We start from the raw sequence: 72,089 nt of genomic DNA, 5'->3' as shown, positions 1-72,089 counted from the left end.
CCAAAATCATTACTTATTATTAATGTCGGTCTCCTCTAGCACACAGATCATGAGTATGGGTCATGAACCTGCAGATGTAATGATATTATTCAATTCCCTAGTATCCACTACATTCAGCCCCAACTGTATGCAACCTCGCACAACACACCAAAAATCCTTCGTCATTTAGATTTTGTTCAAAATATTGATGGTCTTTCAAAGCCTTTTTGTTACTTGGTGGTACATTGTTCTATCTGTCATGAATCGGACTCATCTGTCCTAACGGAATGTCCGGACCCCCCTCCCCCACTTCCTGTGGGGGACTCCCTTCTGCCGCCACTGAATGATTTAGAATCATGCATTTTTGGATAGAGTGGCTTACAAGCCTAAGACAATAACATGTCGCCTCAGCTCAATAGCTAATCTATATTATAAAAGAGAACGTACAAATCCTTTGTTCCCTCATCACGCTAATACGGCTGAACCAATTTCTTTTATTTTTGGGGGGTTATTAGGATTTGGACCCTAGATGGTTTTTATCATATCACTTTAATTTTTAATTACCAGTGTCTTGAGATAATTGACCATTCAAGTGTCCATAACGTACAAATCCTTTGTTAGTTCATCATAGGTATAAAAATAAACGTATTTATATGCAACCCGCATGACCGTGTCACTCGGCGGGTTAACATAAATGACAGGCGCTATAATGTTAACATTTACTGCAATTTGAAAGCGAAAAAGTAAAAATTATCTAAGTAACAAAGTTTATTGCGTTCCGGGGTGACCGCAGCGAAGCGGGGTGAACGCTGCTAGTAGTTTTATAGATATTCGCCTCCAAAGTTCAGTTTCCCACGGTTTTGGACAATCCTAGCTCTGAAACTATGCACTTTTGACCACGAGTCCATATTAACTTTTTTTTCTTATTTTGATGTGAGTTGCTTCCACTTTAGGGTCCTCGTCTGGAGACACAAATTGCACTATGTGGCAACGTCGTAAATATAGAACTGTAGAGCCGATCTACCAATCTATCAAATAGTTACATCAATTCTTTGCAGGTGGCAGCTAAAGTCGATATAGATAAATACTAGCAGCAATTATTAGTGTAGCAATCGATTTAACTACATGATGTACTCGAAGAGTAATGCGCTAATGATTCCAAGTTAATCTGCGACGTTGCCACATTGTAAAATTTTGATTCCCCGTAGCGGCTGAAGGAGGCCCCGGAGAGCACAACACCATAGAACATTTTCGCTTTATTTTGACCTCTAGAAAAATAGCCTGTGGTCCGTAGGCGCCATTGTTAGAACACACGATATATATAGGGTGTTTCAAAACAACACCGACAACGTTTGGCAGGTGATTCTTGACACCAAAATAATATGAAAAGTATATACCAACTTGGGTGCACAAATGCTTCCATTTGAAGTTATGGGCTGCCGAAAACATGAACAAATGAACTTTAAAGGTCTATAGCTCCAAAACTATGAGGCATAACGTAGTCGGGTCAAGACCACTTACGAACTAATATGTGCCTTATCCAAAAATACATGTTTCAGAATCCTAAAGTACTCACTCAAGAATTTTCATAGAAGTAGTGTAGCTACGGGCATATAATTTGAAATACCAACTACCTCCATACATATTGTTGCGGAACTATCGCAGGATTCTGAAACTTGGATATTTGGATATTGCACATATTAGTTCCTTAGTGAAGTCTTTACCCGACTACGGTAGGTCCTATAGTTTTGGAGCTGTGGACGTTTAAAGTTCATTTCTTCATGTTTTCGGTAGCCTATAACTCTGAAAGAAAGCATTTGTGCACTCAGGTTGGTCTATACATTTTTGTCTTATTTTGGTGTCAAGAATCACCTGCCAAACGTTGTTGGTATTGTTTTGAAACACCCTGTATATATAAAAGCTATTGATTACCAAGTGAGTGCATAAATACAATTAGGATTTCAGTAATTGTTTAGAAAGGAAATTTCATATCGGGTATTTATCTTATTGATACAAATACAGAAATATTGTGGCTACAACTTCTGGTTGAGAAGCAAGTCCCGTCAACCAATGAATTTAGTTCATAGTAGAAGCCATTGGATTAGAATTTTCATCTGTAGTTAATATTTGTTCTGGAATATGAAGCAGAATACTGAATTCAAACATGTCGTTAGGAAGTTCAGTAAGTTTTTATGACAAGTTTTTGTCGCAATGAGCGATTAAAGTGCTTTACAGTCTTCCATTTTCCTTGGCCTCAGCCAAATGTCCGCTCAATACGTAATACTTTGATGTAATTCGTAATTATGAATATTACAAAGGAATTGATGTCTGTGATTACATCGCTTAAACTCAAATATGTAATAAAACCATAAGGTCTTGGAAAAGTCAAAATTTACTGTTTATAGAAAAGTACATTTATTCATGAATGTTCAGCACATTCGTAGTGCAGTAAATAAGATCAGACCAGGCATTCTTCTTTTACAAGATCCTAATTGCGATTTTTAAAAAAAGTTTTTCAGTAATTTCTTTTATTAATTACATAACAATATATCATTTCTTTTTTGATATTGATCTTTTTCAATTACTCATTAGTAGTAATATATACTGACTTTGCAGTTCATGTGGCTTATATTTATTTCACTTATGTAGGAATATTTATTTAAGTAACGAAAGAAAATAATTGATTTGTGTGATTTAATGAAAATGTGGTTGATTTTAATGTCAAAGTAATAGCATTTATAATTTATTGAATAGTTAAATTATGATTCAATTCAGTGTATTGTAATGTATTCGTCGACATATATGTATACACGACTCCAAAAGTGCATTACCACCTGCAGTTCTCCCTTTCCTGCAATAGCAGGCAACCCAAAAAGCTCAGCGCTTGGGTTGGTTGCACATTCGAAAGGCGTTGGACCAAACCTCAATTTTGTTACAAATATATCAGTGTGGCAAACTGCAAATAAGAGAATAAAATAAATTGTTAAGACTTACCATTTTATTATCGTGATGGCAATGAATGACATAAAAGTTACAAAATCATCTTACCTAAGCAGTTCAAACAAGGTGAATGGTAAGAAACACACATAAGAGGAAAGCAGTTTCTTTCCTTTTCCAAAAGAAAATCTCGTAAAAAAAGAAAAAGATTATATAATGTAAAGGTTTAATATAAAAGCCTAACACCCCAAAACAAACATCCACACGACACAGAAAGAGAGAGAAACACAGAATAAGGAACACCAATGGCTTAGCTGACTAGCGGGCCTCTCATACAAGATAAAGAGATGGGACCCTAGTTGTAAACCTAATTGTTATAATAATAATAATAATAATAATAATAATAATAATAATAATAATTATTATTATTATTATTATTATTATTATTATTAAAAATCGTCTACTTTCCCAATGTCTGACCTACCTAAGAGCATGTCTGTATATAGCGGTCATATGATAGCGGTGTTTTCATGGTTGTGCATGTGCTTCAATAATTGGGGAGGTGAGGGGACAATATATTGTAGCATAGATTTAGTCAGACGGTTAAATTATACTGATTTCATACTGTTTTATGTAAATTCGCTTAGTGCAAGATTCCATATAACTTCTTTGGCGTGTGCTTCGTTTGCAATAAGCTTAATAAAGCTTGCCATTGATGAGAATACGCTTATACTTGGCTTGCGTTTGAGATAATTTGAATTGTGTTTAACTTGTGAAGACAAGCTTGCCCCAAGCCTTGCCCAGATGTAACTAACTAGCTTGCCACAAGCTTAAAGCAAGCTAATTGGCTTGCATAGTATAGCTTGCGGCAAGCTAATTTACCTTGCAACAGCAAGTTTGTGGCAACTTGCAGCAAGTTTAAATTGCTGTCTGGAATGTGAGTACCTTTTGTCAATGAGTGGCCCTAAAGGTAAAAGGATGCAAATCTCTGAGAGAGAGGAACAAAAAAACTTTCTTATGATAAATTCTAGGGGAAAGTTCGAAGAATTGCTTTTGACGGGTGCTTTCTTGTTTTTCGGGGACAGAAAATTGTATCGGCTAAGAAATTACAGTATATAATATTGCAAATTTGCAAGTGCATTTATTTACAATGCAATTTGAGGTAATAAAGAAATTGAGAACTTCGGGACAAACGACTTGTCAAGACCAAAAAGTGAAACTATAAAGGAGATAGCTTCACAAGGATTTCTATTCATCTGATTTTCTTCAAACTTGGCACATATATACTAGACCGAAAATAAATGCACACATGTTTTTTTTTGTTTCTTTCGGAGAACAGGTTAAAGGAGGCAAAGGGTCCCTTTTAAAAAAGGGTACCTTTGTTTTAAAAGGACCAAATTAAAGAAACGATACTCTGCCGATGCAAAGATGACTTCAAAGTACAAAATACGGGTTTTGAAGTTTTTTACAGAGAAGTTTTGCAGAGGCAATGCTCCTTCGAAATGAGAAAGGACCCAGAACAATCTTTATGGAAATTGGATTTCGGTGGAATTGCTTGGAACCGTGTTATGTTGTAGACATTATGTTCCTGAGAAAAAGTCTCAATGGACACAACCAAAAATCGTTGGCCGTTTGGCCACCATGAGGCCATTTCTTAAAAAAAGCCGAAGAAAACGACATTCGAGATTTTGGACAAAAATACTAAAACCGTGATGTTGTAGATATTGTGATTCCGAAAAGGCCCTAATGGCCATAACCACCAAACACTGATATTTGGCCACTACAGGGCTACTTTTTTGAAAACAGCCAAACATAGTGATATTCTGGATTTCAATGAAAATCAGTAAAACTGTGATGTGTTGTAGATGTTGTGATCCTGAGAAAAAGTCTCAACAAGCACAACCAGCAATCACTGACCGTTTGGTAACTACAGAGCCACATTTTTGCCAACAGCAGAACTTAACGTTATTTTGGATTTCATAGCAATTGCTTGAAACGGTGATATGTTGTAGATATTGTGATTCTGGGAAAAGGTCCTAATGAGCACAACCACTAATCACTGATCGTTTGGCCACTACGAGGCCACTGTTTTGAAAGTAACCGAAGATGGCGATGTTCTTGATTTCGGTAAAAATGACTAAAACTGTGATATGTTGTAGATATTGAGATTCTGAGAAAAGGTCTTAATGGGCACAAACACTAATCAATGACCGTTTGGCCACCACGAGGCCACTATTTTGAAAGTAACCGAAGATAGCCACTTTCTGGATTTCGGTAAAATGACTGAAACTGTGATATGTTGTAGATGTGGTAATTCTGAGAAAAGGTCTTAATGGGCACAAACACTAATCAATGACCGTTTGGCCACAACAAGGTCACTTTCTTGAAAGTAACCGAAGATGGCCATGTTCTGGATTTCGGTAAAATCACTGAAACTGTGATATTTTGTAGATATTGTGATTCTGAGAAAAGGTCTTAATGAGCACAACCACTAATCACTGATCGTTTGGCCACCACGAGGCCACTATTTTGAAACTAACCGAAGATGGCGATGTTCTTGATTTCGGTAAAAATGACTAAAACTGTGATATGTTGTAGATATTGTGATTCTGAGAAAATATCCTAATGGGCACAACCAATAATTACTGATCGTTAGGCCACTTTTTTGAAAGTAACGGAACATGGTGATGTTCTGGATTTCGGTAAAAATGACTGAAACTGTGATATGTTGTAGATGTGGTGATTCTAAGAAAAAGTCTTAATAGGCACAACCATTAATCATTGACCTTTGGCCACTACAGGGCGACTTTTTTGAATGTAACGGAACATGGTGATGTTCTGGATTTCGGTAAAAATGACTGAAATTGTGATATGTTGTAGATGTGGTGATTCTAAGAAAAAGTCTTAATAGGCACAACCATTAGTCACTGACCTTTGGCCATAACCAGGCCACTTTCTTGAAAGTAACCGAAAATATTGATGGCCTGGATTTCGGTAAAATTGACTGAAATTGCGATGTGTTGTAGCCATTGTGATTGTGAGAAAAAGTCTTAATGGGGACAGCCAATAATCACTGGCCGTTTGGACACGACGAGGGCACTTTTTTAAAAGTAACGGAATATGGTGATGTTCTGGATTTCGGTAAAAATGACTGAAACTGTGATATGTTGTAGATGTGGTGATTCTGAGAAAATGTCCTAATGGGCACAACCAATAATTACTGAGCGTTTGGCCACTACAGGGCCACGGTGATGTTCTGGATTTCGGTAAAAATGACTGAAACTGTGATATGTTGTAGATCTTCTGATTCCGAGAAAAGGTCTGAATGGGCACACCCATTAATCACTGACCGTTTGGCAACAACCAGGCCACTTTCTTGAAAGTAACCGAAGATGGCCATGTTCTGAATTTCGGTAAAATCACTGAAACTGTGATATTTTGTAGATATTGTGATTCTGAGAAAAGGTCTTAATGAGTACAACCACTAATCACTGATCGTTTGGCCACCACGAGGCCACTATTTTGAAACTAACCGAAGATGGCGATGTTCTTGATTTCGGTAAAAATGACTAAAACTGTGATATGTTGTAGATATTGTGATTCTGAGAAAATATCCTAATGGGCACAACCAATAATTACTGACCGTTAGGCCACTTTTTTGAAAGTAACGGAACATGGTGATGTTCTGGATTTCGGTAAAAATGACTGAAACTGTGATATGTTGTAGATGTGGTGATTCTAAGAAAAAGTCTTAATAGGCACAACCATTAATCACTGACCTTTGGCCACTACAGGGCGACTTTTTTGAATGTAACGGAACATGGTGATGTTCTGGATTTCGGTAAAAATGACTGAAACTGTGATATGTTGTAGATGTGGTGATTCTGAGAAAACGTCCTAATGGGCACAACCAATAATTACTGAGCGTTTGGCCACTACAGGGCCACGGTGATGTTCTGGATTTCGGTAAAAATGACTGAAACTGTGATATGTTGTAGATCTTCTGATTCCGAGAAAAGGTCTGAATGGGCACACCCACTAATCACTGACCGTTTGGCAATAACCAGGCCACTTTCTTGAAAGTAACCGAAGATGGTGATGTTCTGGATTTCGGTAAAAATTACTGAAACTGTGATATGTTGTAGATCTTGTGATTCTGAGAAAATGTCCTAATGGGCATAATCAATAAATACTGAGCGTTTGGCCATTACTGGGCCAGTTTCTTGAAAGTAACGGAACATGGTGATGTTTTTGATTTCGATAGAAATGACTGAAACTGTGGTATGTTGTAGATCTTGTAATTCCGAGAAAATGTCTCAATGGTCAAACATACTACTCAGTTTCCGTTTGGCCATTACAGGCCACTATCTTGAACGTAACCGAAAATGTTGATGTCCTGGATTTCGGTAAAAATGACTGAAACTGTGATATGTTGTAGATTGCTGATTCTGAGGGAAGGTCTTAATAGGCATAACCACTAATCGCTGACCATTGGCCAGAAGCAGGCCGCTTTCTTGAAAGAACCGAAAATATTGATGGCCTGGATTTCGGTTAAAACGACTGAAACTGATACGTTGTAGATATTGTTATTCTGAGAAATAGTCTTAATGGGTACAGCCAATAATCACTGGCCGTTTGGACACTACGAGACCACATTTTTGAAAGTAAGCTAAAATGGTGATGTTCTGGAATTAGGTAAAATGACTGAAACTGTGATATGTTGTAGATGTGGTGATTCTGAAAAAATGTCCTAATGGGCACAACCAATAATTACTGAGCGTTTGGCCACTACAGGGCCACGGTGATGTTCTGGATTTCGGTAAAAATGACTGAAACTGTGATATGTTGTAGATCTTCTGATTCCGAGAAAAGGTCTGAATGGGCACACCCACTAATCACTGACCGTTTGGCAATAACCAGGCCACTTTCTTCAAAGTAACCGAAGATGGTGATGTTCTGGATTTCGGTAAAAATTACTGAAACTGTGATATGTTGTAGATCTTGTGATTCTGAGACAATGTCTTAATGGGCATAACCAATAAATACTGAGCGTTTGGCCATTACTGGGCCACTTTCTTGAAAGTAACGGAACATGGTGATGTTCTTGATTTCGATAGAAATGACTGAAACTGATATATTGTAGATATTGTGATTCTGAGAAAATGTCCTAATGGGCACAACCAATAAATACTGAGCGTTTGGCCATTACAGGGCCACATTTTTTAAAGTAACGGAACATGGTGATGTTCTGGATTTAGGTAAAAATGACTGAAACTGTGATAAGTTGTAGATCTTGTAGTTCTGAGAAAATGGTTCAACACCTAATCAGTAACCGTTTGGCCACTACAGGGCCACTTTTTGGATAGTAATCGAAAATTTCGGTAAAATTGACTGAAATTGCGATGTGTTGTAGCCATTGTGATTGTGAGAAAATGTCTTAATGGAGACAGCCAATAATCACTGGCCGTTTGGACACGACGAGGGCACTTTTTTAAAAGTAACGGAATATGGTGATGTTCTGGATTTCGGTGAAAATGACTGAAACTGTGATATGTTGTAGATGTGGTGATTCTGAAAAAATGTCCTAATGGGCACAACCAATAATTACTGAGCGTTTGGCCACTACAGGGCCACGGTGATGTTCTGGATTTCGGTAAAAATGACTGAAACTGTGATATGTTGTAGATCTTCTGATTCCGAGAAAAGGTCTGAATGGGCACACCCACTAATCACTGACCGTTTGGCAATAACCAGGCCACTTTCTTCAAAGTAACCGAAGATGGTGATGTTCTGGATTTCGGTAAAAATTACTGAAACTGTGATATGTTGTAGATCTTGTGATTCTGAGACAATGTCTTAATGGGCATAACCAATAAATACTGAGCGTTTGGCCATTACTGGGCCACTTTCTTGAAAGTAACGGAACATGGTGATGTTCTTGATTTCGATAGAAATGACTGAAACTGATATATTGTAGATATTGTGATTCTGAGAAAATGTCCTAATGGGCACAACCAATAAATACTGAGCGTTTGGCCATTACAGGGCCACATTTTTTAAAGTAACGGAACATGGTGATGTTCTGGATTTAGGTAAAAATGACTGAAACTTTCATATGTTATAGATCTTGTGATTCCACGAAAAGGTCTCGATGGGCACACAAACTAATCACTGACCTTTGGCCACAACCAGGCCACTTTCTTGAAAGTAACCAAAGATGGTGATGTTCTGGATTTCGGTAAAAATGACTGAAACTGTGATATGTTGTAGGTCTTGTGATTCTGAGAAAAGGACACAACCACTAATCACTGACCGTTTGGCCACTACAGGGCCACTTTTAGGATAGTAATCCAAAATAGTGATTTTCTGGATTTCATTAAAAATGACTGAAACTGTGATATGTTGTAGATATTGTGATTCTGAGAAAGTGTCCTAATGGGCACAACCAATAATTACTGACCATTTGGCCACTACCGGGCTACTTTCTTGAAAGTATCGGAACATAGTGATGTTCTGGATTTCGATAGAAATGACTGAAACTGTGATATGTTGTAGATCTTGTAATTCCGAGAAAATGTCTCAATGGTCACACATACTACTCAGTTTCCGTTTGGCCATTACAGGCCACTATCTTGAAAGTAACCGAAAATGTTGATGTCCTGGATTTCGGTAAAAATGACTGAAACTGTGATATGTTGTAGATTGCTGATTCTGAGGGAAGGTCTTAATAGGCATAACCACTAATCGCTGACCATTGGCCAGAAGCAGGCCGCTTTCTTGAAAGAACCGAAAATATTGATGGCCTGGATTTCGGTTAAAACGACTGAAACTGATACGTTGTAGATATTGTGATTCTGAGAAATAGTCTTAATGGGTACAGCCAATAATCACTGGCCGTTTGGACACTACGAGACCACATTTTTGAAAGTAAGCTAAAATGGTGATGTTCTGGAATTAGGTAAAATGACTAAAACTGTGAGATGTTGTAGATATTGTGATTATGAGAAAATGTCCTAATGGGAACAACCAAAAAATTACTGACCGTTTAGCCACAACCAGGCCAATTGAAAGTAACCAAAGATGGTGACATTCTAGATTTCGGTAAAAAAGATTGAAACTGTGATATGTTGTAGATATTGTGATTCTGAGAAAAGGATTTAATAGGCACAACCACTACTCACTGACCGTTTCGCCACTACAGGGCTACTTTTTTTTAAAAGTAACGGAACATGGTGATGTTCTGGATTTCTTAAAAAAATAACTGAAACTGTGATATGTTGTAGATCTTGGGATTCCGAGAAAAGGTCTCAATGGGCACACCCACTAATCACTGACCGTTTGGCCACAACCAAGCCACTTTCTTGAAAGTAAGCGAGGATGGTGATGTTCTGAATTTCGGTAAAAAAGACTGAAACTGTGATATGTTGTAGATCTTGTAGTTCTGAGAAAATGGTTCAACACCTAATCAGTAACCGTTTGGCCACTACAGGGCCACTTTTTGGATAGTAATCGATAATGTTGATGTTCTGGATTTCGGTAAAAATGACTGGAACTGTGATATGTTGTAGATCTTGTGATTCCGAGGAAAGGTCTGAATGGGCATACCCACTAATCACTGACAGTTTGGCCATTACAGGGCCACTTTTTTAAAGTAACGGAACATGGTGATGTTCTGGATTTAGGTACAAATGACTGAAAAGTGATATGTTTTAGATCTTGTAAGGTCTCCATGGGCACACAAACTAATCACTGACCTTTGGCCACAACCAGGCCACTTTCTGGAAAGTAATCGAAGATGATGTTCTGGATTTTGAAAAAATAAAACTGTGATATGTTGTAGATCTTGTGATTCTGAGAAAAGGGCAAAACCACTAATCACTCAACGTTTGGCCACTACAGGGCCACTTTTTGGAAAGTAATCGAATATGTTGATTTTCTGGATTTCGCTAAAAATGACTGAAACTGTGATATGTTGTAGATATTGTGATTGTGAGAAAATGTCCTAATGGGCACAACTAATAATTACTGACCGTTTGGCCACTACCGAGCCACTTTCTTGAAAGTAACGGAACATGGTGATGTTCTGGATTTCGACAGAAGTGACTGAAACTGTGATATGTTGTAAATCTTGTGATTCCGAGAAAAGGTCTTAATGGGCACACACACTAATCAATTTCCGTTTGGCCATTACAGGCCACTTTCTTGAAAGAACCGAAAATGTTGATGTCCTGGATTTCAGTAAAAATGACTGAAACTGTGATAAGTTTAAGGTATTGTGATTCTGAGAGAAAGTCTTAATGGGCACAGCCAATAATCACTGGCCGTTTGGACACTACGAGATGACTTTTTTGAAAGTAAGCTAGAATGGTGATGTTCTGCATTTAGGTAAAAATGACTGAAACTGTGAGATGTTGTAGATATTGTGATTATGAGAAAATGTCCTAATGGGTACAACCAGTAATTACTGACCGTTTGGCCACAACCAGGCCACGTGAAAGTAACCAAATTTATTTTTATTTGTTTTATTTTTATTTTATTTAAAGAAGAAAATTAATATATTAGATGTATCCAATATATTAAAGAATATACATAAAAAATACATAAACACATTAAATTATAAAATAACAATATACAAAATATTAATGAAATAAAATAAAAGAATAAGAAAAATAACTGCTACAGAAATTAACAAGTAAATTTTCTACTTATAAGTGCTATTACTTCTCTAAAGGAAATCTGACTTCCTGATTCCCTTTATTGGTAGAGTTTAACGTACCCGGTATTCAGAGATGACAGGACTTCGGACTTCCAGAAGTCATGTCTATCTCACAGTGTCGGGTAACTTAATTCAATGCACTTATTTCAATATTGCGAATTTTTTTTTGTATTTTTTATGCAAAGAATAAAAAAGAAAATGGCTCACATAAGCAAATGCTTGTGTGTGAGCCTGATTCTCGTGTTTTATTTATTTTCTTATCGTAACATATGAGGTTTATTCTTACTTTTAACTAACAATAGTTTTTTAAAACACTTTTTAATTCTTTTAACCAATGTAAAATTAAAATTTTATATGTTTTGAAATTACTTTCTTCTTTGATTCGGAGTGGGAGTTCATTATAGATCTTCGATGCTCTGTAATATGTTTGGTGTTGAGTTATAGATTTAGTCGTTGCTCTAATTTCTAAATTTTTGTTTGCCACATTTCTGGTTATATACGCATGTTTTATTACTTCCCATTTGTTTCTGTTCTTTTTAACATATATTAATACCTTCTGCAAATATAATTTTGAAAGTGTTAATACTGAGAATTGGTCATAGATTCTATCTAGTCTACTCTCAAGTCCCTTTTTTAAACATATTCTTACAATATTATTTTGCTGGACAATCAGAGGTTTTAAATGAGTAGGGTAAGCAGCTCCCCAAATTAATATACCATATGTAAGTATACTATTAACAAGAGCATAATATACAGTTCGTAATATTTTTATGCTTACAATGTTTCGTAATTGAACAAATTTATATAATAATTTTCTTAGTATCGTGGCGATATGTGTAATATGAGGAGACCATTTTAGATGCTTGTCAATAAATATACCTAAGTATTTTACTTTATTTTCACTAATAAGAGGACTACAGTTACATTTTTCAATATTTTGACAATGATGCAATTTAATTGACATGTTTTCTGGCTGTCCTGTTAAAGTTGGTGAAAACGTTATATACCTGGTTTTTTCAGCATTTAATACTAACTGATTATTATCAAGCCATTGTTTTACTTTCTTCATTTCTGCTTCAGTTTTTTTAAATACATCTGTCCATGTTTTACCAGTAAATATAAGTGAGGTGTCATCAGCAAATGATTGTATATGCCCGTCCATTTTTAAATTACACAAATCATTTATATAAATTAAAAATAATATTGGGCCTAATACAGTTCCTTGAGGGACTCCTTGTTTTACATATAAATAATTGCTTTGAAAATTACCTATTTGGACGGCCTGTTTTCTGTCTTTCAAATAACTGTTAAACCAAGATAGCGATATACCCCTTATTCCACATCTTTCTAGTTTATTTAAGAGAATTTTGTGTGATATTGTGTCGAATGCTTTAGCTAGGTCTAGGAAAACTGCAATTACTTTTTCAGCTTTATCAACATTTTTACAAACAATCTCTGTTAAATTGTATACTGCAACTGATGTACTTTTACCTTTTTGAAATCCATATTGATTTGAAGAAAAGAATTTATTTTGTTCAAGAAAATTAACTAATCTTCTCTTCATACATTTTTCTAACAGTTTAGCACAGTAACTGAGGATTGATATAGGTCTATAGTTATTAGGATCAGCCTTTGATCCTTTTTTATATATAGGTTTTATTACAGCAGTCTTAAAATCATCAGGAAATACACCTGTTTCTAAGCTTAGGTTAAAGATATACTGCAAAGGTTTTAATATATTTGATTTCGTATGTTTCAATACACTTGCTGATAATCCATCTATACCAGATGTTGTTTTTGGTGACAATTCATTTATGAAGCGTTCAATTTCCTGTTCAGTGATTGGAGTGAAGAATATAGAGTTTACTACTTTAGCTTGGGAATTCAAATTCAAATTTATTTTATCATCAATCTCTTTGTTAACTATTTTTTTGCCAACACTGGAAAAATGCTCATTAAAACTTTCAACTATTAACATTGGATCACGTTCAAACGTTACCCTGGATTATTTTTAGTGTTTAGTTCATTTATTTCTATATACTTTTTGTCATTTTTATCTATAATATCTGTTATTACCTTCCATAATTTACTAACATTGTTATTACATAATGTAATTTGTTTTCTATAGTAGTCATTTTTAACTTCTTTTATTAATTGTGTAAGTTTATTTCTATACCTTCTGTAATATTCCTTAAATTCTAAATCGTTTTGGTTTTTTATTACTAAACGACTTAATCTATCTCTTTCTCTTACAGAGTTGACTAATCCTTTTGTTATCCATGGTTTTATTTTGCGATATTTACTACTTACTTTTTTATTTTTATTGTTAATATATGAATTACTTATACAATTTTTCATTATTTGGATGAAATTCGAGGTTGCAGTATTAACACAATTACTGTGTATTACCAAATTCCAGTTACATTTTTTTCAATTCTTCATTTAATAAAGTATAATCTATAATTGTTCTTTCATATGACATTTTTTCCCTCTTTTGCATTGTAATGGGAACATTTATACTAGTGAGAAAGTAGTCAGTTATACTTGTTTGCAACACAGCTGATGTGACATTCAGTGGACTTTGGTACTTTAAAAATATATGATCTATACAAGTCTTACTATATTCTGTAACTCTAGTGTGTTTATTTATGCATGAAACATAACCATGACTATATAGTAAGTTTAAATACGTGTCTATATTTTCACAGTATTTGTCACTTAATATATCTAGATTGACATTACCTAAAAGCAAAGAGCAAGTTGATGAATTTTGAAGCTCATCATTTAGTGATTGTAGAAATGCTTTCTCATCACCACTTGGAGTGCGATATATAGCTATTATGTTACAACCTTCTGCATTGTTTAAATGTAAGCGCATTCCAGTGGCGTCAGCAAGATTCAGTTCCGTTACCTTGTCAATGTCAACTTGCTCGTTTACAAATATCATGACTCCATCTGCACGTGTTAAAGACCTATTTGTATAATAACAGTGATATCCATTTATGTTAATGTTACAAGTTGCTTCATTTTTCCATATTTCTGTTAAGACAATTATATCTACATTTATAGCAATATTTTGTAACAATACTAAAAATTCATCTAAATTTTTTCTAACACTTCTAATATTCAATTGAATAATCGTGATTCCTGTTTTATCACTAAATAATTCATTAAAAGAGTCTATATTATTATAGATGTTAGTGTCTATATTTTGGTATAAGAAAATTTCATTAATTGTTCCATCTTGAGTGAAGTTGACAGTCCTGTTGAGCCACTTAGTTTTGCATGTTTTGTAGATCTTCTAGCTTTTTGATATGTTTCACTCGGGATGTTTCGTCTTTCCTTAGAAGCACTTTTCCATCACGCACCCAAACAAATCGGAAACCATTGTTCCTGGCGAATTGTTTTGTTTCGTATAGCACTTTTCGATTGTTTGGTGTTAATTGTTCATTAACAAAAACTCGATTGTTCGGGAACTCGGGTTTGACTTCTGACGCTAATAAACTCTCTTTTTCTCGAAACTTCTGAATCCAGTTGTCCCTAATTACCTTTGAAGAAAGTTTAGCTATAATTATTCTGGGCTTGTCTCTTCTTGATGAGGGCAGTCTATAGTTTTTTTTTGTATATCTTCACTTTTTGTTATTATTCCAGCTGCCTTCGCTACCTTCATTACCATTTCATTGGTTTGTTCTTCTTTTGTCTCGGGAATTCCAACTATTTCAATAGTTTTATCTAACTGTTTTTGTTCTAGTTCACTTACTTTGTCCTCTAGTGTTCCAATTGCTTCTTTCAGTTTTTTGTTTTCTGTTTCCAAAGTTTCCGACTTTTTCGTTAGATCACTAACTGATTTCTTTAGATCACAAATTTCCTTAGTAAAGTCATCAAATTTGTCCGACAGAAAGTTTATGGTTTTCTCCAGATCACGAATATTATCTTTCATTTGCATAATTTTTGGCATATTTGCATGAATTTCACTCACTTGTTGCATTAGCTTTTTCAAGTCAGTATCTTGGTTTAGCGTACACTCCGCACTATTGCCTGATTTGCACACATCGCACTTCCACTGTTCTTTTCTTGCTCCCAGTTTTCGAATATTTTCTGCATTTTTCAAGGATGTACATTTGGCGTGAAAATAATTATCACAACCACCGGTACACGAAATAATTTCTTTGAGATTGACGGCTGAAATTTCTTTCTTGCAACTACCACACAAGTCAGACATATTTGCAATGAAAGCAAATCTGCAGGAGCGGTTGTACTACACGTCTTGCTTGCACGAGCGCTGACACGAGAAATCTGGATAGATGGTGATATTCTGGATTTCGGTAAAAATGACTGAAACTGTGATATGTTGTAGATATTGTGATTCTGAGAAAAGGATTTAATAGGCACAACCACTACTCACTAACCGTTTCGCCACTACAGGTCCAATTTTGGAAAGTAATCGAAAATGCTGATGTTCTGGATTTCGGTAAAAATGACTGAAATAATGGAGTGTCAGTGGGTCAATTGGATTAAGATTTTTAAGTGGGTTGTGGGTCAACAGGATATGACTCACTGCGACACACAACCCACCGTGACCCACTTTGACCAAACAATCCATTCTGACCCACCGAACTACTGTGACTCACCAACCCATTCTGCTCAGTGCATTGTAGACAGCTTCTTCTGAGCACTGGTGAATTTGTCTACGTTTTACTTTCAAAGCCTTCTTTTTTCTTCTTTTTCATTTGTTTCTATTGAAGAAAGAACTTCAGGAACTCTTGCAGAACTTTAGGAAATTGATCATATTTGCAATTGTAATAATAGCAATAGGACTTACTTCTTGACTTTTCAGACACAGCCTAAGAGTTTTTAGAGGAGCTAACTACTGGTTTTATTTTGAATCACCTATAATGTCTGAATTATTATATAAAAATTTAATATAACTATGTATGTGTGATCATCAACATCAAAGTCAACTGAAATGACATTTGGCATATACATAGTTAGGCCCTAATCTCAATATCATTTTTTAAAACTCCCTTTTGTTGGGGGGGGGGGGGCATTTTCTATATATAGGATTGATTTCTAAAAATAATCGAAAACGATCGATATTAGTTGACGGCCTAATATTGATATTAGGCAGTCCTTGATATGAATCACCGTGACTGCCATGATATAAATTTAACTTCAACTGCTTCTTCAATGTTCTTCTTCTTTTTAGTTTTTACTTTCTATGGCTAGAGTCGAGGGTGAAAAAAATATGCTGTTCAGAAAATGCTGTTTACAATGCAGTGAGCAGAGTGGGTCATGATGGGTGATGGGTCGCAGTGGGTCACGGTGTGTGGTGGGTCACATGTTGTTGACCCACGTCCCACTCAGAAAACTCGACCCACTGACCCACTCACCCACTCCAACTCTGGTTAACGTTTCGGCGTCTGGAGTAAACAAGTTCTGCCAGGGGAACTTTTTTCTTTCAAAATATATTTTTATATGTTCATATTTATTATTATTATTAATTACTTTCTTGTATTTTTTCCTACATTATCTTAGATTAGTGACCGCGGTTTAGGATAGATTATGTAAAGTCAAATACGGTTATGTATGTTTACATTTTCGTTTCTTTCTTTCAAAATGCACTCCTATCTGTTCACGTAGTCCAAACGTAGGCATACACCTCTGTATTGATCAACTATAACATTCTAGTGTATGAGTTTATTTGCTTCGGCTCTTCTGATCTTAAGATGTAAGTAAAAACATATTAAGAACAAATAATAAAGAAACTAAGTCTACCTGATGGATAAAAATAAGAAATTATATAAAATGCAATGAGCTGATCAGTACGGTACTGTATACGTACTTTTGGGCCACCCTGTATATTATTAATAATTTATTTCTTGCATTTAATAATAACTAGCTGAAAATAACCACTTTTCGCATGGGTAAGATAAAATATCTATGTAAACAAACTGAACAACGAAACGAAAATATATCGGTAATTTTCTACTACTTTTACATATCGCGGGAAACGCCCCTTGAGACCCCCTGGTTCAAAATTTAAAAAGAACGCCTCTGGCTCCCAAGCGATGGGAGCTGTATTTAGAATTCAACGCCTCTGGAAGAATCACCATTCATCTCAGCGACCGTGAAAACTAAGGATTTGATACTAATATAGGTCATTTTGGATTATTTTTACGTGTTTCTCTACATCTCCCCCCTCCCGGTGACCCCGGCCCGCACGCAATGGAAGCTGATTTTGAAAGTCATCGCTAATTGAAGTGTCACCATTGATCTCAGTGACCGTGAAAACTATGAATTCGACACAAATATGGGCAATTTTCTAATATTATTACATGTCTCGATAAACGTCCCCCTCCCATGAGACCCCTGGTTCGATTTTTTTAAAAAAATAAAAACCACTTGGTCCTGGTCTGGGGCCTGGACAAAAGTATCCGTTATTAAAATTTAGTAACTTTTTGTCAACTCGTCTGATCCCCAGGCCGCACACAGACAGCACACAAGCAAACTCGAACAGATAGAACAAACAGCGTTCTTTCGCATAGAATGTTGTTGCTTCCACCCAGCCTAAGTGCCGGAGGGCTTCTTTTATACGTAAACACGTCTATTGAATCTGCCTCTTCTATCGAAGTAATGGGTCGCGTGTAGTACTAGTATTAGCTATTTTGTTGATATTGACCTTGCAGAACTAACAAATGGTTTCTCATGAAGTCACAAGTCGCTTTGGTCCGTGAAGTTGATATACAGTAGAAATGACCTATACATTACTCACCCGTTGTGAAATAGAAATATTATGTTGGTTTCATCTGAACACCCACAAATCTGTTATAGCAAGAGGCCTTACCACAACTACTTCCAATCTAGATTAAATTTCACGGCTAACTTTTTGAATCATACACAAGAGTATCATTGATATGTTAGTGTTAATAATATTTATGGAACCAAAGACAGGTTTTGAACTTCCAAACTGTGCTGTGCATAAAAGTCGGAAATCTTATAGAGTGGTTTCATCCGTGTGTCTGTTGACAGATAGTAGAGCAAAGACAGAAAGTGATATAGAAAAATGGTTTTCTGCTATTGATTCTTCATCCAATGAATAGAATAGGTTCCATCTCATCCGTTAACTCTATATTGAACCCAGAAGTGGTTCAAATTAGCAATTTCCGGTTCTAACATTTAACCCATAGATGAAAACGGTAACATACATGAAAACGTTTTTTTTTTTTTTTTTTTTGTAAACGATTGCGCGTGTATAGGCAACATATCATGGTCACTCACAATCTCTACTAAAATTGAAAATGCTTTAAATTTATTATTACTTCCGGTCTCAACAACAGTTTCAACTTTTATCGTCATAGCATAAAACGGTAACATAGCGAGAACTGATTTTTGAAAACGAGTTACCATCTAGAGTCTACATCATGGGTACACAAAATATTTTACCGAAATTATAAATGGTTGAAATTTACTATTACTTCCGGTTTCAATTTCCAATTTCCGCCTAATAGAAATAGTAAATGCTTCAAGATGTGGTCTTTTGCAATTTATTCAGTATCCAAAGAATATATTTTATTTCCTCCGTTAACCTTCTACTCAAACCGGTATTGCTTCAAATTAGCCATTTCCGATTTCAACGTTTGTCGATATATAAAGAAAATGATAACGGATAGTGAGAAGTGGTTTCTGGAAACGATTTAGAGTCTAAAGACAAATATCTACAATACTAAATTCGGCTGTAGTTAGAATTTATTATAACTTCTGGTTTCAATAACGGTTTCAACGTTTATCGCTATAGAATGAAAACGGCAGCAGATAGCTAGAAACAGTTTTAAGCAAACGATTCAGCCTCTCAACAAACATATCGTTACTATCCATATAACTCTACTAAAACTGGAAATTGTTCAAATTTACTAGTACTTCCTGTTCCAATACTGATTTCCATAGAGCAAAAATGGTAAAAGATATTAAAATATGGCTTTTTGCAATCGATTCATCGTCTCAAGAATAGCCTCCTCCATTTCCGTGGAAGCTTTGATCCAAGCAGAATTTGTTAAAATTAGCCATATTATGTTTGAACGTTCCTCGCCATAGAGCAAAAACAGTAACAGATAGAACATTTTTGTCCAGACGATTTACCGTCTCTAGGCAACATACCATAATTATTGCCAACACCCTACCGGAACAGGAAGTGGTTCAAATTAACTATTACTTCCTATTTCAATCCTTTTTTCCATAGATCAAAACAATAGGAGATATCAGGATACGGTTTTTTTTACGATCAACAGGAAGTGTTTCAAATTAACTATTATTTCCTATTTCAATTCTTGTTTCCAGGAATCAAAACAATAGGAGATATCAAGATACGGCTTTTTTAAATATATCAGAGTCGTAAGGAAATGTTCCTCCAAGAATTCAGCATCCCAAGAATACTTTCCACCAATTCCTATTCAAAAAAGAAGTAGCTGAAGTTAGCCAAGCTCGGTTTCAACGTGTATTGCTACATTTTTAATCTATGACTAAGAGTTTCAACTTGTTGCATATATTAGAGGAGTTACCAGTACCAATACCAAACTAAAAGAAGTGAGTATCGTTTCACAGTATGAAACGAAGATTTCCAAACAATATGAATTCAAGAGTGAAACTTGAAGTAGTGTTATCATCTGTCACAAAAGAAAATGTACGTTTTTCGCGGGATAGTATGTTTCTATCACCTCTCGATTTAATTAAATGTTTTAAAGGACCAATCCCTAACCATAAATCGATAAATGTATTACCTCTCGTTTTGAAGCTCAGACAAGATGCGATAGAAATATCGTAAACCTTAATAGAAAGACAAAACAGCTACGTTCTTTTACAAGCTTGAAACTTACGAATATTAGCAGTATATATTTACAGAGTAGATAGTTTCTGCTACGTTATTTCGTAGTTCATTGGATCCGTACAGAACTACCACCCAGATGCTATGTGAGCTTTGTGGTGGACAAATACCGTGTGCGTGGGAGTTTCCGGGGTGGTCCCGCTTCCTCCCACTGTTTTTATTCCACCAATTCATCCCATCATCATCCATACAGCCTGAGCCGTAGTTACCTAAAGAACGTATAACAAAGTCAAGTACTTGACCTACTAAGTAGAATTTGGTACGCTACCTTTAGACCACGTAGGCCAAAACCGTGAACTGGCGTGCTCATAAGATCAGTGCAATTTGTAGTTATGTTCAATTAGCAAGCCAAATACCAAATTATGTTACATGTTCCTGTATTCTTTATATCATAGTATGATACTACAAATATAACAAAATATTATGATAAAATAAATCACCAAGACGCTAGGGCGGATTAGGTGTTCCTGGAACGGTGGCTCAGTGATTGAGCGTTCACCACTGGTGGATGGGGTCCCTGGTTCGATCCCAGGTCTCGCCAAATGAAATTTGTGGTGGACAAACACCGCGTGTGGGGGTTCTCGACGTTCTCCCGTTTCCTCCCACTTTATTAATTCCACAATTTCATTTCATTTATTCCACCATCATCACCGTCTCCTTTAGCCTAGCCGGCATAACTGTGGGACGTAAAACTCAAAGATTTCATTTGTATTGTTTTGTTTTCGTATTGCTAGTAATAGCAGTAGTGGTATTCGCTGTCGTATTAGTATAGTAATAAGTAGTACCAGTAGTTGTAATAGTAACAGTAGTAGCAGTGGCGGCAATAGTGGAATTAGCACTAGCATTCGTAATCGCAATAGTAATAATAGTATTAGCAGTAGTAGTTGTAGTATTAGTATCACATACGGTGTAGAAGTTTTACATATCTTCTCTGTTACTTGTAATGCATTAATGAGTGTAGTATAAGACTTTTACGTCCATGAGCTGTATTATTGCATAATAAACATGGCTGGACAGAGCAAGCACAAATAACAAATAGACAGACAGTATAGGGATATAGAAAACAAACCTTGGGTAACTTTTCACACGATTTTCCTATTTGAGAAGGACAAATAGACAGTGCAATATTATGAAGACATATTTCTCATTTTCCATTACATATTGAAGGATTGACTTGATTTATCAACTTGGTTGTTCTCAGGCCGGCTACGCCCGGCCCGTTTAGAGCCCGGCTCCTTTGTGCCCGGCCAGTTTAGAGTCCGGCCCGTTTGTGCCCGGCCCGGTTACAGCCCGGCCCACTCTCTGCCCGGCTCGAGATTCGGGCCGGATCGGGTCGAGACGGACACAGAATACAGATCCATTCGGGCCGTCTTCGAGCCTAGCTTTGCAGGGCTCTGGTCTACAGACACACGGATAAAACCGTTTTATAAGACTTCCAGCATTTATGCACAGCACAGGTTTGAAGGTCATTTCTATATTAACTTCATGAATTAAAGGGAACTTGTATTCTTCGAAAGGCATTTGTTGGTCCTTCAAGGTCAATCGAACAATGAAAAAACTGATACTAGGAGTATTTTAACACGCCACTCACTACAATGATATAACAGAATGCTGCCTCCGGCTGTTAATAAAAGGCTTAACTAGCTGGAACTCGCTAGTACAGGAGCAACGTTATATGCCAAACAACGTTGTACTGTGTAAGAAATGCTAGGGGTTGTTCTGTCTATGTGCGCCGCCTCCTTGGTGTTCCCTGGTTAAAGCACTCACACAAATAATCTTGTCAGGGCGCTGCAGGCAAGATTGTTAGTTTCGAAACATAATAAACATAATAAAATAAATATTTCTCGCTTGACACTATTAAAAAATAAACAATTAAAACAGAGATGGGAGTTAAAATTTCTAACCTCTAAAACATAATTGATTGTTTCAAATGTGTTTTTGCAAAGGCAACCAAGAAACACACTAAGTTAGTCACTTTACACTTTATGTCCACAACAAAATCCTTGCAGGGGGCGCCGTGGCTCAGTGGTAGAGCATTCACCTCTGGTGCTTGGGGTCCCGGGTTCGATCACAGTCCCCGCCAAGTGAACCTTGTGGTGGACAAACACCGTGCTCGTGGGTTTTCTCGGGGTACTCCCGTTTCCTACCACTTTCTTCATTCCACCATTTCATTCATCTCTTATCATCACCATCTCCTTTAGCCTAACCGGCATAACCGTGGGACGCAAGACTCAAAGATTTCATTTTCAAAATTCTTGCAAGTTCTTTTTGCAATACCATTAAAATTATTTTCTTTTATGATGATATTTTCATTTTAATTTGTATGAATGTAGTATTTTCTTTTAGCAACGTTTGATAATATCACTGCCTCTTGCACTCATTGTGCATCATGTAAGTTGTTGAAAATATACACTAAATACCACGATTATATATGTTGGGAATATGCATTACAGGAATTAAACTTGAACCCGGGTTTCAACCTGTTTCTTTACGTTTAAGTCAGCCGTGTTACCGACTGAGCTAGGACAGTCCCAACTTATCCTTATATTACCGGTATATTTTACTTTATCACAGCACAGCCCTTTATGACAGTGTTCATAAAAGATTTTAACTAAAAAGAAATCAATCAAAAAAAATCGAGACTCCCCTGAAAACATATAACTCGTCCCGTCACTTATATGCACCCACATACATTTTGGAAAGTCGGCGCCGTTGGTTCTATCTGTTGTGTTTGAAATCAGTGTTTCTTTCAGAAACTATGTTCCGGGGGGGGGGACACTTAGTATTCCGGGGGCACTATCGATAACTTTCTATTTTTTATTATATTATAGACGTATTATTTTGGTCTCTTCCGGGGGGCACTCTCAGAGCTCCGGGCGGGCAGTACCCCTAAAAACACTTCTGGAAGAAGCACTGTTTGAAATACACCTAATCTAATATAAATAAAATAAAAAGTTTGTTTGTGTGTCTGTCTGTCTGTATGTATGTATCTGTGTGCTGCCTGGAGACCAGACAAGAGGACCGAGAGTTACCAAATTTTGATCTTGGGTACCTTGGCCCAGGTTCCGGATCAAGACGAAGCGTTTTTTTTAAATCGAACCAGGAAGTCTCAGGAGACGTTTACAGGGACATGTAAAAGTAGTAGAAGATAACCGATATTAGTGTCGAATTCAAAATTTTGGCGGTCGCTGAGATCAATGGTGAAACTCCGATTGCATTAACTTCCAAATTAACCCCACTTAGTTGAGGGTCGGGGTACCGTAGATGATAACTGACATGTAAAAATAATCCAAAATGGCCGATATTAATGTCAAATCCAAAGTTTTCGCACTCGCTGAAATCAACGGTGATACTATAGAGGCGTTGACTTCCAAATACAGCCACCATGCGAATAATGGGTTTTTCTGATAGTTATTAATAAATGCAAGAAATAAATTATTAATAATAAATGGGAACATATAGGAATGCATTTTGAAAGAAAGAAACGAAAGTGTAAACATACATAAGCATGTCTGACTTTATATAATCTATCCTAAACCACGATCACTAATCTAACAAGAAGAAAGTAGACTGGTAAATTAACTTCGGGGTCATTTTTCACGAGGTAGTATTGCACATTTAAAATATGAGTATTTAGGGATGCGCACGAGTCGAGACATGTCTCAAATCTGGATTGAAATTCGAGTTGACACACTTTGTAAAATTCGAGACGAGTCAAGACAAATTTATTTCTCGACTCTAATTTTCGAGCCGAGACTTTTCGTAAAAATCTCGACTCGACTCGAATGTGTCGAAAATCTTTCTATAATTTTTAATATTATTTTGAAGAAAGTTTTCAGTCAGAAACAGCCTTGAAACCAATTCCAGTATTTATTACTTTAGAAAGGTACCGAACGCATAAACTTAATGGTTAATCTTTCGAAATCAAGATTTAATTTTCAGCTCAATTCCGTTAATTGAAACTAATAATTAATGTCGTGATATTTGATTGTACTTCAAATATAATAATAATAATAATAATAATAATAATAATAATAATAATAATAATAATAATAATAATAATAATAATAATGATGCTCTGGGGGACATACACGTGAGCATATATCTAGTATAGCTCGAGCAAGGCACATGACGGCCGACGCGTATCGCACACTGCTTGCAGACTACGTACATCCCTTGATGACGACCATGTTTCCCAACGGTAGTGGCATTTTTCGACAAAATAATGCACCATGTCACAAGGCCAAGAGTGTGATGAAGTGGTTCAAGAAATGTTCAACAATGTTCTATATCTGTTGACGATGTGCGAATTACAAAGGGGATGAGGGAAATATCCATTGGTAATACTATATGCTCCTATAGCCAAAGGAGATTTCCCTCTATGTCAAAGAACTATGTGCTGTGTAATTAAAATGTATGAGTTGTTTTATCTGTTGTGTGTATGAAATAAATTATTAAAAAATGCAACAAATAAATTATTAACAATACATGTGATCAGATAGGAATGTATTTTGAAAAAAAGAAGAGAAACGGTAAACATACGTAACCGTATTTAAATATACATAATGTGACTAAGCTAACCGATGGTAACTAATCTAGAATAATGTAGGAAAGATGCAAGAAAGCAATTAATAATAATAAATATCAATATATAGAAATATATTTTGAAAGAACAATGTTTCCCAGAAGTAACTTTGTAAATTTAGGATTTAGGATTTAGATTTCTGGGCTTTCGGCATCTGAGACCATTTAGCCCGTCACGTTCGAGGGATGACGTCTCTAGGCGAACACACTTTCCGGGGAAAGGGAAGGAAGAAAGGATTGGGGAAGAAAGGAAGTGATCTGAAACCTAAGGTATCACCCTGGCATCTTCCTGGTGTGAATGTGGAAAACCAAGGAAAATCTCATTCAAGATGACTGGCCTGAAAAACTTTTAAATTTTTCAACCGAGTGCCCCCACCAGGAATCGAACACGGGACCGCCTTCATGTAACCATATAAACGTATGTTTGTCTATTCCATTACATTGCGAATAGGCGAAATTGGAAAAATGTTGCATCGGAGTCAGTCAATTAGTTCGAATAAAATCTGTTATTCATAGCACAATCCCTTCGAGGACATTTCCAAGATCGAGGCAGTAACCCACATGGTCGAAAGTAGTGTTTCCACGAGATGAGACGAGAGAAGACTTCAAGCTGTCTAGTCTCGTGAGACGAGACACGAGAAATGTCTCGTCTCGTGGCAACACTAGAGCGGATGAGGCCCACAAAAAGGAGCTGTTATACAAAGTGGTAAAAATTACAGCTTTTAACCACTTTTGTTTGGTTATCAGCACAACACACAACACGACTACAATCTTCCAATCAGTGTTTCTTTCAGAAAAAATGTTCCTGGGAGGGTATATTTAGGATTCCGGGGGTACTGCTGGTATTATTCTATTATAGATGTATTATTTTGGTCTCCCCGTGGGGGGTACTCTTAGAGTTCCAGGGGGCAGCACCCCAAAAACATGTCTGGAAGAAACACTGCTTAAAACAACGACTACTTAGTTTCGACCACGGGCGCCCGAAGGGAGGGGGAAGGGGCCCGGCCGCCCTTGCTCACGAAAATATATGTGTATTATAGCAAACTACGTATATTAAATATCAGGCGTAATACAGCAATCAAGGAGATGACCCCCTTAAAAATTCTTCGGGCGCCAATGGTTTCCAGTAATGAATTATTACGCCAGGAATATTTGTCAATATCGTCGGTACAGTCGAAAGGCAAGCCTTCCCCACTTATTCTGAAATCCTTTTTTCAAAACCTCTGGCGCCACTTCAAAATATAAGAAGGCCCATGTGACTTTCTGATTTCAAAAATGACTTTGGTTCGAATAACATCATAAAACAATAAAACGAAACTAAATTTTATTGTCAAACCAGCATCCTTTCAAACTCAGTACAGGAAAAGGCCTACACGTTTCTGTCTTTGTTCGGAACGAGAAAACTCATGAACAATGGTTAGTTGCTGATGAAACTGGCATTAAGAGTACTTGTATTTCTATAAAGGATTTTTATACATTTATTTTTATACCACCAGCCCTCGGAATGAAATATTCTGAAACACTGATCGCAAAGAATGGTTTAACATTTTACTTGAATCTGGAACAGTATCACTAAATATTTAAACTTGAATCGGTTGGAAAATAGAAATGAAAGCTGTTTCTAAGAATCATTTAAAAAATAACTTTAGGTCTTCCTTGTTCTTTTAGGATAGTCCTCATTTGAAATAATAAACGCTGGTATACTTTCGAAGGCAATAATTTATTCCGAGTTAATAAATTTTTAAACAATTTCAAAAACTGTCTTTTCATTTTTGAGACATGAGACGATACGAGGCATTTCAAGAGACGTCTCGTCTCGTCTCGTGTCTCGTATCAAAGGTTTCTGCCTGGTCTCGTGGCAACACTAGTTGAAAGAAAGAAACTAATGAAATCTTTGGGTTTTACGTCCCACGATTATGCCGGTTCGGCTAAAGGAGACGGTGATGATCAGTAATGAATGAAATGGTGGAATGAACAAAGCGGGAGAACCCCGAGAAAACCCACGCACACGGTGTTTGTCTACCACAAAGTTCACTTGTCGGGGACTGGGATCGAACCCGGACCCCAAGCACCAAAGTTGAACGCTCTACCACTGAGCCGCCGCGGCCCCAAGAAAGAAACAAATATGTAAAAATACATATATGAGTACACACACACGGATAAAGTAGTCATACATGTATTTTAATCTTCTGACTACATAACCCCGACTAATTTAAGATTGCAAGAAAGTAATTATTAAGAAGAAATATAAACATATAGAAACGTATTTTGAAAGGGAAAAAAGCAAACCGTACCAGCCGTGATATGAATCTGGGTTGCCCACTCAACAAGCAGACATCTTACCGAATTATCTGCGGCAGAACTTGCAATTTGTGGTTTTGAAGCTTTATTTATACTGTGTGTGTTACGTAACGACGCTACGGAATTTCATTACTAGTGCGACCACCTCATTCAAGACCCTTTTTGTAAATTGTTTGAGGAAAAGAGAGTGATTTCGTAAATCAACAAAACGGATCTTGTATATAGAGGGTGTAACTAAAAGGTACGACAAAACTTCATGGGTGGATTCCTTATTGGTAGACAAGCAAAATCGTTCCGATGACCATATGTCGGGAAATGCATCGTTCCAGAATTACGGCCTTTGAGCCGACTACTGGTGTGAAATAGTCACATTCTGGTCGCTCCTTAATGTGTCTCAATTTAAACGTCAATATATCAAACTCTGATTAAGATAGTAAGGTAATTTTATTAGCAACGTGTTCTGCAAAAATTAAGCTTTCCGCTGATATGCATTTTATGAGTGTATCCCCAAGGAATGCCATCTCCAAAATGCTGATGCAAAAATCAAACAAAAACAAGTAATTACCGTTCCATGTCCACCGTGGTACTCCCACATATACATAAAATACACAGGGTGAGTCAAAAGTCCTTGGACACCTGTATAAGTGAAAATCGACGGGAAAAGTAAAAAGTAATGATGGGAACAGAGGTTTGATGAGGGGCCGCAACTTTTGAAGTGTATGTCATCTTGAAATCCGCCATTTTGGATTCACGTCATTTTTTTTAAATGGGAAGAGGGTGTATGACCCATCAAATAACACTAGCTTGAGCTCAGAAATTTAGTGGTGTAATTTGTTTTTCCTATCTAGTACAGTTTAGAAGTTATTAATGTTCAAAAGTGGGAAATTACCTTGATACTGAATGCTACAACACATGTTCTACGTGTTGTCCATTTCGTGCAATGCACAACTGTAGTAACTGCAACCACTCTGACTGGAGTCTCACACGGAGAAGATGTCTCCTGAAGTTTAGTTACAGGCTTGTTGGATGCGTTCCTCCAGGTGTCTCAAATCACGGATTGTCTCAGCTTACACTATCTGCTTAAGATATCCCCATAGATAAAAATCAAGGGGCATTAAGTCAGGGGATCTGGGCAGCCACTCCACGGGACCACGGCGACCAATTCACTTCCGTGGCAGTTGTTCATCCAACCATTGACGGACACCAAGTCTATAGTGTGGAGGGGTTCCATCGTGCTGAAAATAAGATGGGAAAATGCCGTCAGCGTTCAGTGTGGCAGGGAACACAAAGTCCTGCAACAGAATCAGATACTGTGGTGCAGTTAAGGTGTTGTAACTGAAAAATGGCCCAATGATGCGGGTGTCCCATATGCCACACCAAACCATCACCTTTGCTGTACTATGTTCTCGACTCGGGTCAACCCAGATCGGATTTGCGTCACACCAGTGTCGACAATTATGTCGATTAACCTCCCCGTTCAAAGTGAGATACGCCTCGTCACTGAACAGTATGCCCTTGACAAACGCAGGATCCAGTTCGTGTTGTTCAGTAGCCCACATGCAGAACTCCAACCGGCGATCAGGGTCATCCTCGTTCAGTTTATGTTGCATGTGCAGTTTGTAAGGATGCCACTGATTGGTGTGCAATATCCTGATAACGGAGGATTGGCTTATTGGACATGCTAGGGACACACGACGGGTACTTCGTGTAGGACTTTTCACAAACGACGCAACAACCGCCGTTGCAGTTTCGTCATTGGTGGCAGTCTTTGGTCGCCCACTACGTGCCCTATCTTGAACAGAGCCCGTCTTTCGGAATTTGGTGATCACGTGAGCCACCGTGCTGTGCGATACCAGTTCTCTGTCTGAGTGCCGTCGGTTGTAGTCAGCTGCTATTGTTCGGTAGCTGCGTTCCACTGATATAAGGATGATTTCGATCTTCTGTTCACGTGTCAGACCTATTTTAGATCACCTGAAACAGAGAGAACTGGGTTAGTATCAAGGTAATTTCCCAGTTTTGAACATTAATATTTTCTAAACTGTACAAGATAGAAAAAACAAATTACACCACTAAATTTCTGAGATCAAGCTAGTGTTATTTGATGTGACATACACTTTCCCATTTAAAACAAGACTTGAATCCAAAATGGCGGATTTCGAGATGGCGGCCATGAATGACATACACTCCAAAAGTTGCAGCCCTTCATCAAACCTCTTTTCCCATCATCACTTTTTACTTTTCCCGTCGATTTTAAAACTTATGCAGGTGTCCAAGACTTTTGACTCACCCTATATATATAGGCGGAAAGTATCGTCCTTTAGAAATATATAGATATCAAAAATATCTTCCTAGGTTAATTAGGGTCTGAGTTATTGAGGTTTAAATTGAGTCACATTAAGGAGCGACCAGAATATGACTATTTCCACCATTAGGCGGCTCAATGGCCGTAACTCTGTAATGATACATTTCCCGACATATGGTCATATGAATGATTTTGCTTGTCTACCCATAAGGAATCCACCTCTGAAATTTTGCCGTACCTCTCGTTACACCCTGTATATATGTGTGTTGGTGCAACAATAAGTTCCCAAGAATATAGATTAATTCATTTTTGATTTTAATCTATACAACAAATGCTTTTTATGATAGCAAGGAGCCTGCGAGTTAAAGATGGTTAAAGACCGTAAATAAAATTGAAGATCTGAATTGCAGAACATCCGAAGTCCACCGGAGTACTTTTTTGTTTTTAGAAGAAAGACAAGAAGATTATACTTGGAATGCTATGCTGTTTAGCTGAAATTATTTTGATTTTTTTTTAAAGTTTTGACTTGGACTTACGTATTATGCAAGTGAATAGCTCTGAAACATAGATGCTAACATAAAAAACAGAAAACAAAAAATACGAAGAAAAAGAGTGGACTTGGAATGTTTTGTAATTCAGGTTTTCAATTCAAACTTCAAATGGAACTGGGGTAACTCGCAGACAATGGCTGACTTAACACTTTGATAATAGCGGGTTTAATGGCTGGTTTGAGAACACAATTGATATGGCCTCTGTAGCTAAGTAGACTCCCACCATTCCCCCTCAATATTGGGTAAGGAAATGAAAAACTTTTTTAGAATTTGATTGTTGATTCCAGTATATTTCAAGCATCACTTCTCGGAATCTGGGCCTGTGATATGTCGATATATCGCTATCATCGATATCTCTATTATCATATATCAACATTCGATATCGCAAATATATGGACATGAATATAATCATTCTAAATTTTCGATATCGATATTCGGGGAGTGGGGATGCGAGGTATAAAGGTCCCTTAAGACTTGCGATGGATGAAGGAATTAAACTTACTTTTTGCAAGATTGTTTTCTAATCATATCTTTATTACCAAACATTGCAATGTAAATACATCCACTTGCAAATTTGCAATATTATATGATGTAATTTCTTAGGCGCCAGAACTTTTTTGTTCCCTGAAGAAAGAAACAAAAAATCACGTGGAAAAGCAAGTACTTCGAACTTTGAACTAGAATTTACCGTAAGAAAGTTTTTTGTTTCTCTTCCTTGGAGATTTCCATCCCTTTTGGCCTTTGGGACCGCTAATTGACAAAAGGTGCACACATGATCGCTATATGCATTTATGCTCTGAGGCAGAGTCAGAGATTTAGAAAAGGAAACGACTTTTTAATAATAATAATAATAATAATAATAATAATAATAATTATTATTATTATTATAACAATGGGGTTTACAACTAGGGTCTTGCCTCTTTATCTTGCATGGGAAGGCCGCAAGTCTGCTACGTCACTGGTGTCCCCTATTCTGTGTTTATCTCTTTTTTGTTTCGTGTAGATATTTGTTTTTGTGCTGTTAGGCTTTTATATGAAACTTTTATATTATGTAACTTTTTCTTTTTATGAGTTTCTTTTTCTTGGTGGGGCGGGGGGAAAGAGAGAAATGCTTTCTTCTGATATCTGTTTCTTACCATTCATCTTGTTTGAACTGCTTAAGTAAGTCATTTTGTAACTTTTGATGTCATCCAACTCCATCACAATAATAAAATTGCCATTCTTAACAATTTATTTTATTCCCTTATTTGCAGTTTGCCACACTGATATATTTGTGACAAAATTGAGGTTTTGTCCAACGCCTTTCGAATTCGCAACCAACCCAACCTCCGAGCGTTTTGGGTTGCCTGCTATTGCAGGAAAAGGAGAATTGCAGGTGGTAATGCACTTTTGGAGTCGTGTATACAATAATTAATTTAATTTAAGAGTTGGCTACTGCAAAGTATATCATTATTTTCTGTTTAGTGAAGAATTTTATATCTGATACCAGCCTTTGGCTAGCTGGGCGCTCCGCCCCAGGCCCCCCGATTTTCTCGGCCTACGACCTCGCATTTCTTATCTATCGGCCTTTGCATCAACATTGAATTTCGTGAACTTGCTCCTTATATTTCCTGAATTTGCCTATCCGGGGCTTCGCCCCTACACACTGCCTTTGCTCGGCCTATGGCCTTCCACCTCTTGAACCCACAATTCTATTGTTTCTTTTCCTATTTTCAACTATCTAAAAGATAAGATTTTGTATCCCAAGAAAACGCCCATTTAAATAGCATGGGAATTTTTTCATCCCCCTTTAGACCCCTAAAAAATTAAAAATATTCACTTTTGGCAATTTTCCTGTCGGTTAGTCCCGGAAGGCTCGTCAATCTACAACCTTACAGGCACTCATTAAGGAGAGAGGGTGGATTAGCATTTGGACGTCTAATCAGGTCCTGTGGTCTATGACGAGAATTTGGCTTTATAACTCGTCATTCTAAATTATCTAAATTCTGTAACAATTTTATCCTTTCGGCCATAATTATATTTTTTTTTGGCAAATAAAAACTAAACCTGATTATATTAAAGAAGTTAATGGAATGAATTTGATCATGAAAAAGAAATGTTAAAATACGTATGCAGTACGAAGATAATTATAAAATGTATAGATAAATAGTATAACCACGTAATAGAAATGCTAGATTGAGACTAAATTACCGGCTTAGATATATATGAACTTGAATGAGATTTGTTGAGGAAAGACAATATACGTTTATAGACTAGTGTCCAATTTTATAAAGTTGCTATTGTTATAGTACAGACGTGCAAAGACTTGATTTTATTCGCACGTATGGAGAAGTCGCTTTAGTTCTTCGGAAAAGAATGGTTATTTTAAGCACAAACAATTATTATTTTTGGAGCTGTTATCAATTACCCTCCATTTGAATGTGTATCGCACGTTTCAGGGGAAAAATCTTCATTTTTTTAATAAAGTCCTCTTCTATATTTTTTTTATGATATCATCGCGTAACGATGTTTTGTTAACAGCTCATATGGGAAGGTACCGAATTATGAATATAAGGGAATAGGAATTCTAGGATTTATTGTAGGAGTCACTCAATTCCTATGAGTGTCAGTAAAGATCAGCGCTTACTGCAAAACTCGAGCTATGGGTATAGCGAGTCTGTTGTGCTTATTGACTTTAGAGGTCAACACACTAATTTATTTTTTTTATCGGACTCAACTTTGTGCTGTGAGGTTGGGGAGAAACGTCAAACTTACAGTACTAAGAGGTACATTTGAAATATGAAATTTCACTTTGTAACGAAAAAAAAAGAAAATAAATTTAATAGAAATGTCTAATAATAGTATAGTATGTAGATACTAATAAAAATTTAGATAAATAATGTCACATTTATCAAATACAAATATTAGTGATCGTATATATATATTTAGATAATTTTAGCTAATGAATATCATGTTTAAAGGATGTTTATTGAGTATTGTTTATGTCATTTGAAGTCATTATATTCGTTATATCCATATATCTTGATAATAATTTTCATACAGTTTTAATAAAGATACAATCTTTTCATTCTTGTTATATAGAACTTTAGTCAATTAAAAGTATTTATGATAGCATATTTTACTTATATTAACATAGTTGATTGGCGCCGAAATATATTTATATGTTAGATAGTTAATAGTTTAGCGTTATGAAACCAATAACGATGTTTGTCTACAACATTTATGCTATTACTATGTTATAGTTTAGGTATGAAATATAATGTTTTTCAGGCGATTTGTTTTTCTTGTCCATTTATATCTTAAGTTGTGTGTATTGTTTTAGGTTTCGATGAATCTATAAATCTTCATCAGTTCGAATGACATACGTTAGGCCGTACGTATATGTCGTTTAAAAAAATAAAGAAAGAAATACGTTTTGCTTGTTACACTTTGAAAACGAGTAGACATATATTCTTATATTAACAAAATCTTTATTTTTCTTCAGTAGTCGATAATTTGATAATTTTTATCAATATTATACAATTTTTACTGTTAAAGATATACTTGTAGTTTGCATTTTTGATTTTTATACAAATGTTACGGTCGTTATTAAAGATTTTATGAAAAAAAAAATATATGTGGTTTATTGAAAAAAAAGGTGAATAGGAATGCCTCAAAATATTTCGTTTTAATGACCATTGAAGTATTGTCGATTTAGATGTTTCGTTTCTTTGAAACTTATATATTTTAATTTCATTAGGTCATTATTTAGTCATGTATTAAAAAATAAAATGAATATTAAGCATCAGTTTTTAATGAATCAAAACATTTTATTATGTATTAGTAGTATTATTGCGTATATATGTTTGATTATTATTTGTACGTATATTCTTGATATAACTTTTAGTCTATAATAAATGTCACTTAATACAAATTATGCAAAAAGAATAAGAAGTGAAGTAAAGTAATATTAATGATCAGGGACGAGAAAAAAATATTAATAGGAAAATTTAGTTGAATTTCGTATGGATTATCATTTCATTTAATTTTCTATTTTTAGTAGATTTCTTTTATTGGATAAAGGGAACCCGAAACCAAGATTGAAAAAATAATCATAAAGAAAAAAGGTAACGGAGATTTTTAAGGAAATATTTTCAATTATTATTATTATTATTATTATTAACATAAAAGGAAAATGGGAATAAAATTAATTATTTGATAACCGCTTAATGTCTATTATCCAAATGATAGTACGTTATAGAGGTTCTCTTTCAGAGTACAACCTGGCCAGAGACATGGGAATATGAATCTCTAGGTTTCAGCCATAATATAGGAAACAGAGGATTTCTTTTTGGAGCAATCAACGTGGCCCACAGTCAGTGAGGTTTCAGCTGTTTTTAAGATATTTTATTAATGTGAAAGTTTTTTTTATATAACGTTATGGGTTAAAAAAAAAAGAATTGAAGAATAAGTAAATAAAATGGAATAAGCGAGGAATCATTACAAGTCAGTTAACGAAATGACAGCATATTAATTGATTGATGATAGTAAGAACATTTAATTAGTGTCGAAAATTTAAAATTTAAGTTTTTCAGCATTTTTTAACGATTATTTGATCTAGCAGAAGTAACATAGTCATGTGTTTTAAATCAATGTCAGTAGCCGAGATTTATGATTTGTATAACAGCAATAAAGGAAGAAAATGAATGTTTTTATGGAAAGGAGAAAGTTAAGAAAGATCATATAATGCAAACAGGCAGATAATCAATAACAGATATTCATGAATGGGTTAAAAGGAATATTGTGTATATACTCCGTTGACAATGCATGTCCGGGACCAATGTGTTGTGGAATGGTTAATGGTTTTAGACTATGCTCAGATAGCAGTAGCAAGTAAATGTCTTTGTGAAGACAGTGAATTCCGAGGTAGATGTTGTGCCCTCGATGTAGTTAGACGAATTCCGAGGTGGACGTTGTGCCCTCGATGTTATTGTATGTACTAATGGTATAAAGGTTTTAAGACAAAAGTATTTGTTGAAAATAATATTTTCTGGATACACATATGAATGATGTAGATGTTCATGAAGCCTTGTGTAGATGCTGTTGAATAATTTAAAATAATTGTCTTCCAGATTAATCTCGAAGTAACTAGATCACATGACAATAAAAATGAAGTTATGCTGTAATCTGAAATGATCAGTAATTTTTGGAATTTTTATGAGTTTCATTGAATCTAGTTAATAATTGAAGTATTTGAAGGTGAATAAACTTGAAATTGGAAATAGACACCTGTTCGATAAAATGCTCATGATGACTCTTGTTTCAATTATATTGGTTGTTTGAAATAATAGTTAAATGAGAAAAAGTTTTTCTGTTTTGTGCGATGTATTATATGAAATTTGTTTTGGTTATTTAATGTAAAATTTTGCTATTCTCGTAAAGTAATGCACAAATCTTGCGATTCCGTTCCGTTTCCGATCCGAAAAAGAGATACTTATAACCGTCCGTTTACGGATAAGTTTTGTGAATTCTAAAAGCATTTAATTTTTTTCGTTAATTATGTGATCCAACAAGGTTATTTATATACATGTCGTAGTACTTTGTAATATTATTGTAAACTTTGTCATTGTTATCATCTTGAAAATTTGAAGAATGGGTAAATCATGAAAAATTATACACAGAAATACTAAGAAATAAGGATTCAAAAAAGAAAAGAAGACATATAAATATATATATAAAAGAAAAGGAAATCATATAAAAGATAGGACATTTTACACAGAAGAACAATTGATATACATAAAAGTGGCTTAAAAAAAGAAAAAGTGACTTTAAATGTAAGTGCCATAAAATGCAGGTGAAAAGACCAGCTGGCTAAGTGAATAGATAAAAAAAAAGTAATGGATAAGGCATGCAATAATAGTGAATGATGGCATCAATGGTATTTTATAAAAGGTGCTAACAAACTAACTAACTCTATGGCCTATGGAAACCGGAGGTTGAATGCCGCGTTCACAAAAGCTCTCCACTGACTTCTATCCTTAGCTAACTGCATCCAGTTTTTACTTTGTATTCCTATCTCTGCGAGATTCATCTTAGTATTGTCCTCCCATCTGCGCATAGGTGTTCCTAATGGTCGCTTTCCGATTGGTCTTCCAGTCAAGACTTTGAAAGCGTTTCTACTTTCTTCCATTCTAGCTACATGACCTGCCCACCTAAGCCTCCTAGACTTGACGATCCTAACAATGTTGAGTGAGCCGTATAATTTATGTTGTTCCTTGTTATGAAGTTTCCAATATTCCCCATTTCCGTTCCTTTTGGGTCCGAACATTAGTCTCAGGATCTTGTTCTCAAATACACTGTCTATGTTCTTCCCTCAGAGTAAGCGACCATGTTCCGCAACCATACAGAACAACAGGATGATTATCGTTTTGTATATTTTAAGTTTAATATTTCTCGACAGAATTCGCGACGACAAGAGATTTTGAATCGAATAGTAACACAAATTCCATGCTTTTAGTCGACATTTAATTTCTCTGTGAATATGATTTTCGTCTGTTAATATTGATCCTAGATATTTGAAAGTATTCACTTTATTAAAAGTATTATTTAATATTTTAACGCATCCACAATTTGGCGTATTACGGTCCCGACACATTTCCATGTATTTAGTTTTCTCTGCATTTACTTCTAAACCCATGTCCCTGCAAGCGTTTAATAAGATCTCTCGATTTCTTTCTGTTGTTCTCCTATCATCCTCTATTAAATTTACAGCATCAGCATATGCTATAACCTGGTGAATACCGTTCAAGTCTAGGCCCAGGTTGCTATCTTTGATTTTCCTTATAGCGTCTTCCAGAACAAAGTTAAATAATAACAACGACAACGCATCTCCTTGTTTCAGGCCATTTTCGACGTGAAAGTTCGTGGACAAAAACTTTCCTACCCGGACTTAACTTTGGGATTCATTTAAACATATCTTAATTAATCTAATTAGCTTTCTCGGTATTCGAAGTTCTGTAGGAATGATGTATAATGTTTCTTTCCTAACCGAGTCGTACGCCTTTCTAAAATCAATAAATAGTTGATGTACGAGGTATTGTATTCTCACTTTTTTTCGAGTATCTGGCGAATGGTAAATATTTGGTCGATAGTTGATCGATTTCGTCTAAATCCGCACTAATAATCTCCAATAATTTCATCTGCGTAGGGGGTCAATCTTGCTAATAGACTATTTGAAACGATTTTATAAGATGGTGACAGAAGAGAAATGCCTCAATAATTATTACAGTCAGATTTGTCGCCTTTGTTATGAATTGGAACAAGGATTGATTCTTTCCACTCTTGTGGCAATTCTTTCTCGTTCCAGATAAGAAGAATGAGTTTGTGTATCTTGTTCCACAATTTTCACCACCAGCTAAAATAAACTTAGCCGGAATTTCATCTACACCCGGAGATTTCTGTTTCTTTAATGTGTTTATAGCTGTTTCTACTTCTATTCGGTTGGGTTCTGGAATATACGGTTCTGCGGTGTGTATCTCTTTTTCTCCACGCACATTAGTTTTTGGCTGCGTGTTCAGAAAATCGTCAAAGAAATCTTTCCATCTATTTAAGGTGCTATCCGTATCAGTGAGAACTGTACCGTGAGCTTTCTTTAATATATAAGCACGAGGTTGATAGCCTTTCCTAAATTCGCTGATCCCCTTATACATGTCCCCGATGTTTTTACTTTTACTATTTTCTTCAAGTTCCTTAATTTTAGCTTTCAAAAAATCGCGTTTCCTTGTTCTGAAAGTTTTGGAAGTTTCCCGCCTGATATCTGCGAAATTTTGTGTAGTTATTTCATTCGGATTTTGTAACCAGCGTAATTTTCCTGTTTTCTCTGCTAGTTTAATGCATTCCTGGTCGAACCATAGTTTGTTCCTACGTATTTCCGCGTGTCCCAATTTTTCTTCTGCTGAAATTTGAATGCTATCTCTAAGTTTAATCCAAGTATTCTGAACACTACTGCACTCGGAATCTACGAAAAACTGAGAATCTATGGGAAACTTCAACCTGGTATTTCTCTCTTACCTGGCTCTCTTCTAATTTCTTTAAATTAAATCTCTCCGTTTTCGGTAGAATATTACCTTTATTCAACGATAATCCCTCTCGTACTATGGCTGCTACCAGGTAGTGATCAGTGTCACAATCAGCCCCTCTAAACGACCGGACATCAATTATGCTAGATTGCCTTCTTCTATCTAATAAACGTAATCAATTTGATTATGTGTTTTCCCGTTTGGTGATGTCCAAGTGTATTTATGAACGTCGCGATGTTTGAATTTTGTACTCTTCACGATTAGGATTTTGGATGTTGCAAATTTCACGAGTCTAACACCGTTGTCATTACTTTCCTATTGCAGGCTTTCGTTACCCATAATCGGGTTGAAAATATCCTCTCGTGCTGCCTTAGCATTGAAATACCCCAATAGAATTTTCATATTGTATCGCTGGAGTAGGTCAAATGTCCGATCTACTTCTTCGTAAAAACTGGCTTTTGTGTCGTCATCCTTATCTTCAGTTGGGGCTTTACATTTAAAACAATAATATCACACCATCGTCCCTTAAGAGTAATAAAAGAAAGTCTGTCAGTAACAAATTCAACCCGTTTAATTGCTAGTAATATTCGTTTGTGAACGAGAAACCCTGTTCCTGACTGGTGATTTTTATTTCCTTCCCCGTAAAAGAACGTAAAATTTCCGGAATTCACTGATCCATTTCCTTTCCACCTAACTTCCTGAACCCCTACTAGGTCCATCCTGTATTTTTTTAACTCACCCGTAACGGATTTTAACGCGCCTGCCCTTGCAAAGAGAATAATTTTGCTCACATATACGTATATATCTATATATATATATTTTCAGTGCTTCGAATTCATCATTATTTTTGAAAAGTGTTGCAGTGGCGTATCTTCTAACAAGCTAGTGTTGGAAGTGTTGTATCCCAATCTTCATCAACGTTATTGAAGTGAACTATATACAGGGTGTGCTCAAATTCATGGACATCCAATAACGGTCCAGGATCCTTTGAGAATATCGCCAGTTCAATATTGCTAATTCTCTGTGGACGCCATTTGCTATCGACAGCGGGACGCTCATCGAAGCAAGAAAATTAAAACTTTTATTTTATAGAGTTTTCCAACTAATCTTAGAAAAAGGACACTAGTTGGCAACAGTGAATTCAGTCTAATTGCGAATCCCGATTTGGAGAAGACAAAATTGTTTATTTCTTTATGTGTAGTGCCTAGAACAATATCTCTTTTTTCGAAAAGTTGCTGAGAGAAATTTTCTACTTCAGTTCTCATGAGAACGAAAAATAGCAAGTCACCCCAAGTGTCTAAGTGACATCTAAACTAATTTGTGATTGGACAATTTTTGGCCATCAACCAATAGTGAGTGGTTGCTAGTGTTATATTCAGTGAGTGTTTGCTAGTCACGTGACCAGAAGAAGCGCAGGTTAGTCTGGCGAGAAACAGTGAACCCCCTATCGCGGGAGGCAAAATCGGGCGAAAGAAGTCGGACGACAGACTGAAACCTCCACAGCGGAGAGGTAGTGTAGAGAGCAGCCCGACAAACTAATAGTGGACAATGAAGTCAAATGCTTTAACCGAACGACAGGTTACGACGAACATTATTTTGGTAGTTCTTGAATATAAATCGTTTGTGATTGTACAAAGAGGAAAGCATCTCTCTTGGTCATCAGGCAGAAGACACTCGTCAGTGGTCTTAAAGTGCAGAGAATTTTTGTTGCGAGGATACCGAGTCGTCAGAGAACCATTTCATCATACTTCTCGACACGACACGTTTTTCTGTGGAATTTAACGTGGATTTTCAATTGTGTTAAGATCTAAAACCATTTTAAATAGCCAGCACGCCTACTACGGATTTATTAAAAGAAAAAAAGTAAAAAAAGTAAGATTCACTATACGCATTATTTTGCGAATAAGCCACTTGCGCCGAGAGTTGAATTTACAAATTTTGGTTTAATCGATCTTTAAGTAAAAGAAAAAAAGTTTAGTTAGAACAACATAATTTATTTTCAAGGTTCTCACGGCCGAATAATTAGTTCTTGTAAAATGTCAAGTGTATTTCTTATTGTGTTCTGATGTGTATGTTAGGTTACTTGTCTAAAGCAGAAATATGTAATTCAGATAATTTTGAAGCTGAAATATGATCATTTAAATGTATGTTACTGACGTAATCATTAAGCTTTCAACTTGACAATCCTTCATACCGCGAGGACGTAGGTTTTGGTACGTGCTTTCTGATAATTTGCAGGAGCAGTGAGCTATCCCTCGCAGCAAGTCTAAAAGGTAAAAGGAGGACTTATAGTGTTAATAATCACACACAGATAGTTCGAAAACGACCAACCACGTTCCGTACCAACTTTTACTCAAATCCTCCCAAAGCATGTTATGTATCTCGGTGGAGGAAGATGATTGGGAGACTTACAATGTATATTGGTTATTGAGTACATGGATAAATAGGAGCGAACTTCCAAACCAGCTATAACAACCCTTTGCCGTAGGAAAACTTCGTATGTATTTAGGATCGTCTGTGTATGAAGTGGAAGAGTTAGAGTCAAACAGTAGCAAAGGTAAAGTTCGTGCTCCAGTTTCAGAAGAATATTTGCGCTATCTCTGTGTTTTATCATTTCCATTTTAAACCGAGTAGTAACGTTACGGCTATAGTTTTGTGTTTGACAACGGAACGCTCAATATATCAAGCTGGAAATTCAGTGAAATACCGCTTTTTTTTTCTACATTATGCACTCATAATATGATTTACAATGATGAACACAGATGGCAAGAAAACAGTGAAAGTGACTTGGACAACGTCATTTCACGCGGGAGAAGTGTGCCAAATCAGGTGCTTCATATTCTGTAATTTGTAGTGTGGTGATTGTACAGACGAATGCTGGTCCAAAGTGCAGTGAACAGAGAACCACGTTTAAAATATACAAAGCATTAAAAACGAACTTACGGATAGTGCTATTAGTATTAGTTAGTTGCTGGAATATGACTGTTAGTGATGAGTGAATCATAGCTGAGTGATCCGGAAAGGAACAGTGAAATGCCTTTTCACGATCAATTCTCTATATAGAGGAATGACCGCAAGACCAGAGGGGGCCGAGTGTTAGTATGTACTACAATAAATGGAGCAGCAGAGGCAGAATGATCTCGTACGTGAGCGTGAAATCATTTGAGCCGGGGTAAGTCTGTGCAAAAACACAAACTTCAACCAGTGTTTCTGCAGACCACATAGAAACAGTCATCGAAGTTTACTTGAAACATGGCACGATATACTTTCAAATATTGTCACAAGGTAATAAAGTTGTTCATTTTGGTGACTATAACTTGGGCTTAGAATGGATCGACAGTAAACATGGGATAGCATCAAACACAATTGAGACCCTTTCGTCGACTATTCTATTCAGGGACTCGATTTGGGTTAGTACAATATGTATTAAGCGCGTAAAAATAACACCTTAGATTATGTCCTCTCTACTTTTTCGACAGAATGTATCATCTCATATAAAAAGTTACATCTCTTAGACCACGAATCTCTAGAAGTGACCTACCGCATACTCTATCATAATCAACCCGAAAAGACAGCAACCCAACTCAAAAGCAAAGCTTCTACCTGAATGGGGGAAAAAACTTGCGGTTAAATTTGTCCGCGGCCACTTTTACTAGAAAGAACAATGTACGTGGCACTGGATCCCTTTGCCGATGTTCGCAGAACAGTAGAAGATTTTGCACTATACATAAAATAAAAACGATGGAATTTCCAACATGGCACGTCAAAGAGACTCGAGATACATTCCAAAATAAGAAAAAGACTTGGGAACTGTGGCGTATATTTCCAAATGAATATATATATATATATATATATATATATATATATATATATATATATAAAGTTTTCTAAGACATCACACGAAAAAGTTATTGAGATGTAAATACCTACTATATTTAAAAAAATCAGACACTAGCATCAACAACACAAAACAACAATGGTTTCTTATCAGATGTTGGTCTAAACTTCTAGCATATATCCTCTGGTGTACAATGTTCTATCAAGTGCTGATAATTAGGAAAAAAACAAATTTTAATGAATAGTTTTGTAAGAAATTCTAAAATGCACAATGAACGTACGTCCCTTTTTAATTCATCTCATTTATCTATATAAGTCCTACAGAGGATGAGTTACTCTTATTTTCTCTCCGGCGTCAAAGAGCCGCTCGCACGGACAATACAAACTAGACCTTTGTGCGTTCGACAGCATCTGTTATTTCTTTTCCACTTTTGCTCATTTTTAATAGATGTTTCAGGGGAAGCTGTTTTCCCTCTTCTTGGGAAACACTCCGTGTCTCTCATTTTTAAATCTGGATTGAAAGATCACATGTCATCCTAAAGCAACATCTCACTTCTCTCAGACACATCGATCGTCTGCGAGAAAATTATCAAAGACAGAGTTTTCAAATGTACCTCTCCGTATCTTAAAACAGCTCAACATGGTTTATGCTATAGCTCTTGCCTAACTAATCTCATTAATATATTTAATCACGCTGTACATTGTGTTTCCAACAATGCAAAACTTGACGCCGTCTATCTTGGTTTATCTAGTGCCTTCAATTCCATTAACCATTCTAATCTAACTTACAAAATTTCCAATACATTTTGTGTTCATGGGCCACTCATATCATTGTTGAATTGAGAGTCGTCTTGATAAGATCGATTTCTAATCCTGACATGCAGGGAAGCGTAATTCAAACACTTTTATTGATATTGAACATGAATGACTCGACTAGCAGCTTCAACTCGAATTTTAAGAGAATGCTCTTATTTCCAGAAAACTGCAAAGAAAAGAGGATCCCGAGCTGCTTCAAAGCGAGATGGATAATTTTTCTTTCTGGTGTAACACATGGCTTCTAAAAGTTCATCCCGATAAGAGTAAATAACATCAGCCGTAAAGAAAAATATTTACATACTTCTTAAAACATAATCGATTTGGCTATCTCAAGAGTCAATACTCGTAAGGATCTCAGAGTTACTTTTGACACAAAACGAACTTTCACAGAACATACAAAGACTTTCACTAAGCATTCAATGCGTCTTCTAAGACCTCTGAACAGATTAACATAATTACCGAACATCTTATACCTAACAAATTCCTACAGAGCAATAATTTTACAAAAACTAAAACAAACTTACTTCAGCTACTGTAAATAATTGTTCTTATCAATTACATGTTATTATTATTATAGTTATCTTGATTACTTTTACTATTATTAGTGCATTATGCTATCATCTCTTAGATTTGTGAACTTCGACAAAATATCTTGCCATACTCTTGGCACGTACAAAGTTTGTCATCTGTATGTTAACATTTGTCTTAAGGAACGTGATATTGAGGCATTTTGTCGCACTTTTGACAAGTAAAATATTTCGCACTTGTATGTGTTACTATTTTTGTAACCTGACTACATCCTCTCATGTACAAGCATGATATTTTAGTAAATCGCGTCCCATATCTTTTAATGTGTTTCCACTAACAAAATATGGAATTCAAGCAAACGATTTTCACACTTTTGCACACCAATTTTTTACGTGTATGCGATAACATGTCTCTCTGAGAATAAACGTCGACCAAATCATTCTTCGCTATTTTGACACGCTGAATCCTACACATCTGTATTAATCAACTTGCCAAATATTAATTTCAATGAAATCCACCCTACTCATTTAGAACGAGTTTGTTTCTTCATTCCAGTAGTAATGTTTCCCCTGTGTATTTTAACATATGCGTTGCAAAATATGAACTTCGTATTCACCTTCTTTTCACGTGGGTGCTGCCGCATCTGACATTTTTATCTGTATGGTAAATTGTCTTGCAATTTTTGAAGGTAGAGCAAATACTATTCCACACTCATAGCATGTGTGAAATTTTCCATTTATGTATATTAAAATTTCTGTTGCCAAGTTTAAATGCCAATCAAATTCATCGTACGACAAAAGTTTTGCACCTGTGTAGTTAAATGTTCTGCCAACCTTGAATGCAAACTTAATCCCTTTCCACATTCTCGGCTTCTAGGAATATTGTCAAATGAGTGTAACAAGATGCGTAGCCGAACTAGAACGCCGACTAAATCAATTTCCACTTTCATTGGGGTGAGATTTCCGTACTGTGTGGATTAACTTGTGGTTAGACAAAACTGAAAGTACCGTAAACCATTTTTAAAAAACTGACGTTTTCTGCTGTGTGGATTAACCTGTCTTTTGCCAAGCTGGAATGTTGACTAGGGGGCGCGGTGGCTCATTGGTAGAGCGTTCACCTCCGGTGCTTGGGGTCCCTGGTTCGACCACAGCTCGCGCCGTGTAGACTTTGTGGTGGACAAACACCGTGCTCGTGGGTATTCTTGGGGTTCTCCCTTTTCCTCAAACTATTTTCATTCCACCATTTCACTCATCTCTCATCACCGTCTCCTTTAGCCTAACCGGCATAATCATGGAACGTAAAACTTAAAGATTTCATTTTCATTTTTGAATGTTGACTAAATCCCTATCCGCACTCTTGGCATATGTGAGGTTTTTCTTCCTGTGTGAATTATCATATGTTTAGCCAAATTTGAACGTACTATAAATCCTTTTCCACAGTTATCACATGTGTAACGCTTTTCTCCTGTGTGGATTAACATGTGCATAGCCAGACTTGAACGTACACTAAATCTCCTTCCACACTGTTGGCATGTGTAAGATTTTTCTCCATTATGGATCACCATGTGAGCTTTTAAGGATGAACGTTGAATAAATCCCTTTCCACAATCTTGACATTTGTGAGGTTTTGCTCCTGTGTGGATTAACATGTGTTTAGCCAAACTTGAACGTACTTTAAATCCTTTTCCACACCCTTCGCACGTGAGTCGTTTTTCTCCTGTGTGGATTAACAAGTGTGTAGCCAAGGCTGAACGTAAACTAAACGTCTTTCCACAATTTTGGCACGTGTGGCGCTTTTCTCCTGTGTGTATTAACGTGTGTGTAGCCAGACTTGAACGTAAACTAAATCCGTGTCCACACTCCTGGCATGTGTGAGGTTTTTCTCCTGTGTGGATTAACATGTGACTTGATAAGTGCGAACGCTGCCTAAATCCTTTGCCACACTCTAGGCATGTGTGAGGTTTTTCTCCTGAGTGCATTAACATGTGACTTGACAAGTGCGAACGGTGACCAAATCCCTTTCCACACTCTTGGCATGTGTGAGGTTTTGCTCCTGTGTGGATTGACATGTGTCTTGATAAGTGTGAACGGTAACTAAATCCTTTTCCACACTCTTGGCATTTGTGAGGTTTTGCTCCTGTGTGGATTAACATGTGTGTAGTCAGACTTGAAAGTGCACTAAATCGTTGTCCACACTCATGGCATGTGTGAGGTTTTTCTCCTGTGTGGATTAACATGTGTCTTGATAAGTGCGAACGGTAACCAAATCCTTTTCCACACTCTTGGCATGTGTGAGGTTTTTTTCCTGTTTGGATTAACATGTGTGTAGCCAAACTGGAACATACGCTATATGCCTTACCACACTGTTCGTACAGGTGTGACTTCTCAGCTGTACGTATGGACTTGCGACTTGACGAAATTAAACTTTGGGTATTGCGTTTATCAGTGTTTCGGTACGTATGATGCTTTTCACTTTTATGTGCTACCGTATTACTTGACAAACGTGACCGAATAATTCCTCTGCCCAACTGCTTCCTAATATCAGATTTCTCATCTGAATAAGAAATGGCTTCCTTTAATATAATACACGTATTCACTTGTCTGTCAAGATCATATTCGTTGTAGCGCCTGTAACAAGTTCAATAAATAAGGAAACGTAAATTGAGTTAGTAAGTAACAACCAAAAATGAAATCATACAGTATATTTCATTACAAAATAACGTTTATTTTTGTTCTGTTACATGAAATATTGTAGAAACATGTAACCAAGAACTATCGAGGTGTTTCCATATTTCTCTAATCTCGAAATAAAAGTGTGTAATTTGCTTTATTATATCAAATTGTTCAATTATATATATATATATATATATATATATATATATATATATACAATACATATATATATACACACACGATATCAGAGGTAAGTGCATACCAACGTATACATATGTTGTGCTATGGAATAAATATTCATTATTATCAGTGAAATTAGAGATCCATTATCACTAAAATATTTATAAATCATTAATTTTTGTGTCACAAAATCTAGCAATCGCAATAACTTGTTGCAATCGCCGCTACAAAAAAAAAAAAAAAAAAAAAAAAAAAAAAAAAAAGACAAAGAAACAAAGGAAAGGTATAACAAGTTTTATAATATTGCACAAAATATGTCATTTGAATCAGTTCACCAATCTCTACGTGTGTTTTTAATATAATCTGATTCTTTGAGACAGTAAACATTAATACATAATACAATCGTTGCGTCTATTGATATATAGCTAAGCGGTTACATTTGATACATACTTAAGTCCTCTTATTAAGTAAATAATTTTGAGAGGTGGCGAGTATCCAATTTCTTGTAATTTTAATGTTTATTTGAAATACGTGACATTATGATTCCAGGAGTCCACGTTAAGGTAGTGTGAACAAGCATTAGCACCTTCGGCAGCCTTAGATTATTACTAGTGCTATTGTCCTTTTCTACTCAAAAACAGAAAAAAAATAGATTTTAAATTTCTAATAACCTGGCGTAATTCCATTCGGAGAAATCAAAATTCTATAGTCGATTTGGAAACCTGCTATTACTTTTTTTAAACAATGCCTGGGAGGGATACCGTCATCGTGAAGCACTTGAGTCATTATTGTTTTTTACATTAAAAGTTAAAATGGCGTTTAAAGATAAATGCTACACGATGAATAGCAAAAAATGCAAGAAATGTGTTATGCATGACGTTAGATAAGAAAGGAAGCTGAGCTGTGTGAAATAAAATATTTAATATGTTGAGTGTCTATATTTAAGTGGCATTTTATCATGTAACGTTCATTCAAATGATTATCATAAGGACGGGAGGAGGATTAAATTTTTAGTGAAAAATTGTATTTTGACGAGACTCTCTCTTTAGAGAGAGGATAGTTTCATACTTGCTTTTTTACTTTTGGAAAACTGTCGCGTGCACCAGTGTTTTGGGAAATACAATACTGAAGAGGGAGAAGATTAACAATCTGCATATCGTTGAATAAGAACAAGAGATACGTAAATCCATTTTTGAAGGTTTACAAGCCAGTAGACAAAAACATTGTTTTCTTATAAAAATGTGAATTTAATAGAATGGTAATTGAGCTACATTACAGCAGACGATCGACAAGAAGAACAAAAGGCGTTACGTTCCGTTTACACTAAGTTGGGCTTTCAAAATTGTGTCCAAACATGAAGAAAATGAAAACAGATTTTTTGAAGTTACGTTCCTCTGGTTTTCATACGACGATAATATATCTCAGTAAACAAGCTAGACATCTAGCTGATCTGGCATTAGCTGCGGAAATGAGTAAATCGATTGAAATTAGATTTTACACTGCAGTTAGCCAGACATGCATCTTAGCTAGAAAACTTCTTCCTTCCCTTTTTCGCTACTGTCAGTAGAATGAAGATCCTACGAGTAAGAGAACAGATTTAAATTTTAGGCGAAAAGCAACGTATCTGACGAGTGGATTATGGTAGAGAGGTGGAGTTTGTCATATAAAATCTCTACTCAATACCTGTGAGGAAGTGATCAACTCCCTACGACTTTAAACGGGTAATTTCCGTAATTTTTTATATATAAATTTAACATATGATATAAAATTAATATGTAATGTATAGAACTCTATCATGTATTATCTGATGCAGATAAGTGATCACAATTTTGCTAGCATACAAGAAATTTTAAGAAAACTACATTTTCAAGCGGATGTTGTAAAATTACCATGAAAGTCCATGTAAATTCAAATCAACTTATAGATTTATATATACGTTTTAACACATGCAACGGAGGTTCTAGTATGCGACTTAAGAATTAACTAATGGGAAGCAAAGCTTCTTCATAATTTCTTTTTCAAATAACGCCTTTATAGTTTTCAAACGTACTTCTTTACTTATATGGAGCATTCTACTTCATGGGAAAAACATCAGAAAATCACTACTTCTTCCTTCGGAATTCACATTAACATTACATGTTTCATTTCCGCGTTACTACAATACAATATTCAAAGAAGACGGCTATGGGTACTCTACACTAAATATGTCTACGTAGTTTTAAGGGCATTATACATAATATATCTTCTTTAAACACAATCTTGACGGAATAAAAATTATATAATACTATACGCCTAATATTATCATGGACAATGCACATTTATAAACCATATCAAAATCAAAACTACAAAAGTAATTTATACTTAACTACTAAAAAAAGGAATAAATATGACATGTGATAACTTATTCACAAGGAAACTAGCTGAATATGTTAGGGCTAAAGGTATTAATTTGGTTGCGACAATAAAGCAAATCGAAGAGAGCTTACTAAAGGTTGTGCATCCTCAAAAATCAAAGACCTGCATCACTATAATGTTTACTGCGATCAGAGAGGTAGTAATTTAACTGTCTACAAATGTAAGCGAAACAAAAGTGTTTGTGTTTTGAGTTCCATGTACAAGTCCGGGTCAATTTTCATGGCACCAAAAATGACCCGAAATTATAACATATTACAATGAAAGTTTGCTGCAGACATCGTGGACAAAATGGTGAAGAAAAACACTGTGAGATGTGCGTGTAGATGATGATTAATGTACGTTATCTTCAAAGTGGTGGATTTAGCATGTTTGAATTCCTGGATAATCAAAGAAGTTATCGGAAAAAAATCAATAGGGACAATATCTCCAACGTTTGGCCGAAGAGTTGATGATCACTGTCGCTGATGACAGTTACAATGTATCTCAAGACTAGGAAGTTCCTTCCACACGCATGCGAAAATGTCAAGTAGGATTATGTAAAACAACAAAAAAGCTGGGATATGTTTCAAATGCCAAAAGTATGTTTGTGGAATGTATGCTGCAGAGATCTGAAAGCGAGTTATCTGCAGGAAGTGTAAGTGACTTGGTAATGATTTAATCCTAGGAAGATATTTTAGAAAGATATGATACGAGATGCTATTTTAAACTAAACATTTAATATCTAAGAGTTGAGAATAACCTTTGATTACTTTTTCATTATTTTAAAATTGGAGTATCAAACATTTTATTCATAAATATTTTTAATACTACGTATTGATGCACGTAATGTTTATAAATAAAAATAATAAAATGAATAATATGCTTCCTAGGATTACTTGTAGATGCGACTCATGGAGAATGTCAATAAAAACTGTAATCCTGTAACAAGATGGTTCCTGTCACCACGGCATTGCGCATCCTCAAGTTGTGGATCGAGAAGGCCCCTAGATATAGAGGTTAGCTGCGAATATACTGAATAACCAGTCGCGGACAGCCGACTAGGAGTGGTCCTCCAAATTGGGGGTTTAGATAAGGCTAACAACCTCATCCTGTAAAATAAAGCACTTGTTCAGAAGTATTCACAAAAGCCTCAGAAAAGGACTGATAACTTGGCACGACCTCAGCATAACAAAATGGACATGAGATTTGGAACATGGAATATTAAATGTCTTTATAGGACAAGCGCGTTAAAATCCGTAACGAGTGAGTTTGAGAAATAAAGGATGGACCTAGTAGGAGTTCAGGAAGTTAGGTGGGAAGGAAATGGATCTGTGAATAACGGAAACTTAACGTTCTCTTACGGGGAAGGATATAAAAATCACCAGTTAGGAACAGGGTGTTTCGTTCACAAACGAATATTATCAGCAACTAAACGGGTTGAATTTGTTACTGACAGACTTTCTTTCATTACTCTTAATGGACGCTGGTATGATATTATTGCTTTAAATGTACATGCCTCAACAGAAGATAAGGATGACGATATAAAAGATAGTTTTTACGAAGAAGTGGAACGGATATTTGATCAACTCCCGCGATACCATATGAAAATTCTATTAGGAGATTTCAATGCGAAGGTAGGACGAGAGAATATTTTCAAACCGATTATAAGGAACGAAATTCGGCATAAGGAAAGTAATGACAACGGTGTTAGACTCGTGAATTTTCCAATATCCAAAATCCTAATCGTGAAGAGTACAAAATTCCCACATCGCGACGTTCATAATACACTTGGACATCACCAGACGGAAAAACACACAATCAAATTGATCACGTTTTAGTAGATAGCAGAAGGCAATCTAGCATAATTGATGTCCAGTCGTTTAGAGGGACTGATTGTGACACTGATCACTACCTGGTAGCAGCCATAATACGAGAGAGACTATTGTTGAATAAAGGTAATATTCATTGTTCGAAAACTGAGAGACTTAATTTAAAGAAATTAGAAGACCTAGGTAAGAGAGAAATACCAGATTGAAGTTTCGAATAGATTCTCGGCTTTAGAAGATTCGGAGTGCACTAGTGTTGAGGATACGTGGATTGAAATTAGAGATAGCATTAAAATTTCAGCAAAAGAAACATTGGGACACACGGAAATACGTAGGAACAAACTATGGTTTGACGAGGAATGCATTAAACTAGCAGAGAAGAGGAAACAGGAAAATTATGCTGGGTACAAAATCCGAATGAAATAACTACACGAAAATTTCGCAGATATCAGGCGGGAAACTTCCAAAACTTTTAGGACAAAGAAAAGCGATTTTTTGAAAGCTAAAATTAAGAAACTTGAAGATAATAGTAAAAATAAAAACATCGGGGACATGTATAAGGTAATCAGCGAAATTAGGAAAGGCTATCAACCTCGGGCTTATATATTAAAGAAATCGGACGGAACACTTCACACTGATACGGATAGCATCTTAAATAGGTAGAAAGATTTCTTTAACGATTTGCTTAACACGCAACCAAAAACTAGTGTGTGTGGAGAAAAGGAGATACACACCACAGAACCGTATAATCCAGAACCCAACCGAATAGAAGTAGAAACCGCTATAAAGAAATTAAAGAAACACAAATCTCCGGGTGTAGATGAAATTCCGGCTGAGTTAATTTTAGCTGGAGGCGAAAAATTGTCGAACAAGATACACAAACTCATTCTCCTTATCTGGAACAAGGGATAATTCCCACAAGAATGGAAAGAATCAATCATTGTTCCGATTCACAAGAAAGGCGACAAACCTGACTGTAATAATTACCGAGGCATTTCTCTTCTGTTAACATCCTATAAAATACTTTCAAATATTCTATTAGCAAGATTGACCTTATACGCAGATGAAATTATTGGAGATTATCAGTGCGGACTTAGACGAAATCGGTCAACTATCGACCAGATATTCACTATTCGCCAAATACTCGAAAAAATGTGGGAATACAATACAAGTGAATATCGTTTCACAGTGTGAAACTAGTGCTTCCGAAATATGCGAATACAATGTTTAAATTACAAGTAGTGCATCTGTAACAACTTGTTGATATAGAGTAACAAGATCAAGATAGAATCTGTTTCTTGGAAGCAGAATCCATCTCAAGAACTATTACTAGTTATGCGTTACTCTTTTACTTCTATAGAGATGAATGTTGAAAAAATCTTTAACTTGAAGCACTTCGAATTTGAATAGAAAGTTAGGGAAGGAAATAGAACGTATCGTTGGGATGCTGATCTGATCACAGAAGATATTTTCGATATCTTATCCTGTATTTCCATATGAAAATCAGATCACAAGAATACGAATCATTTGCAAGAAAACAGCTCCTCAATATCTGCTACCATTTTCGTTTTATAATGATAAATGTTGAAACTGAAGACAGATAATTTTAATCCCTTCAGGTTTGAACAGGTCTTCAACGAGAAAGATAGATCGTTTCCTCGGCAATCTGACTCGATTGAACACAACCAGATCTCAATATATATCTTACCACTTATGCTTTACGGAAATCAGTATTGAAACCAGAACTAATTGTCAGTTTGAAGCAAATGTTTTTCTGATATAGTGCTGTGAATAGTAGAGATATGTTTAAGATGCTAAAACGCTTTCATAAAAGCTTCTTTCATAAACTATGTGTTACTCTGTTTGTTTTCTGACGATAAACATTGAAACCAAAAACGGTTTATTCTAACCACTTCCAGTTTGACTGAACTTCAACGGAGGAAGTGAACATAGTATATGAATAGAGAATCGTTTACAAGAAACTGCAACCTGATAAATTTTAGCATTCTTCCTCTAAGAAAATAAGTATTAAAATTGAATCTAATGGTAAACTTGAACAACTTACGTATTTGACAGTGTCGCGAATTGTCATTATATATTGTATTCAGATGCTTGCAGAAAACTGAATCTGGTTACATGCTATCGTTTTTGTTGTATGGCAATAAAAGTTCAAAAAAATATATTGAAACCGGATTTAATAGTAAATTTGAACCATGTTCGTTTTATGTAGAGTTCAATGGGTAATCATGATATGTTCAATTTAAGCATTTAATTGTATGCAGAAAACAGCCTTTCGATATCTGTAACCTTTTCCGTTCCGTAAGCGTAAATGCTGAAAGCGGAAATGGCTAACTTGAAATGCTTACCGTTTGAATAGAGGGTTAATGGAGGAGATGGCCCTATTCTTGAAAAGCTAAATGAATTGTACAAAACCATATCTCGATAACCCTTATCGTCCTTAGTCTACAGAAATCAGTATTGCAACTACCTGTTTAGAAACTTTCAACAACTTCCAGTTTGGTAAAGTGTTGTGGGTTGTGGTGTTTCCACTCCAAACCTCAATCGGTTGTCAAACCGTTTATTACTGTTAGTTACAGTTTCCGCCCTATGATGACAAATATTAACACCACAAATAGTTCGTTTCCATCGATCCGGATTGAATAGGGGTTAGTGTGAAACCCTAGTAGTGCCGACCCATATTGTGTGGCCAAACACGTGATTTGACAGAGCGTCTTCGTTCAGAAAACTGATGCCACCGGCACTAACAGTGAGTAAAAGGTTCAGCTGCATAGCATACTCTCGCAGTAATTTTCTGAATAAAGTAAAAGCAACGCATTGCTGTGTATGGCATCGTTCTATATTTTATACGAACATATTCTTACCTAATTACCGCTAACACATGACCACTAAAATTGAAATAAATAAATCATTATTAATAAATGTGAAGATATAAAAGTCAATTTTGAAGAAAAGATGCGAAAGTGTAAGCATATATAACGAAACCTGATTTAAGCTACCCTAGTCCATGAACACATGATCTAAAATAACATACGAGAAATGCAAGAAAACAAATATTGATAATATATGTGAACATATAGAAACGTGATAAAGTTCTTCTCGGGCAATCAGCCAGGTGAAAACTGGTGGATAGGCCAACGTTTCGAGAACTGTCATCGTTCTCATCATCAGGGCAATTATGTAGAGATCAGCGAATGTAAGTAATATATACTCTGGACTGGCGAAAATGCTGGTTCCTTATTGGCTGAAAATGCTGTTTCCTGATTGGCTGATTCAATCTGTAAAACTGGAGCTGTGATTGGCTGGCTAAGTTCCGTAGTCCGTGGTACTGATTGGCTGAGGGTTATCTGGATGTTTGTGTGTCGTTTTCTTTGCTGTGGTACTGATGACCGGGTTCCACAGGGGGCTAAGTTGAAATCCAGTGTCTCTATTAACGTTGTTCGGTTCATGAACTATGGCGAGAGATTCAGCTACTATCCTGGTCCAGTAATTGGTGCTCTTGGTAATGATGGATGTGCCCTTAAGTAAAACTTTATGGCCTTCTGTTAAACTGTGTTCAGCTAAACCTGATTTTTCTGGATGGAATAATCTAATGTAATTTTCCTCTTTAAGCCCAAGTCATCTTTGATCGGGCGAAGTAAGTTTCTGATTTTTGGTGGCGGCTTGTGTATCGTCTTAATGTATTTTCTCAGAATCCGGGAGATCTTTCCAGTGTATGGTAAAACTGCTATACTCAATGGTTCTTCAGTTTCTTCTTTGGATTTCCTCTGTTCAGAAAAGGTCCTCTTCAGGGCCAAACTGATGTCATGCTTCTTGTAATTATTCTGGAGTAGCGTCTTCTTGAGATGATCCAGTTCCCGAGGGAGGGATTCTTCGTCTGAGATGTCTCTCGCTCTATGTGCTAGTGTGCTAATGACGGTGTTTCGCTGTGACTTATGATGAAAACTGTTGCCATTGAGATGGAGTAGGTTTCAGTGTGAGTAGGTTTCCTGTAGACGCTATGGCCGAGACTACCATCGGGCTTCCGGCGGATGAGAATGTCCAGGAATGGCAAGCATCCGTCCTTTTCAATCTCCATTGTGAACTTGATGTTACTATGTTGTTTATTAAGAAATTCTAGGAACAAATGCAGTGTCTTCTCCCCGTGAGGCCAGATGACAAACGTTTCATCTACGAATCTATAAAAACACGACGGCTTGAAAGGTGTCAGTTCTAATGCCTTTTGTTTAAAATTTTCCATAAAGAAATTCGCAACTGCTGGTGAAAGTGGTGATCCCATGGCGACTCCATCCGTCTGTTCATAGTACTGTCCATCATATAGAAAGTATGTTGAAGTTAGGGTGATTCTGAAGATATAGAAACATATTTAGAAAGAAAAATGTTTCACCTGTCGTGAGTTAAACCCACGACTATTTATCCCAGATATCAACGCGTTAACCATCTGACCACCGAGTCAATCTTGCAAATATTGTTTTGCCCGTTTAATTACTATGCAAAATGGCGAAATTAAATCAAGATGTAAATTATTACATTAAAAGACCTGGACAAATAAAGACGTTGACATTGGAGACACGTAAGTACAACCTAATCCTGTTATCAGCACACTTAACAGACTATAGTAAACATCATAGTAAAAACACGTGCATGGTTTTAATAAAAATTCTCTTAAGGCGGGGATTAGGGAAAGAACATTATAGTAGGTATCGTGTGACTATAAAATACGAACTGGTATCAATATTTGCTGAACTAGTAACAACCAGTCACCCAACTCTTAGGATCCCTCCTAATAATTTGGGGGTCTGCACTAGAATACTAACATTTGTCAGTCGGACGAAAGAAGACCCAAGAGTAGTTTTGGCAGTTACGAAGAGATGATTATGGTCAACTTAAATCAACGCCCGCGAGCAGCAAACAAAAGAGAAGTATCAATTCCCCCCCCCCCCCCCCGAACATCACGAGAAGAAGGTGAAAGAGAACAAGAAAACTCAGGTGTTCAGAGTAAGGTTGACAGTTGCTCTATAGGTATGAGTAATTATCAAGAAGTATTCAAGTTTATTGACAATACACTCGACGTAAAAGAAAATGATAAAGTCAAAATAGATGAAGTTAAAGAAGAACTAATAAAATGGCTCTTCTACCAATCCAAGATGGAGGGAATCACTGATAATATTAAGGAAGAAAATTAAAAACTAAAAGACGAAAACGGGGAATTTAAGACTAGACTAGTCATTGCTGAGGAAAAAATAAGAAATCAAAATAGTGTTTCATGCACGATTGCTGATCCCAAAACTAAAAGCCTTGCAGAGACAATAAAAAACAGGAGACGGTTAAGAGCTAGAGCAATTAAAGAGGCAATCGCAAAACAAAAGCCAGTCATATTTCTAAAAGGGAGGGAGAATGAGTTCATCAAATATCTTCAAACCAAGCTTGCGAAGTATTTTAATTTAATTAAGGACAGAGTTAAAGTTGTTTCTGTCAAGCTGGTGGGTGGTTCACTGATAGTCGAGACAGAAACTAAAGAAGATATAGAAAAAATATCTATAAATAGAAAAGTGATGGAAGAATTCAAAATTGAAGAAGAAAGGAATAAAAGACCATTGGCCATTATATACAATTTACCGGCAGATATTGTACATTGCGGCAGAAAGACGCAAATATTGTGTCTAAAATTATTGAACAAAACTTGGAAGATAACGATGTGGAATTTGCAAAGAAAGAAGTAAAGCCGAAATTCAGAACAGGTCCAAAGAATGACACCAGGTGCCATTTGGTATCTGAAGCACCCAATGAAGTCTATAAGAAACTACTTCACACAAATAGTGTATATCATCTTTACGAAGCCTTAACAATGAAAGATTTCGTTTCAATTCCTAGATGCCTTTGTTGTCTTGATTTAGGACATACCCAAAGGTTCAGCAAGGATGACAAACCAACTTGTAAAATTTGTGGACAAAAAAAAAAAAAAAAAAAAAAAAAAAAACGAACAAAAACATTGCTCGGAAAAAAGTAAACCCAAAGTTTGCATACCTTGCCAAAAAACCAAGAAAAAGTATACGCCTTCCAACGAAAAGGAATGCCTAACATACAAAATGTTGTATGAAAGAGAAGTATCCCGAATTGACTATGGATAAGTGTTACTTAGAACTAATATTTAAACTACAAATTAAGATCATCTTAGAAAACAAAAGAAACAAAATAAAAATCGGGAGGACAGACACTGGGAATCGTAATGAAAGCTAAATATGGATGAACACGTAGATTTACGTATCAATCTGTATGAATTTAGTTTTGACAATATAGAACAGTATGCTAACACTGTATTTATTCAAACAATAGGGAAATTTTTCAATTTCATATTTAAATGCTAGAAGTATACGGAATAAAATTAATGAATTAGAGCTACTGTTACATAGAATACATACTGTAAAAGGTATAATTATTGTTGAGACATGGTTGTATTTTGGTGAAATTGAATACTATAATATTAATAACTACAATAAGTTCTATGGTGTGTAGGGACTATAATCGTAGTGGAGGAATACTTGTTTATAGCAGTAATGATTTAATTTGTAGACATATTAGAATGGAACTTATCTAGAGCCTATAAATTATTTTTATATATATCAATATGGTTTTAGGAAAAATTAAGTACCTTAAATGCTGTAACTGATATTGTAGTAGAAATTCAAGAATCTTTGGATAACCATAAACTTGCAGCAGGATTGTTTATTCATTTAAAGAAAGCATTTGATACACTCAAACATAACATATTGCTTTAAAAGGTAGAAAATATAGGATTCAAAGGTATATCTCTTTCATGGTTTAAAAGTTACTTGTCTAATAGGTCACAATATGTCTTAGGAAATGGAAAAGAAAATAATGAGGCTCAAATAGAGTATGGTGTTCCCCAAAGTTCCATATTGGGACCATTACTGTTCTTAATTTATGTAAATGATGTTCATCTCCTTAATCTAAGAGGTAAAATAACTTTATTTGCTTATGATTTTGCTACATTCTATAAAGCTGATACTGTAGAGGAACTGATAACGTACATTAAAGAAGACTTATCTACATTATATCATTGGTTATGCATAAACTCGTTGTCTTTAAATTTAGAAAAGTCTCATTATATAATTTTTCATAAGCCGTTGTCAAATATAATTCTGTCTAACAAAATTGGAATTAAGAATTTGGAGGGGAAAAGAGTCGAATACACTACATTTTTAGGGATAATAATAGATCAACATCTAACTTGGGAATTACATATTAAAAATTTAGCAAAGAAAGTAAGTCCTATTGTAGGTGTTATATAACGCTTCAGAAAAACGCTAACAACGAACTTAAAAACAATGCTGTACAATGCATATATACAAAGTCGCTTGATATATTTGTGTATTATTTGGGGACATGCTAATAAATCAAAAATACAACCACTCATATTATTACAAAAGAAAGCCATTAGAGCAATGTATGGTCGACCATTGGATTATCCAAGTAAGAGTTTATTCATGGAATCAAATATACTGCCATTCGATTTATTAATCAAAATCCAATCCTGTATGTATGTCCATAATGTACTTTCAAATAATATACATAGTAATGTACTTTTAATAAAGAGGAAAGAGGTACGTAATTATAATACTAGAAAAAAAGAATGATCATACAACAAAGTATTGTATAAATAGCGTTAAGCATAATATTACACAAACTTATGATAGTCTGACTAAAGATATAAAAACAACACCTTTATTTAAAAAAGAAATCAAAAAACACTTTTGGAATAAATTTGCTGAATAATCTAGTAGCCTAAAAAATGATAAATGAAAACAGGGGATACCGACATATTACTACAAAAAAAAAAAAAAAAATAGCAAAAAGAAATACTTAGTCCCTTAAAGTGAGCTATTGCTCGTTGGGATAACATTTTCCATCTGCACTATCCACATGTTATACTTCTCACTCACAGGGAACTTGGAGGACCAGTTCCCTTTATAATTTAGACATATTAAGTGTGGGAAATCTGGAGGACCGATTTCCCTGTTAATGACTATATTAAGTGTGAGAAATTAGTACATTATCAAAATAAATTGTAGGAAATTTGAAAAAATGAAATGAAATCTGTAAGTTTAACGTCCCACGGTTATGCCGGTTAGGCTAAAGGAGACGGTGATAATGAGAAATGAGTGAAATGGTGGAATGAAGAAAGTGGGAGGAAACGGGAGAACCCCGAGAAAACCCACGAGCACGTGTAGGAAATTTGAATTTCCAATTTCCGTATACTATGGTATTTCTGTTACTCTTTGTTTTTTTCTCTTCTTTATTTTGCTCTTATTTTTTTAAAAAAGACTTGTGTAGGTAAAAATATGTTTTGATTGTAATGGTTTAATATATTCTGAACAAATGTAGATATCTTGTATACATTTTCAAGCACTGGTCTATATTCTGTAGCATCTCTTTTGTATAAATAAATAAAAAGTTTTCGTACTATAAACGGCGCAACTCCTTAAAGACCACATTCCTGTCATAGGAGTATTCACGCAGTCAAAAGAAAGAAACAGAACTGTTAAGATATTTGACCAAACCTAGCCTCCACTAACCACTGGTCAATAAAATTTACAAAATCCACAAAAAATGCAGAAAAAAATTGTTAATAACAAAAGAATTTGTTTCGAGAATAAAAAAATAATTTGTTACAGCCAATATTTGAACGCGGGTTATTTCATAGAATAACACGACATCGTATCGACGTATTCATGTGAGAGCTTGCAACTATCATTTCCGAAGTTTATTTACACTGGACGTATATTACCTAAAAAAGCAACGAGATGTCATTCACGCAAGGATTATTGGTGAGAACGCCTCCTCCAATAGCCAGGACAGGCTTCGTAGATTTACGAAATCACCTTTCTAATCCTCCTCAAAGAACTAGTGCGAACATCGTAAACTTAGGAAATCATTCTCTAAATCCTCGATATCTTTGTGTTCACCCCTAACCGTAGGTTGGTGGGCAACATGGAAATTTTGTAAACTGTTCACTCCCTTGGGAGATCAGTTTTAAATGTTGATAACGTATCTTCTTCGTAACTGTCTATATATTTTATCTCTGGTCTTCCTGTGCCTGGTATTCCTATTGTCTTTCCATCTATCAGCATGGTGATCAAATCGGAATGCCATATAAGATGGCCAAGCATGCTGTTTCGTTTTTTTTCCTATTATTTTTATGACCTGTTGTCCTTCATTAGTGTCCTTTTGTCCTTGTTCATTCCTTCTTCTTTTTGTCCTTGATATGCGCATCATTGTGCGCCAATACCACATTTCAAGTACTTCCAAGTTGGACATTTTACCTTTTCTCAATGCAAATTCTCGGGTAGTCCTACACATATGTAGGTGCAACAGTAAGTTTCTGAAGATTGTGGATTAACTTTTGCCTGATCTTGATCAATAGATCCAATCTTTTCTCTAAAGCCAGACGTTAACCCATAGACGTCTAAAAACCGTTAATAAAATTCAAACTTCAAGTGAAACCGGGGGCAATTCCATGACAATGTGCAGTTTTATGGCTGACTTAAACGTACGCCTTAGATTGTGGACATACGGGGACAGCGTGTGAGACTCATTTTAAAGGTTCTCGGTTCGATTTGCAGCCAGGAATTACAGTTTGTGTTCCAGGAAATTAAACATCGTAAATTTTGTGTACTATTGCTACTAAAAAAGATTTATTCTATAAAAGAAGAGAAAACCAAAACAGAAAGATGGGGTACGAGGGAAATGCAGACTATCTATGCTTAAGAGTTAAAATTTCGTTGTTCTTTCCATGGTTCCTCTGTATCTGCATGAGGCATATTATTATATTCATTTTGTTAGCATTAATTTTCATCTCTTAGAACTCAAAGAAAATATAATTTTTCCTATCTATCTAGTGGTTCCCTAAGTGATGCCGAAATATTCATTCTTTCCTGCTCCAATTGGAAGAAATATCCTGGCGTGTCATGTTTGGTGTCCAGCCATAAGACATACACTGAAACAATTCAAATGGATGAAGGAGCTACTATTTGTTAGAACGCCAACCTTTATAAAGTTTGGTGGTTAACAGGCTAGGACAAGTAATAAAAAATTGGATAAAAGGAAGGAATTAGCAAACATTAATAAATAATTGAAAAAATTCCGATTAGTAATAAAGCTAAACGCAATCATCGAAAGAAAATGCATAACACATTAAAAAATAACCAAAAAGCACAAATTGGAATAATACATTCCGAATATTAAAACTAGGAAAGAAAAAAGAGAATTAAAGAAAGAAACAATGGAAATTGAAAAGATCACGGTTCCTTTAATTCTTATACTAAAAGATTAAATATCGAATATGATTAAACATGTTACTGCATGGTAGACAAAACGCCGGAAGAAATCGGCGTCGGATTAACCTACCGGCCCACGGTTTATGCTCAATACAAGCAACGGCTTTTGGGTCAAATATGGTAAAATACCACATGATACTTATTGTGAAGTTTCAATCTACAGAGATAAAGCCATCTATGTATGAGACTATTCTATCTTTGAATTGTATTATATTCGACTTTTCAATTTAAATTTCAGGTCAAAATTTGTACATGTATAAAAGTTGGTTGTCTAGCGACATTCTGCACATTTGAAGCTGGTAACACTGTTATCCTGGATATGTAGGCCTTAATCAGAAATATTCGATTAAACATTTCTTTTCAAACGTAAAAGTTATAAAACTGCCTTCTGGCAACTTTGATGACTCGGTACGGTGCCTGTGTTAAGACAAATCTACAAACATGGGAGCTTATTATGATATAGCTATAATTTCGTTATTTTCACTGCGTTTTCTTTTGGAACAAGAAGGTAAGATGAATATTGTATAGAAGTTGTATCGTATAAGAGCTGTAAAGAGTAGTTACTAACCGTAGCTTTCAAGATTTGTTTGCTTTAAGATTCGTGAAGGCAATGAGTATATATTATTTATTTCCCTCCGTTTTCTTGAATTCAAATTGTTCCGCAGGTGTCAGTTTCGCTGATGATTACACCAGGAAGTAGTACCAGAATCATGTCCTGCCATGTCATGATACAATTGCCACCTCGCATACAGTTTTGATATTTCGTTACTTTTCACGTCACACTGAGTTAAAAATATAAATGAATTGATTAACAAATTTTTCATTACCGTAAACAAGTAATAAAAATCTCAGTAATTTCACACCAAGTGTTAACAATAAGATAATACAGGTTTAGCACGAGCAATGTCGTTGTAAGCCACAAGAAGCCTAACAGATTGGGTGTCGCGCGGAACATGACTTTGTAGGGATAGTGGGAACTGATGAGGGGGAGGTGCCGAAGACACGAGGAGGGGGCATAAGTTTTTCTGTGATCAACTCATAAACTGTGCATACCTTTCCCTGCGATAGTCTAAAACATTTCTTTCCATAGAATGTAATCCTGTGAACTGAATTGGCATGTCATTAAATCATAAAAAATACAGAAGAGAAAAGTTTCAGACTGTGTGTTTTCAATGATGTCCTTGACAAAATCAAAGTATGACTAACCGGAATTCCAAACACGAAAACTTTTACCATGACATGGTGTGTTTCGATCCAAGGTGGCTTTCTGATTTAAAATTCGAACTACCCAAAGAAAGCAATGAACAAAACCTGTAGGGAACTTATCAACTAGAGAAAGGGAAACTTATCGACTAACTAAAATTATATGTAGAGGTTCGATCGAAAACATCGAAAGGAGATGTTGTGAGTGAATATATAAGTAGTGAGTATAAAGAGAAAATATGGAGAGACGATATTGAACCAGAGATGTAAAAATCAACTTAAAAATAAAGCTAGCAAGTCTTGCTTCACATGTGCGTTTAGAATTATATACGAATGTCGCATATATGTCTTATGTTATACATAACTCATTAAAGTGTAACAATTTCTCTTTACGATCGCTATAACACAGGTAAATTGTTAACGAGCGTTTTTCAAACTCAAGATTATTAAATCTAGATTAAGGGCGAACCTCGGTCAAGACAACATTGAACCGTTTTTGTTAATGCAGTATGAAATGTATATACTAAACAAAGTGAATTAAGATGTCATAATTAACAAACTCTGTCATGATAGTACAGAATTGAAAATATTTCTGATGTAAGGTACGAATGTCCATGTTTCTTGTCATGTAAACAGATCAAAGTGATAAAAGTTGAATGTTCTACATATATATATAGATAGATAATGTGGCACTGCACCACTAGTAATCAAGTTGTCTGAAACCAAATTGAACTATCATAACTGCATTTTCGAGGTGTCAACAAGTACGTGTAAAACTTTAAACCCAGTATCTAAAATAGCAAAAAAGGTAGATTGCAACATTGTTACATCATCTTTTAATGTGAGTTTATTTATCACTGTTTTCAAAAGCGCTAATTTATCAAGTCATTAAAAACTACATAGTCCAATCTGGCTACAGATAGCTCGAAAGTGCATTTATTTCACTGCTTTCTCACAGCTCAATTCAGAGCCCCATAATAAAAGAGACCTAAGTTATTTATGACGTTTCCACTAAGGTTTATTTATATTCAGAAATGTACTCTCCGCAGCACAATATGCTAACTAGAAGAACAACATCGCAGTTCACTTTAGGGTCTTCAAATGATTGAACTGCATCGTGGTTCTCCTCCAAGTTTATATATTTCACTATGGATAATAGATTTCCTTGGCACAAATAAACTTACTTCAAAAGTTAGTTAGTCCCCTTGACCTTCAAGGTCTTCACATTACGTTTGATGTAGATGTTTATTGAGTTTAAAGGAATAAAATTATGTGGTTCTGAAACGTACATTTTGAGCGTTTAAACGGACTGCGATGATAGCTTTTAATAGCACATTATATACTACTGTTGATCATCCAGTTAAAACATAAAATATGCGTATGTAATAACGTCTCTATGTTAGAGGCAATGCGCCCTCCTAGTAGAGGTAGTGTCCCCTCATTATGATCCTGCTAGAAATAAGAAAACTATTAATATTAGAAAAAACTAATCCAGAAGCATGGGATAACATCAGATGGTAAAATATAGAATCAAATTAATTTCAGAACTTAGCTAAACAAATAATCAAGAACATGCCGAGGAGAAAAACACAAGGAAATCAAGAAAATGGTCGTACATTACTTTAGCACAGATGATAAATCTTTATAAACGAAAACGAGAAAATTTGTCATAAAAAAAATTAACTTCTCTGGAAATAACGTGGAACAGGTGTACATCACTTTCGTTTTGTTAATGAACGTTATAATACATGTTTCTGATTCCAAGTGTGTTTGTGTTAATTGTGGCAACAAATCAAATGCAAGATAGGACAAACCATAACCAAATGATATTTGGAACAATGGAAAGAAAGTCAAGAACGAACTTTTAGATGATAATCCTGTTGATTGGCATCAGTATCTTCTTGCATTAACTCCATTTTCACTCGAACTTTATCCTATTCATATTAAGACGATACTAATGGGAATTAGAATTGAAGGATTAATCCAAATAATAACATTAACTTTAACTGAAGACAAAGAAGAGAAACTAATTTTTATGATTCACTCCCAGCAATTTTAGGATTACCATGTGGGTAAGGTATATACTTTTAGAGAAATTTTTAAATTCAAAAAAACAACGTAAAAATAGAAGGAAACGAATGAGAAATAGATTGAATTTAACTTCAGAGACCATGCAACATCTGAAATGCATAACCGTAACCTAGTGAGTTATAATTATTCAGAAAAGAGCAGCAACGGAAATAGACAATTACAAGGAAGAAAAAGGCATGAAGCAAGTGCCCTTGATAAGACTGTAAGTAGTCGACAAAGAAAGGGGAGATGCGGGGTATAATCTTAAAAGGAAACAATAGTATAAATTAACCAAATCCATGTTTGGTAATGGAAATTCTTGTAAAGGGTGATGCATAAGCTTAAAAACGACACCCAAACCAGTATCCTATGAAATTTGAGCCATCTGCAAACGCTAATCGAACAAATGTCAAGAACGCAACATTTTGTTGGTAAATTGTGAGTAGTTTGAGAACCTATAATTTCAAAAGTGACATCGAAAACAATCTCAAGTTTCCAATTTTTTTCGCCAGCTGGTAATACTATTTGAAATGTTAAATTTAACTTTAATTTCTAAGGCTTCACCTGTCAACTTCCTGATTTTATATCCAATAGCTCAGTGTTTGCCGGTACATCTTCAAGTGCAAAAAGTATGGACCTGTGCAAAAACGCAGTATGAAGTGCGGTAAATGCTATAAATACACGACTAGTGACATGATTATAGAAAACTCAGATACTGGTGGAATAAGGCGAAAAGAGTGTAAAAAATATTTAAAAAATTGAGAAAAGCTGCAAATTAAAGAAAGGGAAAATACGTGGAAACACAAAATATATTTTTTAAAAAAATTATATACATGTGAACTATAAGCCCTGGGCCTTATAACCTTCTCGTCAGTCTTGGTTCCTTGTACTCTCACGCTCCTGCACTTTCGATTGGATCACAGAATATATTCCAACGTGCAAGAAATCTAATACAAGTGGACAATGGTTTTTCTTAAAGCAGTTTACATCTTTTCTCTCATAAAACTTTGGATTGATAGCCATCATTGCGCTTTTGTTATGTAAACCTGTATTAAAGAATGAAATGCCCCTTAGAAGGTGTATTTTTCTATGCTACTATGAAACTTTTTTTCGAAAGGCTGGATGTACTTAATAATTTCGTATTGAGGATTATATTCTTAATCTGGACTGTAGAGGACAAATTTGCAAGTAAATGAATAAATAAATAACGCTTTGCTGGCATTTTGTGAGCACAACAGTACGCCGCATGAAAATTGACTAACGTCGCTCTGAAATCAATCTAAGTAATAATGATGATGTCAGCCTAAAGGAGTTCTAAATAGAACAAAAAGCCGTTAATAAAATACCCTTTTCAAATGTACCAGGAGGATATTGTCTGAGAAGATGCTGCTGCTCTTAACAAAAATTGAGACTAACTTTGGTTTGAAATCGATTCGTAGTCATAAGAACCATCTCCTTTTAAAGAAAATCGAAAAGAAATAAAGCACCATCGGCCACCCTTTTTAAAGGTATTAAGATTCTATTTTGTAAAAGAAAACAAGATACCTTGCGTAGTTATTTCATACTGATAAATCTCTTTCTAATATTCTATTCTAAAGTAATTTTTAAATAAAAAATATTTAAATCCTGCGGGACTTGTATCTAGGGCCATTCTCATGTCTGTCAAAAATCTAAAAGCAAACTACCAAAATTTATTTCACTCACTTAGTAACAAAGACCTCATCCCAGATTACATCCTCTGAACTTAGAAGCAAAATAGCACTAATAGCTGTTAAAGCTCGAAACATGTTTCAAATAGAATGACTAGCGATTTTTTTATTTTTTGTACCTGGGATATTTTTACATTCCTTTGTATTCTCAAATAAGATCTCAATTCATTTTAGTCACCTAAAAGGAATGAATGATTTTAATATTATTCCATCTGCAGTTAGAATCAGAGTAGCACCCATTCTCATCAACAAGTTTGAAACAAGTTTAATGCTACGATCAAGATTTCTTTTCTTGTTTGTCAGAACGGACATTAACACTTCCTCCTTCATTAAAAAAAAAAAAAAAAAAAAAACTCACGATTTACTTCCCTCTTCTACTAGGGATAGCACGATATCAAAAACAGACTTCTACGATAGGCCCAGAGCAACGCAAACAAAAAGTTCAAATCGGAAAGCGCTTGAAATAGAACTTTCTTCCACCTAGGGATATTCTTACAAATTTCTAAATTCTAAAAAGCACAAACTCTAAATTTGTTACACTTAACTAGTAAAAATGGAAAGAAATAAATTATTCATTCCGCAACATTGATTGTAGAATAGTTGCAATTAAAAGGTACAGACCCGAAACATGTTACGAAAATGTTTGTAATTCTTATTCTTGAAATATTATCGATCTTGTTGTTGATAGTAGTTTTTCCGCTTCTCAACGCGAAGGATATAATTTGGAATTATCTTATCCGTATTAACTGAGGGAAACACATTATTTATTGTTATCTGATACAACATAAAGGATACAGGTATGTTCGCAGATAACAGAAACTAAGATTATCCATTTCTTTCTTTTCTTACCTAATAAATCTTTTGACCTCTCGTTTACGCGCTCTGAGGAACTAAGGTCTTACTTCAAAAAACGTTATCGGTATTCGATGAGTGAAGTAATTAGCTATTATTTTCTACAATCTGAGAAAGGATAAGAATATCTTAGGTATGGGCTATAAAAATTCCCAATCGTTTTAGCTGTAACATGTTTTGAATCTGGAATCACGCCATTTTGTAAGATAAGTGAAATGACTTTAAATTTTGGCGGATCTTAAAGAGAGAACGCACCTAGATGTCACAAATTATCTCAAACTTTTGTATTTATTTTAGACGTGTTTCGACACTGTAGGGAGCACTGATGCCTAAATATTGTTATAAATATTTTTATACATCAGTGGAATAACCCTGTATTGTCCTGGATTACTCAATAGGTTATTACTAATAATGTATATTTTGCAGTTATATTTCTTGTATGCTATGTTTAAAAACTGATTATATATATATATATACAAGTTTAGGTAAAAATTACTGTTATATTACTGTACAAACTTGTATTTTTTCATATACCAGGCGAAATATCACTAGTTTAGAGAAAAAGTATGCTTATACAAAATATTTTGAAATTAAGAACTAATAAGAAATAAATATGAAGAGCAACGTTCTTGCAATTTCCATGTCCATTGCCGATACAATCGCCATTCCTAATCATAATTATAATAATAATTATTATTACAAAACTGCGCAAAATTAATACCAATGAGCAAGAACTGCTGAGCCTAAAAACTATTTATTCGATACTGATAGCAGCCCTATTTGATTAATCTCTATTCTTCGTTATATTTTGGGCTCTTTTACCTCTAGAGTACTCTTTTCCATATTGTTAGTCATAAGTGTATGTTAACTTGCTCTTATAAATTAGTATACGAACCGAGCTTCATCTTTCTAACATGATGGCAGAGAGAGAGAGAGAGACAGAGAGTAAATTTCTAACATCTTCTTTAACACTTCCTTTTCCCCTGTTATGGTAAACGAAATAATGACACATAACCTACAGTTTCTTCGAAACTCTAATGTCTTGGATAAAAGTACTTTGAAGTATACAAACTCTACGGTTGGAATTTGTATACAAGAGCAACCAATATGAAAACTTTTACTGGTCGAAGTTTACTATAAAAGACAGGGAACTAATTCGTAATAACATTTTAAATAATACCGTATTGTGCATGTTATACATAAATTCGTTCACAAAATAGCTAGCAACCACTGTAAGCGACATGAATAACTAATTTCAATGTGCTAAATCATGACACACAAAAAATATTTGGGAGTTAACGGATCTACATAGGTAGAAATTTACGTTACTAATGTATTGTGTTATTTTGGAACGCAAATATGCAAGCAATGAAAGCATCTCAGGATGTTACTCATAATGTCTTTAGGAACCTACAAATACATATTCAACACGTATGATATGTAGGCTTATGCTATATACAGTGCTTTGCGCTATCCTCGTTTTCGTGTATACTTATTTGCGTTGATATAATTGATCCTAATCGACACATCCCTGTACTCCCAGTCGGACCAACAACCTGCGCCTTGTCCTCATTTAAATAGCAATCTTTTTCTTTTACCGACCATCTAGCACATGTTGGTTAGTGTTGAGTATATAATAATTATTGTATCCCCTACGTGCGACCTTGTATGAAGAAATAGATGTCCATATCCTAGAGATGATTGCTGAATATATAAAAAGTCGAATGTCTTGATAGAAATGAGTACCGTATAAAATGAATTTATGTCTGTATAGTTATCTACAATCATTGAACATCCATTGTTGATTAGAATACTCTTTTATCTTGTATTTTGTTAATGTCTTTCGAAGCCCTCCGGAAATTGAGGGTAGACTCATTAGAGCTAAGTCCTCAATAAAATAACAAACGTCTATATTTTTTGTTCAAGAATAACCATTTCACATTAAAATTTCGAAAATTTTAGGATACATTTTATTCTTACGATCGGTTATTTTTACCTAAGACTCTATATAAATAAAACACTATCGTCGAGCACCCATATTGTAAATATTTACAAGAATAAAGAATTTGGTGAGAAATTCGTATTTAATATTAAAGAATCATTATTTTATCAAGATACGAACTACATAAGATTTGTAAGGATCTTATTTTTATAATTTTGTATACAGTTAGTCTATGTGTGCCATGTCATTTCAAAATTGCAGGTTAGTAATTTACGTTCGAGATATCTCCCATAGCTAAATATTATTCATGAATTATTGTCTTTAACCTACAAACTTTCTGAACCTATGTATCCGTATTATTAATCTGAGCCAATTACTTTATGAAAAATTGAATATTACCTTCCTGGCCGAACGGAATTTAAACTTTTTGTAGTTAATTGTTGGGAGTTCTTAGAGTACGACGCGAAAGTCTCTTGAACCATTGGTTTTCTTAGCGTTTCTATATCACTTTCAAACGCAGGATGTTCTACGGCAAATTCTGATTTCACCGTATCAACGTTTAGTTTATCATCCAAAGAATACATAACTGCATCCTTCTCCATTGTTTGCTCTCCTTCCATTGTAGATAATACTAATTCTTTGTTTTCAGTCATCAGTTCGTATGTCCACCCTTTCCCTTCCAGTGGATCTTCCTGAGGTAAGTCATAATCAATTTCTTCTTTGCACATCAATTCCAACTTAACAGGTGCCTCACCAGCCATTCTGATTTCCAATTTAATAAGAATTTGACACTGTTCTTATACTTCCCTTGTCTTTTAAGTTGCCAGTGTTAATGACGTGATTGACAAGAACGTTCACAGCAACTTTACACTTGCAATCAAACATACGATCAGATTTTAATAAAATACAGAATAAATGCAGTTTGAAAACAGTAAGTTCATCACAATTTTAATGTCCCAGGTAACAAAGATCATTGGACTGTTATTACGTGTATTAAGCGTATAATAAATTATAAAAGCGAAGCACTTAACAAAAGATTTAAAGTATAAAGTAAATAATTATGCGAAGAGAGGTATTACCGCATCCCAATCTGCGTCGTGAATAGAGATGGGCAGAATCGAGTCCAAGAATCGATTCCACTCGATTCCTTACTGTACTCGATTCTGGATTCGGTTTAATTATTCTCACTCAGTGTCCTGCGTGATGATCCTACGTTCATGACTTCATGTACGCGCTTTCTGGATTCGATTCTGGATCGTTTCTGAATTCCGTTTTATTATGCTCAATCAGTGGCTCACCTCCCTGGCAGTGCATTCAACAAGCTGCGTATACACAACACATTTCTGCTATTCATATGTCAACTGATGGGAAACTAATCCTTACGCAGCGTAAAGAGCTTTGACTGAATTCACTAAAGTAGCGTACTCCTTGTCTCGTCTTGTTATCAGCGGAGGGAGGGAAAGGCCAGTACCCAGACAACACGTACGTGTACGATACATATGCCCTATCCATGCATAAGCCGTACATGTATACATGTGCATTTGTGTGGATGATGAACACATACATAACCCGTGCATAAACCGTACATGTGAATTTGCGTAGATGAAGCGCACATACATAACTCGTGAATGTGCATATGTGCATTTGCATGGGTTATGCACACGTACATACCAGTGATTACGTCGTGCATGTGCACATGTGCATTTGCAGGGATAAAGCACACATTTATATAACCCGTGTATAAGCCGTTACGTGCACTTGTGCATTTGCGTGGATGAAGCACACATACAAAACCCGTGCTTAAGCCGTTATGTGCACATGTGCATTTGCATGGATGAAGCACACATTTATATAACCCGTGCTTCAGCCATTATGTACACATGTAAATTTGCATGGATGCAGCGCACGTACGTAATCCGTGCTTAAGCCGTTATATGCACATGTGCATTTGCATGGATGAAGCACACATTTATATAACCCGTGCTTAAGCCATTATGTCTTACTTGAAGAATAGGTATCAGATAGTTCAAATTACGAACGAAAATAATGGCGAAATGCATAATTTTAGTAGTTATAAAGGTACAATACTAACTGGTGTACCTCAAGGATCAGTGCTTGGTCCATTGCTCTTTCTTATTTACATCAATGATTTGACACATGAAATGTTGCCAAATAAATGTGTTTTATTTGCTGATGACACCAATGTTATTATTACAGGTAACTCACGACATGATATTGAATATAATCTAAACACTGCGTTTTCACGATTAAGTAAGTGGTTAAGTAACAATAAATTAGTTCTAAATAATGATAAAACTTCCTTGCTGAATTTTTATTATCCTCTTCAAAATAAATTTATTTCTTACGTAATGGTAAATAACAAAAAAGTCGACTTTTCTATTTCAACTAAATTTCTTCGTGTCACCATAAGTTCGAAACTAACTTGGAATGAGCATATTTCTTAACTCAACAAAAAATTAAGTAGTATTTGTTTCGGCCTCCATAGACTAAGAGGTAATGTCACAACAGAGGCCTTAGTTTCGGTTTACATTGCAAAATTCCATTCTTTAATAACTTACGGTATTATTTTTTGGGGTTATTCTACTGAATGTATTAGCACGTTTCGCTTACAAAAGAAAGCACTAAGGGTTGTGTTTGGATTGTCACCAAAGTCTTCTTGCAAGCCCATCTTTCGAGGACAAAAAATATTACCATTACCTTGTGCGTATCTATATAAAATTATCTTGTTTACTGTAAGTAACAAACACTTATTTATTGAAAACAGTAACGTCCATAAATACAATACTCGATTCGTTAATAATTTGCATGTTATCCCCCAAAATTTCTCGTTTTTTTTAAAAGTGTATATATTAAGTGTACAAAAATTTTCAATAAGTTACCTGACTTTCTAAAGCAAAACAAATCATATTCTATATTTAAATCTGATCTTCACGAGTTCTTAGTAGATAAATGTTACTACTCGGTAAATGAGTTTTTTGAAGATAATGTATAAATGTTTTTTTTTTCTTTGTTAATTATATTATGATTGTTTAAGCTTATAAAAGCCATAGTTATGTATGTATTACTTTATCTGTAAGTTTTTTATACCATATATGTAAATATTTTGTAATCTTGACAACTGTATGCGTGCTCGAGAATACTCTCATTTGTATGCAAAACAGGCAAATAAATAAATAAATAAAATAAATAAATAAATATGTACACATGTGCATTTGCATGGATGCAGCGCACCTACGTAATCCGTGCTTAAGCCGTTATGTGCGCATGTGCATTTCATTTCATTTCATTCTTTATTCATCCATGTCGTACATTATTGGTCAGAGACCAGTACCAGAGATTTGTCAAATAAGGCCCGCTA

The 72,089-nt window shown here is 35.4% G+C and overlaps 1 protein-coding gene across 1 annotated transcript; it reads right to left on the bottom strand.

Annotated features, from left to right (window-relative positions):
* Window positions 1-42,163: 42,163 nt before the first annotated feature.
* Window positions 42,164-71,198, bottom strand: LOC145671796 (uncharacterized). Its single transcript, XM_081741018.1, has 2 exons — window positions 69,110-71,198; window positions 42,164-46,113 (listed from the first exon to the last, which is right to left on the bottom strand). The coding sequence occupies exons 1-2, from the start codon at window positions 69,469-69,471 to the stop codon at window positions 44,823-44,825; spliced, it is 1,653 nt and encodes a 550-aa protein (XP_081597144.1). The 5' UTR covers window positions 69,472-71,198; the 3' UTR covers window positions 42,164-44,822.
* Between the last annotated feature and the right edge of the window lie 891 nt (window positions 71,199-72,089).

Source organism: Thermobia domestica, chromosome 15, assembly GCF_964235325.1.
Source record: "Thermobia domestica chromosome 15, izTheDome1.hap1.1, whole genome shotgun sequence".
Taxonomy (NCBI): Eukaryota; Metazoa; Arthropoda; class Insecta; order Zygentoma; family Lepismatidae; genus Thermobia; species Thermobia domestica.
This window is presented reverse-complemented; position numbering and strand designations above follow the sequence as displayed.

Excerpts from the sequence above, each read along its gene's own strand:
- LOC145671796 (XM_081741018.1), bottom strand. The coding sequence starts at position 69,471 with ATGGCTGGTGAGGCACCTGTTAAGTTGGAATTGATGTGCAAAGAAGAA. Across the intron at positions 46,114-69,109 it reads AATTCCGTTCGGCCAGGAAG|GCGCTACAACGAATATGATC; the intron begins GTAATATTCAAT and ends AACTTGTTACAG.